A 70,997-nucleotide genomic window follows, 5' to 3' on the forward strand; every position below is an offset into this window, starting at 1 on the left:
ACATGTCACCTCCCAGGAGGCCTTAAGAACCCAGAAGGGGCACCGGTCCAGAACACAGGTGGCCAAGCTCACAGCCACGAGGACAGTGTCCACTTCCTCAGGATCAACCAGCTCAATCTCCTCCCAGATAACAGGGCTCACACATGTCTCAGTCACTTCCAAAGGATCTGCCCAGCCAGAGTCCAACTCTAAGTGAAGTCAAGCAACTTTATCTGACAGATTGTCCTAACAGTGAGAATCACAATGAGACGAGGAGTAGTTCTCTAGTGTTTATTACTGCTACATAACAGAATCCTAACAAACTGAATAAGCGTGGGAAAAACCCAGACATATAAACCCCAAAAGCTAAGGCGGGCCTGATCTGTGTCTCTTTGAATGGCTGCTTAATTCCTCAGTACTACGCATGCATTTTCCACCCTGGATGGGAGCCCCTTCCTGCTCGCCATCATTGCTCATGACACAGATGCTGAGAACATTCCTCACAGTGGCACTGCAGGAGCTCCTCCAGCTTCTCCTTACCCAGGAGGGACCTGTACACCTGAAACAGGGTTGCTGGATGGCTATCTGCAGGTGCAATGAGGATGGAGAGGTAAATACACCACCGCTCTTATCATCACAAGGTAAGTCCTAATATAAGCTTTACCTGTGTTTGATCAGCTTCACTTTTTGTCTTCCTTCAGCGGCATTCTAGGCATCTCTTGTGTCAGTTCATCTCTTGGAGCTGCTCAGGAAACTATGGTGCTCTATGAGATCGTGTGCACAGAGGGTCTGCACAGGTGCAATTTGGTCCAGTGCCCTTGTTGCCTTCTCATTCCAAGCAGCAAGGAGGGCATCAGATGAACTACAAGCCAGAGCTTCAGGAAAAACCCTAGTTTTCCTCTGAAACCACATTGGGTCCATCAGGCACCTGGGGCAGGCTGATCTAATAGGCCTCAAGTCCCTGCAGTGAGGGACAGCTGCTGAGGGCCAACAGGGAGTGGTCCGGCAGAGGACATGCTAGTGCCCCCCAAATCCAGATCATGACACCACTGTCCCAAGGCAAGCACTGTTTGGTATATTGTTTTCTGCTACAGAGTAAGGTTACTGTGGTAACAAATGATTTTGGCTGGGTGAAGAGGTTGAATTTAATTGTCCTCTTTTCAGGTGTTAATAGTTGCATAGCAGTTCTCTTGTTAGTTTCACTTCCTTCTCTTTAGGCTTGCAGAGAGTAAGCAGCTCTCAGAGAGCCTGTGAAAATGCAAAGCCTGTAAATATGTTTTTTGTGCTTTCTGTAAACAAATTTATTTTTATAGAAATGCCTGGGCCAAAGGCTTTCCAGCACTCTGCCAACAAACACCAGATCCAGTGTGTGGCCTCCCCAAGTAAGTCAGGCTATAAATAAGTTGAACCAAGTACATGGCTGTCATGGTGGCCATGAACTCCTGTGCTGCCCAGAGATGGCAGGTTGAAATCCTCCAGAGTCATAAGCCTGGGGAGCTCTACCGCCAGCTCAGACACTGAGTCCAGGAGCATAGACAGGGATGCAGCTACACTGCAGGGAGGAAGGTAAGTGAGCAGCAATCCCCACTGATCCCTATGGCCCAGCCTCACAAAGAGGGTCTCACATCTGGTGATGTCCTGTCCTGGAGTCATGGCTGATGCCACACTCGAAACCCAGGAGGGCACATTTCAGAGAGGGGAATCCCCCTTCAGTGCCCAACCAGGTCTCAATGATGCAGGCCACCAAACACCTCCACACACCATCCACATCATCCTCAAAATTCCCAGCAAAGTGAGCCTACCAAACAGGCACCCCATGGGAAAAAAAAAATGTTTAGATAGGGAGCAAACCCCACACTCACTCACCCTGGTGATGTTGCCTATTTGGGTAATGAAATGTCTGCAAGCAAACAACCAAGCTCAGAGAGCACCAAGGATTCCACAGCTCGACCTGAATGTGTAGATATGAATCATAAAATCATAAACCATAGAACACGTATGTAGAAGTGACCATCACATCCAAGTCTCTTCGGTGATAGAGGAATTCATTGCTTGCTGGTTTAGGAGAACTCTTGCACTTGCTTCTCTCTATGAGAACTTTCATTTCTAAATTGAGAACTAATTAGGAATGATGCCTTGACACAATCACGTTCTCCAGAGCCTGCATAATCTCAGGAGACAACTAAGCACGACATGCAGTATTTTATATTTCCCAGGTTGGGAAAGATTTGTAGATCTATTCAATGGGAATCTTCATGAAGACTGTAAGTAGATTAAATAGGGGTGGGGTTGACTGAGTTCCATCAAGGCGTGGAAATAAGAGCCTGCTTCATATCATTGTTGAAGGACACAGATGTTAGATATAAGGAAATTTAAAGAATGCTAAATTAAAGAATCCAGCCTCTGTTGTTCATTTACTGATCTATGAGTCTTTTACTTGCTTTCAAGAACAAATGCATGTTCTCATACTGTAGTGGAATAATTAAGTTATTGGAAGTCCAAGTTCAAGTCTCTGTTGGACTACAGAACTCACTGGATTAACTCACCTCCCTGGGTGGTTGCTGTGGAGGAAAATAAAGAAGGGGGAACTTGCCAAACATTGTGTTAGTTCTAAAGTGACAGGATAGCAATGTAGTAACAATTCTCTTTACTTAGAGCAACAATCCTAATGTTAGCTAGAAGCGGTCCAAACTCTGAAGCAATCGTTTTAGAAGAATGCTTCTGTTTTTCCTAGACTGATTTCAAAAAGCTCCCCCTCCCTTAAAGAAAGAAGAAAGAAAAAGAAAAAGGAGCTACTTTCATTGAGCAATTTTTAAAAAAAATGGTTTAAAACCTTCCCTTCTGAAACAAAAATAGGTTAAAAAGTGCTCGTTCATACTGTTTGGACCTAATATGACTTGGATAAAATGGTTTCTGTACATAGGCATTTATGGTCATGGGAAAGATGATGCTGTTATATTGCAAAGATAGCATTAGATAAAAAGTCCAGCTTGCTATGAAGGCAGAGAGAATCATAATGTTGGAAAGGTCCACTGAAGCTATCTAGACCGATGCTCTGCTCAGTACAGGGATCCACATCCAAGGATCCCTAAGACATGACTATTTAGTCCCTCCTTTGCAGATCCAATAAAGGTGAGCCCGTTGTTTAACTGCTTTTACTCTCAGGGTGTTTTTTCTCATGCTTATTTGGAATTGTCCATCCCATGACATACGTAGATCCATTGTTCCATGACATCCACTCCAAGCTGATAGAGCAAAGGTCATGACTCATCTTCTGTGTGACATCCTTTCATGTATTTGAAGCTGTCTTTCTGTCTCTCTGTCTCTGACTCCCTCATATGAAAAGAACTTGCCCTACATTTCCTGATGGGACTTCCTGACCCACTGAAATCTCTCTTTCTCTCTGTCACGCACACATATGCATGGTATCTCAAGGCTAACAATGTCCAGTTACTTCTTTCTCCCTGCCTGTCATTCCAGATGGTGGGCAAACTTCCAATCACTTTTCCCAGGAAAAGATTGAAGGAGACTTTTGTTTGATCCATAACTCTGATTTAGTAGACCACAAAGAAAGAGATTTAAGAATCCAGCCTTGTTTATTCATGCCTTTAATCAACATTATTATTATTATTATTATTAATTCGATTTATATAGCCACCCATCTCAAACCAGTGACTCAAACATGTACAGCAACAGGAAAAAAAAATAACTTTTCATATATTAATAATATAATACAAATGTTTATAATGTTTTCCAGGGAAAAAGAAACCAAGTTCAAAGCAACCCTATATGTGATGACATATTACAATCAATATTTGGTCCCAAAAAGTTGACTTGAAAATTGCATAAAAAGGAGGTGGAATTTATGGATCAGATGGATACCAAATGTATTTTCATAATACAGTACAGCCAACATTGTATGCTAATCTGTTTTTTTCTGCCCCTTGTTTTATTGCTATCATAATCCAAGATTTCAGATATGGATCTGAGCTGAAGTTCTGATCTGACGTTCTTTCATACACAAGCAGATTCTTTGTTGAAATCATTTGCTAAGTATTGGTATATTTTACAATTTTTCAAAAAGTCACATTTGTGTCTGTGCAAGGACAGGGAAAAAGGTTGGGGAAGTTAATTTACAATATGGGTTTATGAGTAAGGCATACACAAATACCGAACTGAGAAAGGTTTTTTTCCCCAAACTCTTACAATACTAAAAAGCAGCCAAAGAACCAGGAGAGAAAAGAACACAGAAATGAATTGATATTCATCATTATCTGTGAAGAGACATGTGAGGCTGAAGAGGGATCACGCAGCCATCAGAATTGAAGAAAAAGAATGAATATCTACACTCATATCATTGAACCAACAGCTGGGCAGAAGACGATCTGTTAACAGGGAACAAAGCAAAGACTATGACTCCTTCCTCTACATGTCAGCTTTCCAAAGGCATAACTGGTGGTACTGGAGATTCAGTAACAGTAAGGAGATTACAGCCCGGCGCGGCTGAAATTCTCCTCCCAGCAAATGACAGACACGGATCAGGAAATTGACATGAGAAACGTTACGATGAATTCAGACCATCGGAACGATGAACATGACAGATTTAAGGGAATCTACCTAGCTGGATTTTCTAAACTGGTCTCTGTTTGTGGAGGCCTGGAGATCCAATGTTTGTCTTCTACTCCTAAGAAGCTGATTGGACCATTGGGAAGCATCACCTTCACCATCACTCTGAGCTGATTTACTTCATGATCAGTGATTTTGTTGTTTATTCGTTCAGTCACTTCCGACCCTTCATGAGTTCATGGACCAGCCCACGCCAGAGCTTCCTGTCGGTCGTCAACACCCCCAGCTCCCCCAGGGACGAGTCCGTCACCTCTAGAATATCATCCATCCACCTTGCCCTTGGTCGGCCCCTCTTCCTTTTGCCCTCCACTCTCCCTAGCATCAGCATCTTCTCCAGGGTGTCCTGTCTTCTCATTATGTGGCCAAAGTACTTCAGTTTTGCCTTTAATATCATCCCCTCAAGCGAGCAGTCTGGCTTTATTTCCTGGAGGATGGACTGGTTTGATCTTCTTGCAGTCCAAGGCACTCACAGAATTTTCCTCCAACACCACAGTTCAAAAGCATTGATCTTCCTTCTCTCGGCCTTCCTGATGGTCCAGCTCTCGCAGCCATGTGTTACTACTGGGCATGGTCAGTGATACCAGCAAATACATCTAAATATGGTTATCTGAAATGAATACCAATATAATTAGCAGGTTTCCTTTAAATAATGGTCCGCTAAGCATTACCCTCACTCTAAACGGGCTTTCCATTGTCCAATAAGGAACTGTGATTGGATGCATATTGCTAGTTCCTTTTCTACTTCATTATGGAATTTGCAACTGATTGCCATTTTGAACACTGGGGAAACTTATGGTGAACACTGGCAGCGGTCAAGATTCATTTATGGCATATCTGTTGGGTTTTGGTAAATGATTTGAAAAAGAAGATCACCACCTTTTGCTCTTGTTGGCAACTCAAATAAATGAGAACTTGACACGCCTTCAGTAGGAGCAGCCGAAAGCAATATTGTGCATTGGCTTCTGAATATTTAATATTTTATTTATTTTTGTAATTTATTAAATTTACCTGACTACCTCAAAGCAGCTGGCCTCTAGGTGACCTACAGAGTTTAAGCATTAAATGGAAGATACAAATTGGGGGGAAAAAAATAGTGACTAAAGATACACATTTAAAATTGTGAATTCAAACTATAAAGTTATAGAGTCTTAGGACATAATTGTAGAGGTGACGATTTAGACCTTCACATCCAAATTCTTGCTTGGTGGTGAAAGAATCCATTATTTGGTCATTTAAGAGAATTGGTGCCTTTACTTCTCCCTCTATCAGAACAAATCTCTAATTTGAGAACCAATTAAAAATGTGTCATTAGCACAATCACATTCTCCAGAGCCTGCATAATTTCAGGACTTACGTAAGCATGATGTTCATTCTCGACCAGCAATATTTTATATATATATTATATATCCCAGATTGGGAAATATTTGCAGATCTATTCAATGGGAAGGAAGGCAGATGGAGACTGTAAGTAGAATAAACAGAGATGGGATTGATTTAGTTCCATCAAGGCATGTAAACAAGAATCTGCTCCATATCTCTGTTGAAGGACACCATCTAACTTTTAAAAAATAGACATTGAATTAAAATATGCAATCTCCTTTACTCATTTATTGATCCATTAGTCTCTTTCTAAGGGACATGGTGGCGCTGCGGGTTAAACCGCTGAACTGCTGAGCTTGCTGATCGGAAGGTCGGTGGTTCAGATGTGCGTGATGGGGTGAGCTCCCATTGCTAGTCCCAGCTCCTGCCAACCTAGCAGTTCAAAAACATGCAAATGTGAGTAGATTAATAGGTACCGCTTCGGCGGTCAGGTAATGGCGTTCCATGTAGTCATGCCGGCCACATGACCATGGAGGAAATGTCTACGGACAAATGCCGGCTCTTTGGCTTTGAAATGGAGATGAGCACCACCCCCTAGAGTCGGACATGACTGGACTCAATGTCAAGGGAAACCTTTACCTTTACCTTAGTCTCTTTCTACTTCCAGAAACATGTGCATGTTCTCCTATGTTAACTGTAGTGTAGCACTTAAGGTGTCAGACGTTCAGCTTCAAATCCTTACTGGACCACAGAACTGACTTTCAGAAAGTCGCTCCCCCTCAACCCAACATACCTCATTGTGGGGATTAAACAAGGGAGAACTTCCCATATGTTGCATTCAGCTCTGAAGACATATGATAACAGTGCAATAATAATTCTCTATACTTATAAAAACATTCATAAGGCTAGCAAGTAGTGCTCCAAGCCTTGTAGTGATCATCTCTGAAGTATGGCAAAAAATCTATCACATTTTCCATAGAGATCAAAGGCCAGATTCATATATTTGAGATGGGCAGCTATAGAAATCTATCAAATACACACACAGAGACATACAAGCTTAGCACAAAGTGTATTTACAATAACTCTAGTGGCCAAGTCTTCATATATACATAAAGGTCAAGTGTCTATGCAAGTATAGACACTAACACAATTCCAGTAATATTATTATTATTATTAGAATAAGAATTGAAGGATTGAAAACTCTGCTGTCAGACTTTTCCCATCTTTTTAAGTTTGAGACGATTTCCATATTCACAGATTGTACAGTAGTTTGTTCCGCTGGCCTAGAAGAGATGTTGACTTAAAAAAAACACGAGAAATTTAATAATAAAGAACAGCCAGCATCATATGTAAATGCTTCTTCGGTGACCTTAGTTTTATTGCTATCATTATCCAGAATCTTAGCTATAGATCTGGACTAAAAGTCTGCTTTAACCCTCTTTCATACCCTGGAGGATTCCTTGTTGAAATAGATTGCTTAGATGTCAACAGTTTTATCTTTTTATTGTAAGACAAATAAAAATTTGTTCTACCAAAGACATGGAAGAATGGCTGAGGGATTTAAAATTTAGAAAAAAAAATACAAGTAGTAGGTGTATGAAGAAAAGATATACAAATATGGAAATGTGTATATGTAGAACTGAGTTTTTGTTTTTGTTTTAAATTTTGCCTGTAATGAAAAAAGATTAAATGGCCTTCTGAAGGTGTTCAACAAATCAAGGAAGGAGAATAAGTGTCTCAAGGTCATGGATCACCTTCTTGGCAGAAGACAACCTGTTATTGGTAAACAAACCAAGTATTATGACTGCTTTCTCCACCTTTAATCTGGTGGTGTTCAAAAACACTATTGTTCAAACTATGATTCAGGGCAGGATATTGGGCTGTTTTCAGATTCTTAAACAATTAAAGCTCACTTAACTCAAAAATTGTCACATCAGCAGTTGGCTCACAAATAAGATAACATGGAGAACCAAACAAGGATTAATGAGTTCTTCCTGCTAGGATTTACTGAAGATCACCAGCTTGAGATGCTTCTTTTTGCTCTGTTTCTGAGCATGTATCTGATGGCCATAGCAGGAAACATTCTGATTATTATTATCTCCATTGTGGATTTGCACCTCAGGACACCAATGTATTATTTCCTCAGGAATTATGCCATCTTGGAAATTGGATACACTTCAGCTGTCATGCCCAAAGCTTTGGTCAATTTGGCACTGGGGAAGAAAACAATCTCTTACAGGGGATGTATAAGCCAATTGTTTTTTTATTTCTTTTTGGGCACTACAGACTTTTTCCTTCTGACAGTGATGTCCTTTGATAGATATGTGGCCATCTGCAACCCCCTAAGATATGCCACCATCATGAACCAATATTTCTGCACTTGGTTGGTGCTGATCTCTTGGATTGGAGGATTCACCTTGATTTTTGGCCAAACCATGTTTTATGTACAATTCCCCATCTGTGATTCAAACATCATGGACCATTTTTTCTGTGACAATAAGCCACTGTTGAAACTTCTTTGTGGGGATACACATCTCCTGGAGCTCATTGGCTTTATCCTTTCTGCTTTCTCACTTCTAGGAACCTTAGCAATCACCACCATTTCCTACATAATGATAATTTCCACCATCCTTCACATTCCAACCACAGCAGGTAGGAAAAAGGCCTTCTCCACCTGTGCTGCCCACATCATTGTGGTCTCTGTCACTTATGGCAGTTGCATCTCTATGTACATCATACCAGAGGAAGATGAGGGGAAAACATTCAACAAAGCAGTGGCCGTTCTCAACAATGTGGTTTGTCCCCTCATGACCCCGTTTGTCTACACTCTGAGGAACAAGCAGGCCAAAGATGCTTTGAAAGACGCCTTTACCTGCAAGAAGACAACTCATAAAATATGAAGAACTTCAACACAATTGAAAGGAGAAGACAAGAAAGAGGAGAAAAAATGTGGACCGAGTAAAAATAGATCAGTGATCTCTGCTGAACCTGTGATTTATCAGATGCCTATGTAAATGTTTGGGGGGGAGTTGGAGGGGGGTTATGTGCTTTATATTGGAAGTATTGGGAAAAGTTCATGGGTTACTGATCTGGATATGTCTGGGTATCTCTGTATCTGCTACCTAAGTATTGTGGTCTTGTAGCTCATGTACAATAGAACATCTCCAATAGATGATGCCCAATAAAGGGAATCCGTAATCTTTCTTGGTACCCTACCTCCTTCTCAACACCTGTACCCAAGCCATTTCTCTCATGCTTATTTTGCTTCATTACTTCTCAGGTATATTGGCAACATACTCTTTTATCAAACGCCACATTCAGCCCTGTCAGCCTTCACTGCGTAAGGTTCCAGATATGGCATATATATTCCCAATCTAGTTTTCAGTCCTAGGATTGTCTTAAGGCTTATCTTAAGGCTACCCTACCATGAGATCATTCCCTCATGAGGTCAAGGCGGTGCAGAGATTTTAGACATAAACAGCAGGATGGCCTTGGGAGTTCTCTGGGACAGGGAAGCCAGAAAAGGAAGAGAGATTTTTATTTCATTTATTTTTTTTAAAAAAGAATATTATTTTATTTCAAAGATATGTATGGCTGCCCATCTTAAAATGCAACTCTGGGTGGCTCACAGCAGTAATAAAACTATAAGTCATAAAATCGTAAAAACAAAGCTAAAAGCAAGAACTAAAAATGTTAAATATGTTAAATCTGATATAACTACAGATAAAATAGATGTATTAGATATGCTAAATAGGCATGCATATCCCTTTCAGAGTTTTTCCTATAAGATCCATGGGGGAAGAATCCAGACTGTAATTCAGAGAATTAAGACCTTCCTACCATATTTACTTTCCCTGTCTATGATTTTCTCCAGCTAGAAAATGTATACTTGTTTACAGGTGTAATAGAAAAGTTTCTGGAAATATATCTGGATTTCCTGAAATTCCTCAGTTGCTTCACCTAAACAGGGTTTCACATTTTTTTTTGTTGGCTGTTGCTTTTCATCTGAAACGAATAAGACCCACAGAGCACTCTTGTTTTATCTTGCGTGGGCTGGTCCATGAAGTCACGAAGAGTCGGAAGCGACTAAACGAATAAACAACAAAAGATTTGCTTGCTGTTTAGCTTCTCACTTCTTTTTCTAAATGTGTCTGCTCTAATTCTCTGAATTAGGCAGGAGGTAAAACTTGCTATTTTCAATAAACAAAGATTTTAAAATATTTTATTTTAAAGTAAAATTGAAAATAAAAAAAAATCAATAAATAAAGGATGTAAAACTTGTTATTTTCAATAGATAGATAGATAGATAGATAGATAGATAGATAGATAGATAGATAGATAGATAGATAGATAGATAAAGGCTTGGGGCAGGGAGGAGAATAGTCATACTTGGAGTTGGCTAGTGCCTTAAAGTGCCCCTCCTACGCAACGGCTGAATGAGACCACAGCCATCTGGATTTTATTATATTTGGTAGCTCTGTGTTTTATATTGAAATTTTATTATGTATTTATTGTTTTATATTGTAAACCGCCCAGAGTCCCTCCGATCGGAGGAGATGGGCGGTGACAAATTTGATAGATAAATAAATAAATAAACAAATAAAGCCTCTTTGAAGCCACACTCAGCACAATGATGCCCAGAGTCACTGCTATGAGATGGGCAGCCATGCAAATGAATCCAATTTAAAAATAAAACAAATAGAATAATTCAATTTAGGGAATTGGTGAATCTGTGGACAGATCCTATTGCTTGCTTGGTATCAAGGATGTCTTCTGATTTCCTGGTCAAGTCTACATCCCTGGAATTTCTTGGTGATTCTCCATCCAGGTGCTAACCAAGTTCAGCCTATTGAACTATTGAAGAAACCTATTTTGTGTTAAAAAGTGGAACAAATAAAATTTCTCTTGAGCTGAATTTGCTTTCTTGAATTGTTTTCTAGGCAATAATATGCATGGAGATTTTGCCTCTGCTTTCTTTTAAGATTTTGTTTTGTTTTCTCTTTCTTCATTTTCCTGTATGGTGTTCCCAGGAAGTTTCCCATCCATGTACTAACCAGTGTCCACCCAGTTTAGCTTTCCATCACAGAGAAGGTTGATTAGATGTTTTCACTTGTTTGTAGTCACTTTTTTTTTTTTTTTTTTTACTGTCACTTGGTGGTGAAAATGGGCAAGAACTAAAGATAATTTGGTTCAGCAAGTCAGGGTAACCTGGATAGCAAAACACACAGTATATTTTCAACCATTTGGAAGTCCTCCCCAAATGCCAGAGAGCTGTTCTGTTCACAGAAGATCATTCTGGGTAAAATGGAGCAACTATATGTGGCATCAGCCATTTCCTGACTAGTGAATTACAGCCCCTGCTAGCTTTTCCCCCCAATGGTAAGGTAATATAAAGCATGTACAAATTACTGTTACACTGGCTTCAAAGAAGACTGCATGATGCCATAAGAAACTATAATTCATTAATGAGGAAATAACCATTTTCCATCAGATTTTGTTGTTGTTTATTCATTCATTTGCTTCCGACTCTTTGTGACTTCATGGACCAGCCCACACCAGAGCTTCCTGTTGGTCGTCAACACCCCCAGCTCCCCCAAGGATGAGTCCGTCACCTCTAGAATATCATCCATCCACCTTGCCCTTGGTCGGCCCCTCTTCCTCTTGCCTTCCACTCTCCCTAGCATCAGCATCTTCTCCAGGCTGTCCTGTCTTCTCATTATGTGGCCAAAGTATTTCAGTTTTGCCTTTAATATCATTCCCTCAAGTGAGCCGTCTGGCTTTATTTCCTGGAGGATGGACTGGTTTGATCTTCTTGCAGTCCAAGTCACACTCAGAATTTTCCTCCAACACCACAGTTCAGAAGCATCTATCTTCCTTCTCTCGGCCTTCCTTATGGTCCAGCTCTCGCAGCCATATGTTACTACAGGGAATACCATTGCTTTGACTATGTGGACCTTTGTTGTCAGTGTGATGTCTCTGCTCTTAACTATTTTATCAAGATTTGTCATTGCTCTTCTCACGAGAACTAAACGTCTTCTGATATCCTGATTGCAGTCAGCATCTGCAGTAATCTTTGCACCTAGAAATACAAAGTTTTTCACTGCTTCTACATTTCCCCGCTCTATTTGCCAGTTATCAATCAAGCTGGTTGACATAATCTTGGTTTAAGCTCAAAAAAGGGGAGAGGCATGAATGAATTAATTTTATTTATTTATTTATCAAATTTTATCACTGTCCATCTCCCCTCCCCAAGGAGGGACTGAGTGGTTTACAAAAAACAAAATTTAAAATACAATACCACCATAAATACAATAAATATAAATATAAATATAAATAGATAAAAGATATAAAATATGGTAGAATCCAGATGGTTAAGACTGTACGTCAATCAATGAGTATCAAGGGCCATTCTAAGGCACTAGCCATCCCCATGATTGACTATTCCTCTCCCCATTCCAGGCATGCTGACAGAACCAGGTGGAAGTCCAGGAGTGAGGGGGCTTGTCTCACCTCTGTGGGCAGAATGTTCCAGAGGGCAGGAGTTACTGCAGAGAAGGCTCACTTCCTGGACCCCACCAGATGGAATTCTTTTACAGATAGGGTCTGTAACATGCCCTCTCTGCATTACTGGGTGGGATGGGTAGATATAACAGGGAAGAGGCGGTCCCTCAGGTAGCCTGGCCCCATGCCATGTAGGGCTTTAAAGGTGATAACCAATACCTTGAATTGGACCCAGAAGCAAACTGGGAGCCAGTGCAGTTCACATAGCAAAGATATGTGCCACCATTGGGGCACCTAAAATTGCTTGTGCAGCTGCATGCTGGACCAGTTGAAGCTTCTGGATACTCTTCAAGGGTAGCCCCATGTAGAGCCATTGCAGTAGTCTATATGGGAGATGACCAGGGCATGAGTGACTGTTTGGAGGGCTTCTTGAACCAGGAAAGGGAGTAACTGGAGCACAACATGAATTTGTGCAAAGGCCCTCCTGGCCACGACTTCCACCTGCTCATCAAGCAGGAGTCGTAAGTCCAGAAGGACCCCCAAAATATGCACCAGGTCTGTCTGAGGCAATGTAACCCCATCCAGGACCAAAGAAGACAATTTCCCAGATGCTGAGGAGCCATTAATCCACAGCCACTCCATCTTACCAGGGTTCAGCTGAAGCCTGTTGTTCCCCATCCAGGCCCCCACAAACCACAGGTACCTGGAGAGGGTGGCCAATGCATCACTTACTTCACCCGGGATGGAGATATACAATTTGGTATCATCAGCATACTTATGATACCTCATCCCGTGGTGATGGATGATCTCACCCAGCAGTTTCATGTAGATGTTAAAAAGGAGCAGAGAGAGTACCGAGCCCTGTGGCACACCACAAAGAACGGTCCGAGGGTTGGATCTCTCACTCCCTATCAACACCAATTGGGACTGGCCACTTCCTCGGGCCCAACAGGATCATACTGTTCCCAAATAACAGGGTAAGTACATTCCCCAGGCGTCTCCACAGACCCTGTCTCACACATGGAGTCCAATGTGGAATGGATCCAAGCGATTTTATCCCACAGTTGCTCAGAATACTCCTCAGCACAGCCCTGTAGATGGATTTCTGAACCCCCTTTCCCCAGAAGGGATATGTTGATCCACATTCAAAAATTATTTTCCTTAAAGGGAGAACTCACTGCCTTAATAAAGTTATAAAATAGCCAGTAGGGGGTGACAAAGACCAGGCCAAGCCACACACACACAAAACCGTCTATCTAAAAGTATGTCAGAAAAGCAACTACAGTGGTGCTTTTTTTTAGTACAGTAATATAGTTACCAAGGTGAGCCTCTTCAACGAGATCTGGATGCATACAATTGCCTTCTTGCGGGGCTTTGTCTTGCCTTGCAGCCATTGGAAGACTGCTTGCAGCCTTGTGGCAGTTGGAAGACACTGCTGGGCCTTTGCCACCCAGCTCCTTGCTTCACCTTTAGGAACAAGCCTTCCAACCCCCCCACCCCCCAACCCCATAAAACAGGCTGAAAAGGGACGAAACTCTGCATTGGCTTAATCAGTATAGCTCCAACTGAAACTTTTTTTAAAAAAGAAGCAAAATGTATCACCTGTATGGAGTTTGCAGATGGAAAGGGAAGGGTGAAATTTCATCTAGAAGCTTCAATCCCAAGGCAAACAGGTCCACACAAAGCCTATTCCAAGCCCACCACTGGATTTGTTGGGCACTCTGCCATTGTGTGCTACTGTACTAATGTGTAGCTTGGTCCTTAGATAGTTACATAATTAGTTGATATTGCAAGGTGGTGATCTGTGTAATGCCATTCCTATTTTTGCTTATTTTTCATCAGTATCTGTTGTTTGACTGTCTTCTGTCTATCACCTATCTGTCTGTCTATCTATCTATCTATCTATCTATCTATCTATCTATCTATCTATCTATCTATCTATCTATCTATCATCCATCAATCATCTCTCTCTCATTTCTATTCCATTCCATTCCTCCACTGGTCATCTACTTCTCTATCATTTCTCTCCCTCTATCCCAGGGTTTCTCAACCAGGGTTCCATGGAAACCTAGGGTTCCATGAGAGGTCACTAAGGGTTCCCCGGGAGATCACAATTTATTAAAAAAAACAACAAAAAAAAACTATTTCAAATTCAGGCAACTTCACATAAAAGAGGTAAGTTTAATTCTTTATTTTTAGTTTAAGAATGCTGTTAATGTGTATATACAGGCCTACACAGGAAACGAATATAGTAATTTTGTAAATTCTGGGCTATATTTGAGCCTGAATGTGCAGGGATTCCCCAAGGCCTGACAAATATTTCAAGGGTTCATCCAGGGTCAAAAAGTTGAGAAAGGGTTAGGGTTAGGGTTGAGAAAGGATCCTCTATCCTCTCTCATCATCTCTACCTATTTATCTATCATCTATTGTTCCATTATCCTCATCTGTCTGTCTGTGTACGTTATCTCTTTCCCAGCAGATGGCAGCATCAACACAACTCTGCTTTGGCTTGGAAGCTAAACTGGGCCCAGTCTGTTTACCGCTTGATAGGAAGGCTACCATGAAATGAGACTGGGAAGTTAGAAAACATTTATGAATCAGAAAAAAGGAAAAACAAACAAACAAACCTTTTTTTTCAGATTGTTATTAGGAAATCTGCATGAGTGTGCCTAGGCAGTTCAGTGTTTTCCTTTCAAGATATAATGAATTAAATAGTTTCCATTCTAGGGTATTTTGCTCTGGTTCTTTCAGGCCATGCAATCTAGTCCCTTGGTAGTTGGGGCTAGGATTGGGAGATTTTAAGGGTTTTTACAGAATCGTTGGCCATCTTGAGAAAGTCAGAGTAAGAAGAGTTACATCAGTGATTTGGGTTTCCCCTCAGACTCCATGAACTGCAACAGTTCAAGGAAAAAAGAGAGAGAGAGAGAGAGAGAGAAGGAGAGAGAAAGAAGGAGAGAGAGAGATTACTACATTTCATAATGAGAAGTGTGTATGTGTGTGTGTGTGTGTGTGTGTGTGTGTGAAACTATGGTACTAATATAATGCTAATTTTATCTGCCAAATGTTATACTGAGAATATTCATCTGGAGTGAGAGACAAATTTTCACGTGACTTGGAAAATCATTAATATACTTCCCCATTTGAGCTTGTCAGCTGCGGCAGTTCAATGTTTGGATTGAGACTGGGAAAAGTTCATACTTGCTGGGTGATTTGGGGCCAATCACTCTTTCACAGCTGAGCCCACCAAACGGGGTTGGCGATGGGAAGATGAAATCAAGGAGGCTTTGTGTGCACCATCCTGACCTGAATGAGAAGAAGGATAGAAATGTAACAAATGCATACATATGTTTGGAGAAAAAGGCTTGATTTACTTTTCCAGCACCACTCAAGCTATAGAACATGTTTTGAGACTGTGGTATGCATATGCTATATGCATCTGTGTATATGGAGCGGGGCAGTGTGGAGGAGATCTTCTCATTTCCTCTAAAATAAAAAATGTTTGAACGTAGCTGAACAGAGGTGTAGATGAAAGGGTCTTCTGGACTTCACCCTGACTTGCTAGTTATCTACATGCAAGCATATTTCTGCATATAGACCTGTGTGAGGAAGATCTCCCATTAGTAAACCTTCCCATATACTTTGAATTGACACTCAAAGGCATCTCAGAAGCTTACCAGACTGACTGGCAAACACTGTTTCCCATGACGCTGGTCTCGACTACTCCCTGCATACACGATTGACATCATCTTACAGAATCTTACATGTTCCTTACTATCAAACTCTAAAGTGCTCTGATTATCCTCAGTCCCAGGGCCACAGTGCCAACATTTAGGAATTCACCAGTGGCTCTCATGATTGTGCAGGCTGCATGAAAATGCATCCATGCAGCCTGCACAATCATGAGACCCACTGGTGGATTCCTAAACCCAGAAGACAGTAAGACAGGCATGCCCATGCTATTCAATAACAGCAGTAGGCACTGTGCTGTGCCTAACATACGTGAAAACTAAAAGGCCTATGAAAAACAATGTACTTCTTTTTTTAGTTGTAGGAAAGGTGGGGTGGAAATATAATAAAAGAACGATACTGTAGGAATTGATACACTTCCACCCCCCAAAAATGCATCCATTAAAGAGAAGAGCCTAGGACCTACAAGAACCTTAATCCAGCCCTTGAAGAAAGCCTGCATTCCTATATTCATTTCCTTGGGAGTAACACCCACTAAACTCAAGGGAATTTCCTTTGAGTTTAATATATAGAACTGAGGAACACATTAGTTAAATAATTCCCTTATAATTTAAGGGGGCTTTCATGATGACATATCATATAATAACTTGATCTGGGATCCAACTGTTCACCTAAAGTGTGAAATCCTTCTTCTCCTTCTTCTTCTTTGGGGAGCTCACCAATTTACTAGGCCTCAGCTGTTCCTACAATGGTCCCCATGGACAGCTCATGTAGTAGTCAATCCTAGAGATAATGAGTTCAGGGCTAGTCATTGGCTGGACATTGTGCTTCAGGAAGGTCACAACTGGCTCACCAGGCAAAGGTGAGCAAAGGCCTCCATAGGCATTAAAGGTAATGTCATCACCCAGTAGTCAACCAGTAGTGAAAGGATCAGATGTTGGAGCAGAAGTTCAAGTTGTGATTGGCTGAATTGATTATGGTTACATTGGATGGGAATCAGCTATCTTTGTTTGAAAATGACATATGAAGTGACATAACATTAGAAAACTATGAGAAACTGAAACATCTGGCCCCTCACTGATTTATCAAACCAGAGTGGGAGGCCCAGATGGAGTGTCAACATGAGATTCTCCATGGGCTTTGGAATTCCAATATCTGCTTGGCCTTGCTGGAGCTAATACTAAATTCTGCCTGCATTTGAACCTTGATGAGAGCCTGCTCCATAACTGAAGTAAAAAATTGTCCCCTACTGACCACAAGCTGTTCTCTAAGACAAAGCATTGAAACTTGCAGGATCTTACAGCAGAATAAAAGTTTGCCATTTTTGTTTCTCCTTGATCATCTCCTTTGGCACAACCAAGAAAGCAAACTTTAATTAGTCTGAGAAGTTTTCCTGCCTTTGGGGACATGAAGCTCAAAAGAAAGAAGAAGAACCAAAGTTAATTGATAAACTTGGGATTTAGCTGTAAAGTTTTAGAGAGACAGCAAACTTTTTTTCCCTCTTGGTCTATTGGTAGAAGGTGATAATGAGACTTCTGTGAATGGGGAACAAAGTCAATTAGAGTTTGCTTTAGTAAATCAGCTCTCATCTGAACATGAGCTGGTTTGTTTGAAAGTAAAGCAGCAGCACCCCATTTTTTCCACAAGGGGACAAATGATATAATGAATCTAGCAAAGAAGGCATCACATTAGTAATGAAATATCTCCCCCACCTCCAAATGGTAGTGAACAAACAAGTAGAATACAGAAGGGAAAATGCTTGGTTTTCATACATTGGTTTTCTTATTACTTTTTGTTGTTTATTCATTTAGTCGCTTCCGACTCTTTGTGACTTCACATTCATATTCTTATTATTTACTGGCAATAAAAATAATAAAGTTCAGCAACAAAGTTTCCTGGGGTGTCTGATGACCAGGATTAAAGGTAGAACTGCCTTGAGTTGAGTTCCATATCACATGACAAAATAGACTTATCCAGGGCCATGGGGGGTCAAAAAGGTCAAGATGGTGACCAGGACTATGCAATCAAAGCCCTTCTTTTTTAAATGCATCACACATGAAAAAGGGATAGGGCTTCTGTGGGAGGAAGAGCCAGTTTGGTCTAGTAGTTAAGGTGCTGGGCTAGAAACCAGGAGACTGTGAGTTCTAGTCCCGCCTTAGGCATGAAAGCCAGCTGGGTGACCTTGGGCCAGTCCCTCTCTCTCAGCCCAACCCACCTCACAGGGTTGCTGTTGTGGGGAAAATAGGAGGAGGAGGGAGTATTGGGTATGTTTGCTGCTTTGAGCTGATCAAAATATATAAAAAGGCAGGATAAAATTCTAATAATAATAATAATAATGGTTGCAGCTGCCATCTTGAATTTTGTCTTTTTTTGACACTCCTTCCCCCCAGATGTCACTGAACACATCCATGCAGGTTTCTTGCTAATAGAATGGAATAAGAGAGACAGATGGTAGATTATTATGGGCACAGAGCAATCGTAAAACAGTGCCTCCATTAAATGAAGCTTAAAACCAAATTCAGAGCAGCCATAAAACTACTTTGGTTTACTCAGGTGCTGACATACTATAATAGACACTGTGAAAAAATGACACCTCCCCTTTTTTTTTAAGGTATCTTAATCCCAAACTGATAAGAGAAAGATTGCATAATGTTCTTCCTGCTAAGTCTACCACATTTTTGCTGCCAAAATCCACACTAACACTAAGGGGCAGCTAAGAGAGTTATTTGTTTATTTTATTTTATTTATTTTATTTACTATATGGCTGCCCATCTTATAAGCATGACTTTGGGCAGTGTCCAACAATGAAAAATCATCCCTGTGGGTAGGAAGGGTCTGAGTCACAGATATCTTTCCAATTGCAATAGAGAATAAAATTATGAAGACCAGTCAACCAGCAGAACTTGCTCAACCTCTCAGTCCAAAGGCCTGGAGGAACAGCCAGGTCTTCAATGCCTTATGAAAGGCTAACAGGATCGGGGTCATCAATTAAATGGAAAATAGAGCAGAAGAATATTATATCAATTGTAATGAATATGTGGACAGTCAAGACAACAAACCAATGGATCATTGAACGAATCAACCCATCAATCCAGATCTCTGGGGTGATGGTCTTTCACAGGGCAGGGCTACAACAGAGAAGGATGGCTCCTGGGTCCAGCAAGATGACATTGCTTGGTAGAAGGGTACGGTATGTACTTAACCACTTAACCTCTTTGCTGCCATCTACTGGTGCTTTGCGATTTGCAGTCCAGATCTTGTAACCCTATTCCAGCCTGATTGCTATCTGTCTGTCTGTCTGTCTGTCTGTCTGTCTGTCTGTCTGTCTATCTATCTATCTATCTATCTATCTATCTATCTATCTATCTATCTATCGATTTTTGCCACCTCCCATCTCCCCCTGACAGAGGGACTCTAGGTGGTTTACAATAGAGCTAAAAAATTAAAATACAATAAAATCACAATGAATACATAAAATATAAATACAAAATATAAATATAAAATACTATATAAATATAAAATACTAATGCTATATGGATGGATGGATTAATGGATGGACTACATGTCATCAAGTCACTGTCGACTGTTAGTGACTACATAGATAGATTTTCTCCATGATGGCCTGTTCCTAACCTGATCTTTCAGGACTCCCAACACTGCCCCTGTTGCCACCATAACTGAGTATACCCACCTTGCTGCTAGCTGTCCTCTTCTTCTTTTTCCTTCCACCTTTCCCAGCATCAGAGCCTTTTCCAGAGAGCTGGATCTTTGCATAATGTGTCCAAAGTAGGATCATTTGAGCCTGATCATTTATGCCTTGAGTGAGAACTCTAGGTTGGTTTGTTCAGTGATCCATTGGTTTGTTTTCTTGACTGTCCACATATTCATTATAGAACATATTTATGTTCTATTTTCCATTTAATTGATGACTGACACTGTCTTTCAAAAATAGGTATAATATATATGATCTCAATAAATTGGGTAACACAAAAGTGATGGTCTTCCATTTTTAATGTTCTCCTGGGCAAAAGTGTGAAAGAAGGAGGATGTTGTCAGGGATGTCCACATGGGGTGGTCGAAAAGGTCAAGATTATGGCTGCACCTGGGCATTCAGTCCTGTCCTTTTAGTGCATGTGTGCTGACATTACATGTCCATACAAAGAGGTGGGTGTTTATTCCTGTGGCTGCAATCACTATCTTCACTTTTTTGTGGATATTGTGGTACAGTCTATCCAGGAGGGCCAAAGTGAGATTATTAAACCATTGTAAAGCAGAAGCTCTTTTTTGCTTTATGAGCAATGAACTCATAACAATATCCTGCAGAAGCAAGACTTGGTCTAACACCAACCATCCATCTTTTTGAAGATATTTTATTACTTGTTTCAGGACCAATATAATGCCATCAAAGCAAGTGATACTGAGAACCAAATAAGCTTCTAAGGCTGGAAGACTACAATTCTGTGGCTGGACTAAATGTAATTTCTTTCCCTTTCCAAGCCAAGCGAGGAGAATTATTTTGTCCATCCCAGAACAAAGATGGAGAACTTTCTTAGACATGTCTATGTTGAATAAATGCTTACTCACTGATGAGCATAGTTGAATGAATGACTTATGAGCAAAGAACTGATATTCTGATATATTCATGATATATTTCTGTAACAAAATTTGAGCTAGAATTTCTAGCCACAAGTAGAACTGGTTTGCCATTGCATTTTTCTAGGACAACAAGCAAAAATGACAAGCAAAAATAGAAGAATCAAAACCAACAATAGAATACCTATTGCACAGTAAGGAAGGATAATTAGCACAAACATATGTGATACTATATGTTTACAATTCATTGTAGCTTCAACATGATGTGATACATTAATGCTGAAAAACAGTAGAGTTACTCAATCCATCAATCTATCTGTTCTTCCCCTTGCTTGACTTCCACACGTCTTTATTTTAGTAGCCTCAGTGTTCATTTTGTTCAAAATCAGACCTAAACAACAAAAGGTATTGGTGATATACTGTACAAGATAGTATTTTTGAGACCTTTGGGTTTATTTCCAAATGGGGCAGTTGGTTGCAGCTCTGAAACAGCCACCTGTGATTCTTCTGAATGGTTGGTGTGTCTCATTTTCTCTATTCTGGAACTTCAGAAATGAGAAATCTCTGATGTGTGGTCACCCGTGAATGTCAAGCAAAACAGGAATGGTTCATTTTGTTTCTAATAAAAACTAGTTTGGGTTTTTTTGAGCTGGTGGTGGCTTAACTTAGCAGTGAGGTCAGCCATTCCTGGTAGAGAATCCATCTGTGAAAAGACTAGCCAATGATGGGTCAACTGGTGTCAATGGAAACCATCCTTCCTTGGTCACTAGCTGCTGGATCTTCTGCATTTTTTGAAAAGATGTTTAAAATAAGAGTTAAAAAATAATAATGAAGAAGCATGTTGTAAAGTACCAGCTTCTAGTACCTTCTTTATTTGTAGGATTGCTTTATTTGTCAGTTTATTTGCTTGCTTGTTGCAGTTGCTAGGTGTCAGGGCAGCCACGCTTCGAATAAAACACAGGCTCACTTAGAGGGTCTAAGGATTTCCGGCTTTATTGAAACGGAATGCATGCAGAGAGAAAGACGGGAATGCGGGAGTGGTGGTAGGGTGTCCCGTTTATACCCCGGTGGCGGACCTTGTTCTCCTCCACCCCCTATTGTCCCCCAAGCCAGGTCCGGATGGGTGATTAGGGTGGTAATGTGTCCGGTGACGGGTGACTTGGGCGATCTCCAACGATCTTCTTTGTCATTCTTGCCTTCGTCCTGTGCAGGTGCATCCCTCGGGGTAATGGGTGGGAGTTCTCCTGGTGTGCTGATGGTTATCCGGTCCGGTCTGAGGTGCACTTCTATTGTCCTGGTGATTTACTCATGGGCTTGGGTGCTTAAGGGATAATGTCTGTGTTTAAGGGATGATGGTTCTCCCTTCCCCTTTCCTGATGTGCATGTTCCCCATTGTGATGCACTTATGCCTTGCAATGGGGAACATGACACTAGGCTATTCCAGTCCAGGAGGACTCTGGGTGACCTAGATTCCCTTCTTTCAGTAGGAAGATTGAAATCACAAAGAAAACCATGACCACCAAGGAACAATAAACTTCAGCCATTTTGGGGACAAGTTAAGTACCTCATGGCAGTGATTTTGTGAGTCTGTGCTGCCAGAACTCCCAATGTGTCCAGGGAACTATTCATTGGACTATGCTGAGTCCACCAAATAGAAAATCATATTCTTGGAAGGTTTTAGGCAACAAAGCTACATCTGGTCCAGTTGCAGAGTCTCAAGTAGTCTGGGTTCAAATGATGTCACTAACATTATGTTATGGGAAATTATGGGACATTTCAGAGCCTGGGCGGATCTGGATAGCTTTATAAGTGTTCCTGGAGAACTTCCCACCTTGCCTGTTAGAAGTGCTGTTAACTTCTGGCTGATCTTTGGAATAAGGAGGTGATTCAAAGGTTAACAATACTGATCTTTATTACTCCTTGCTTTGCCAAGGAGTTGAGGGCTATGAAGCAGACAAATAGAAGATTGGAAGGAAACTAGAGGACCTCTTGGGACAATTTGTCTGAACATTGAGCAGGTCCCTCTTTCTGGACCATTTGAAATCTTACTCCAAAGCAGTGGATGCATGAAGGAGGGCCTTCTTCTCTACCTCCATTGTGCCTGCACAGACCGGGCCAATGATGCTTTTCCAGAATGGGTGGTATCTCCTTCATCAAGATATCCAGTAGAGTTGGAAACTGGTTCACATCAGTTTCCATCATTCTATGCAGACACAATTAATCAGATTCACTTCAGTTTGGGCTCCAATGTGGGGCAAATCATAGGAAAGTATGATCTTTCCAACTGCTGGTCAGGTTCATATGGGTGTGTGGAGAGATGAGGGCCACAGCTTGTTCCTTGATCCTTGCTCTTCTGACTGATTAAATCAGCCAAGTTGGAACTAGCCCCATGGTTAAATGAGGTAACCAATGTCTCCTTGAATGTGGGATGTGTCCCTGCATGCTTAAAGGAGGTAATTAAGATCATGATGTCATTTTGGCCATCTGGAAGGATTAAACCTTACAGGTAATGATTCCTCCTCTTGGGACATGCCAAAAAGTGATGCTAAGGGACTACTGTTCCACAACTAGGTCACTGAGTTGGTGGCTCACAGGGCCTTATCTTACCCCTTCTGTTGTTTGACATGTACATGAAACCACTGGGAAGGGTCATTTGGAGCTCCAGAATAGGAAATCATCAAGTTGTTTATAACTCCCAGCTTTATTTTCTAATTTCTTATTCCAAGCAAGCTATTACTATCCTTGAATGTTGCTGAAACTTGATAATAGGCTGGATGAGGGAGAAGGTGCAACTAAATTCAGACCAGATGGAAGTGCTGTAGTAAAGAAAAAGCTAGACTCTGCGACACAAGTGAAGATTGTTCTGGCTGCATTTGTACACCCTTAGAAAGAGCAAGTTCACATTTTGGAAGCCCTCCATGCCATCCTGACTTGGATTTGCAGGTGATGGTTAATGCAAGTAGCTAGTGCATCACCTGTCTCTTTTCCTGAGTCAGTCAGACTCAGCAACAGTTTATCCATGCCTTGGTTACAACCCTCTTGACTACTGTGGTGACTCCCGCCTTGGTTACAGCCCCTCTTGACTACTGCAGTGACCCCATGCCTTGGTTACAGCCCCTCTTGACTACTGCAGTGACTCCTGCCTTGGTTACAGCCCCTCTTGACTACTGCAGTGACTCCACGCCTTGGTTACAGCCCCTCTTGACTACTGCGGTGACTCCACGCCTTGGTTACAGCCCCTCTTGACTACTGCTGGGACTCCACGCCTTGGTTACAGCCCCTCTTGACTACTGCAGTGACTCCTGCCTGGGTTACAGCCCCTCTTCACTACTGCAGTGACCCCACGCCTTGGTTACAGCCCCTCTTGACTACTGCGGTGACTCCACGCCTTGCTTACAGCCCCTCCTGACTACTGCAGTGACTCCTGCCTTGGTTACAGCCCCTCTTGACTACTGCAGTGACTCCTGCCTTGGTTACAGCCCCTCTTGACTACTGCAGTGACTCCACGCCTTGGTTACAGCCCCTCTTGACTACTGCGGTGACTCCACGCCTTGGTTACAGCCCCTCTTGACTACTGCGGTGACTCCACGCCTTGGTTACAGCCCCTCCTGACTAGTGCAGTGACTCCACGCCTTGGTTACAGCCCCTCTTGACTACTGCGGTGACTCCACGCCTTGGTTACAGCCCCTCTTGACTACTGCGGTGACCCCATGCCTTGGTTACAGCCCCTCTTGACTACTGCACTGATCCCATGCCTTGGTTACAGCCCCTCTTGACTACTGCAGTGACACCACGCCTTGGTTACAGCCCCTCTTGACTACTGCAGTGACTCCACGCCTTGGTTGCAGGGCCCTCTTGACTACTGCGGTGACTCCACACCTTGGTTACAGCCCCTCTTGACTACTGCGGTGACTCCACGCCTTGGTTACAGCCCCTCTTGACTACTGCAGTGACCTCATGCCTTGGTTACAGCCCCTCTTGACTACTGCAGTGACTCCTGCCTGGGTTACAGCCCCTCTTGACTACTGCAGTGACTCCACGCCTTGGTTACAGCCCCTCTTGACTACTGCGGTGACTCCACGCCTTGGTTACAGCCCCTCTTGACTACTGCAGTGACCCCATGCCTTGGTTACAGCCCCTCTTGACTACTGCACTGATCCCATGCCTTGGTTACAGCCCCTCTTGACTACTGCAGTGACACCACGCCTTGGTTACAGCCCCTCTTGACTACTGCAGTGACTCCACGCCTTGGTTGCAGGGCCCTCTTGACTACTGCGGTGACTCCACACCTTGGTTACAGCCCCTCTTGACTACTGCGGTGACTCCACGCCTTGGTTACAGCCCCTCTTGACTACTGCTGGGACTCCACGCCTTGGTTACAGCCCCTCTTGACTACTGCAGTGACTCCTGCCTGGGTTACAGCCCCTCTTGACTACTGCAGTGACTCCACGCCTTGGTTACAGCCCCTCTTGACTACTGCAATGACTCCATGCCTTGGTTGCAGGCCCTCTTGACTACTGCGGTGACTCCACGCCTTGGTTACAGCCCCGCTTGACTACTGCGGTGACTCCACGCCTTGGTCACGGCCCCCCTTGACTACTGCGGTGACTCCTGCCTTGGTTACAGCCCCTCCTGACTACTGCAGTGACCCCACGCCTTGGTTACAGCCCCGCTTGACTACTGCGGTGACTCCACGCCTTGGTCACGGCCCCCCTTGACTACTGCAGTGACTCCTGCCTTGGTTACAGCCCCTCCTGACTACTGCAGTGACCCCACGCCTTGGTTACAGCCCCTCTTGACTACTGCAGTGACTCCACGCCTTGGTTACAGCCCCTCCTGACTAGTGCAGTGACTCCACGCCTTGGTTGCAGCCCCTCTTGATTACTGCGGTGACTCCACGCCTTGGTCACAGCCCCTCCTGACTAGTGCAGTTACTCCACGCCTTGGTTGCAGCCCCTCTTGACTACTGCGGTGACTCCACGCCTTGGTTACAGCCCCTCCTGACTACTGCAGTGACTCCTGCGTTGGTTGCAGCCCCTCTTGACTACTGCAGTGACTCCACGCCTTGGTTGCAGGCCCTCTTGACTACTGCGGTGACTTCACGCCTTGGTTGCAGCCCCTCCTGACTACTGCAGTGACCCCACGCCTTGGTTGCAGCCCCTCCTGACTACTGCAGTGACCCCACGCCTTGGTTACAGCCCCTGTTGACTACTGCAGTGACTCCTGCCTTGGTTACAGCCCCTCTTGACTACTGCAGTGACTCCATGCCTTGGTTACAGCCCCTCTTCACTACTGCAGTGACTCCACGCCTTGGTTACCGCCCCTCCTGACTACTGCAGTGACCCCACGCCTTGGTTACAGCCCCTCTTGACTACTGCAGTGACTCCTGCGTTGGTTGCAGCCCCTCTTGACTACTGCAGTGACCCCACGCCTTGGTTGCAGCCCCTCTTGACTACTGCGGTGACCCTACGCCTTGGTTACAGCCCCTCTTGACTACTGCAGTGACTCCACGCCTTGGTTACAGCCCCTCTTGACTACTGCAGTGACTCCACGCCTTGGTTACAGCCCCCCTTGACTACTGCAGTGACTCCTGCCTTGATTACAGCCCCTCCTGACTACTGCAGTGACTCCACGCCTTGGTTACAGCCCCTCCTGACTAGTGCAGTGACTCCACGCCTTGGTTACAGCCCCTCCTGACTAGTGCAGTGACTCCACGCCTTGGTTACAGCCCCTCTTGACTACTGCAGTGACCCCACGCCTTGGTTACAGCCCCTCTTGACTACTGCAGTGACTCCTGCGTTGGTTGCAGCCCCTCTTGACTACTGCAGTGACTCCACGCCTTGGTTGCAGCCCCTCCTGACTACTGCAGTGACCCCACGCCTTGGTTGCATCCCCTCTTGACTACTGCGGTGACTCCACGCCTTGGTTACAGCCCCTCCTGACTAGTGCAGTGACTCCATGCCTTGGTTACAGCCCCTCTTCACTACTGCAGTGACCCTACGCCTTGGTTACAGCCCCTCTTGACTACTGCGGTGACTCCACGCCTTGGTTACAGCCCCTCTTGACTACTGCAGTGACTCCACGCCTTGGTTACAGCCCCTCTTGACTACTGCAGTGACCCCACGCCTTGGTTACAGCCCCTGTTGACTACTGCAGTGACTCCTGCCTTGGTTACAGCCCCTCTTGACTACTGCAGTGACTCCATGCCTTGGTTACAGCCCCTCTTCACTACTGCAGTGACTCCACGCCTTGGTTACTGCCCCTCCTGACTACTGCAGTGACTCCTGCCTTGGTTACAGCCCCTCCTGACTACTGCAGTGACCCCACGCCTTGGTTACAGCCCCTCTTGACTACTGCAGTGACTCCTGCGTTGGTTGCAGCCCCTCTTGACTACTGCAGTGACCCCACGCCTTGGTTGCAGCCCCTCTTGACTACTGCGGTGACCCTACGCCTTGGTTACAGCCCCTCTTGACTACTGCAGTGACTCCACGCCTTGGTTACAGCCCCTCTTGACTACTGCAGTGACTCCACGCCTTGGTTACAGCCCCCCTTGACTAATGCAGTGACTCCTGCCTTGATTACAGCCCCTCCTGACTACTGCAGTGACTCCACGCCTTGGTTACAGCCCCTCCTGACTAGTGCAGTGACTCCACGCCTTGGTTACAGCCCCTCCTGACTAGTGCAGTGACTCCACGCCTTGGTTACAGCCCCTCTTGACTACTGCAGTGACCCCACGCCTTGGTTACAGCCCCTCTTGACTACTGCAGTGACTCCTGCGTTGGTTGCAGCCCCTCTTGACTACTGCAGTGACTCCACGCCTTGGTTGCAGCCCCTCCTGACTACTGCAGTGACCCCACGCCTTGGTTGCAGCCCCTCCTGACTACTGCAGTGACCCCACGCCTTGGTTACAGCCCCTGTTGACTACTGCAGTGACCTCATGCCTTGGTTACAGCAGCTCTTGACTACTGCAGTGACTCCACACCTTGGTTACAGCCCCTCTTGACTACTGCTGTGACTCCACGCCTTGGTTATAGCCCCTCTTGACTACTGCGGTGACTCCATGCCTTGGTTGCAGCCCCTCTTGACTACTGCGGTGACTCCACGCCTTGGTTACAGCCCCTCTTGACTACTGCAGTGACTCCATGCCTTGGTTACAGCCCTTCTTGACTACTGCAGTGACTCCTGCCTTGGTTACAGCCCCTCTTGACTACTGCAGTGACTCCATGCCTTGGTTACAGCCCTTCTTGACTACTGCAGTGACTCCTGCCTTGGTTGCAGGCCCTCTTGACTACTGCGGTGACTCCATGCCTTGGTTGCAGCCCCTCTTGACTACTGCAGTGACTCCATGCCTTGGTTACAGCCCTTCTTGACTACTGCAGTGACTCCTGCCTTGGTTACAGCCCCTCTTGACTACTGCGGTGACTCCATGCCTTGGTTGCAGCCCTTCTTGACTACTGCAGTGACTCCATGCCTTGGTTACAGCCCTTCTTGACTACTGCAGTGACTCCTGCCTTGGTTACAGCCCCTCTTGACTACTGCGGTGACTCCATGCCTTGGTTGCAGCCCCTCTTGACTACTGCAGTGACCCCACGCCTTGGTTACAGCCCCTCTTGACTACTGCAGTGACCCCATGCCTTGGTTACAGCAGCTCTTGACTACTGCAGTGACTCCATGCCTTGGTTACAACCTCTCTTGTTTACTACCTTAGCAAAAGTCTGGAAATTGCAATTGGTGTAAATTTCAGTGATCAGCCCATTGACCAGAGCAAGGACCCATAATCATATGGTGCCGCTACAGAAAAATCTGCATTGGCTGCCTATTGCTAATCTAAGACACTGAGGTTGTCCTTTCAAGTCTTCAACAGCTTAAGCCTAACTATCTGAGGGACCATCTGACCTGCTATTAACTTGCCAGTTTACCTAGATCTGCAGGCCGTTCTGATACTCCCTCTGTGCCAGAGACTCTAGTATTGGGTATGCAATGAAGAACCTCAGCAAATGCACTCAGCAAGGAAGTGACTTTAGCTTCTACTCTCCCAGGTAGTATCAACCCATCTTTTTTTCCAAGCATTTATTTCATAAATTGAATCCCTGATTCCAATTTGGTTATTGATTTTTATGATATTAATTCTATTTTGATTTATACTTTATATCCGTGTTGCTACCTTTATTGTAAACCACCCAGAGTCCCTCTTGTGGGGGGAGATGGGCAGTGGCAAAAATGTGAATAATAATAAATAAATAAATAAATAAATAAATAAATAAATAAATAAATAAATAATACCTTCTCATCCACGAATGGAGAACCAGAGCAGCACTCCAGATGTAGGTGAGTCTTCCTGGCCATGGAAGCTAGACTCAAGCAACTAATTAATTCTTCTTAACTATAAGCTGCCAAGAGTTGGGCATAAATTGTAAATAAATAAATAAATAACTGAAGGTCCATGGGTCTCCAAACACTTTCAAAAGTCTATGCACTTCACATAACCTTAGGCATAATAAGCACCAGTGTGTAGCGATGAAGTGGTTGGACTAGGAACAGGGGCACCGAGGCTCTAATCCACCTTCAGCCATGGAGGTTCATGAAGATTCTTGGGCAGTCACCCTGTCTCAGCTCAAGCTACCCCATAGGGTTGTTCTTGAGAAAATAGGAGAAAGGAGTGCTATGTACATTGTCTTGAGCTCCTGAATGAAAGGTAAACAAAGTTTTTGGTGGAAGTATACTGAAATTCCCACAATAGAGGACTGGATTGTGAACTTGTCAGAATTCACAGAAATGGCAACACTGACCTGTTTGGACTTTTTGCTGAAGGAAGAAACAAAGGAAATGATGCTTTATGGATTGGAAGACTGAAAAAGATGTGGCTTAAATGAAGGGTTGAAGGGATTGGTGTATTGTTCAAGAGGGAGGAGGTATAATAAGAGGGAGATTGTGACTCCATGATCAAAGTCTCACCTCTTTGTACATGCATGTAATATTGACACACGTACAAAAGGTCTGGGCTTCAACCATACACTCACAATTGCCATCTTGATTTTTTTGAACCCAACCCCCTGTGGATGGACATGAAAATGCTTTTCAGATATGTCAGTGTTTTGCCACAGGTGAAGTATGTTGTAGGTCTGTAAACATTAATGAAAAGTTGCCCTTCTGCTGCTAAAAATAATGTTTTCTTTGGAATTCAGCAACTCAATCAGAATGGCAGCCCAAGGATGAAGATGTGCTGTTTTATCTGTATGATTAAAATGTATTAGACCAATAGGTCTACCATATCTCTGCTGCAAACATCAAGGTAAAGAGAGACTGAAAATGCAAGGTATTTGCGGCCATCTAATCTAAGGGTTACCTAGAATTTTACACCCCAAATCTGGTAGGCCTTTTCTAGCAGAATCAGCCTCTTCGAAAAACAGAGGCCTTATGTTCGGCTCCTCAGATCATCCTCTGCTTAGAAGATGGAGATTTCCAGATAACACCTACTAGTCAATGCCCAAAACGATGACTAGATGCCATTAAATTACACACACACACACACACATGGATGATTGCCTATTGTCCATCCATCTCCCACTCATTTTGTACATTTGAAAGAACCTTCTAAAAATGGCACTGTGTGACTCAATTATTGCTCTCAGACGTTTCCCCAACTGGCAGATGTTTTCAGTGCAAAGGAAACCGAAATGAATCAGATATCTAGATATTCATTTCCTGTTTCAGGTGTAACAGTGGCAATCACAAGTGTAGAGAGGACATTACTAGTCAAGTTAAGTACCCTGAGGGAATTATGAAATAAATAAACCAGAAGAAAAAAACAAAAACTTATCTCAGTTAAAAGAAGCATGGAGGGGGGAGGAAGAATTTTCCGGAATGTTCTCCTAGATCAGTCGGTCACCAACATCCTAACATTTCTTTTTTCTGCATAAAAAGTTCAACAGCACTTGCAATAAAAGAAAAGAGTCAAATTAAAACAATAACATGTACACATACAGTAATGTCCAAATTTAAATGAAAAGAAGACCTGAAGATACTTAAGACTTAGGAAGGTGTTGCTTACAAAAGTAGATTATGTATGGACAATTACAATGAAATATGCTCATCCTTCATTGCATCTGGTGTCTTAAAGTTTATACATGAATTATATGAATATTTATATGAATATATATTTCATATAAATATCTATTTATATGAAAACCCTATATATGGAATTATTGCTGCTTTACTTTTTTTTCCTTTATATTATTTCCCCTACCATTTCATTTTCCCCCTTTTCTGTTGTGTTTAATCAAAGGAATAATAATAATAATAATAATAATAATAATAATTTCTCCCCTCCAAACAATAGGGTTGTGGACTATTATCTGTTAGGGAAGGCATTATCAGTTTTTGATTGCTGTCATGATTACCCCAAACATTTTCTAAGGGTGTAAATGCTGCAGTGGATCAGATGAAAATGTGTAATTAAAACAGGGGCAAACGAGGGGTAGGATCACAAAAGTCAAGATGGTAGCTGTTTCTTTGTTTTCTGTGTTTACTTCTCATTCACATACACAAGGGCAGGGATTTGATCATACAGATATGGCCACCATCTTGACATTTTAACCACCCCCCAATGAACAGTCCTGAATTAAAGGATAATTAAAGACCATACTAATAGCATGTCACCAATCCAACCCTGTGAAACAGCAGAAATATTCAGCATTCCCTCAGTTTCAGTTGCCCCGACTTTTACGGAAATTGCATGGACATGTCCAGATGATAACCATGAATCAAGTTCAGCTCTACTTGAAGGAGACTGTATCTTTTTACTGCTATTAGCAGGAGTGATCAGGCTTAAATAATGAATGGGTGACCACCAAGAAATCGCTATGCTAGACTGAGGAGACACCCCCCACCAAAAAAAAGAAAGTCAGTCCAAGAAGACCACAAGAGCAAACCACTTCTGTAACATTGCCAGGGTTATATCCAGGAAATCACCAAGACCTGAGGTCAGCTTGGAGAACACTTCCCCTTTTTAGAAAATACCAGAAGAGCAGCTCATAAGGAATATGCTCTAATCATAAACATCAGGCAGTCATAATCTATTTCATTAATATTAATCTGAGGCCTAAAACCATCATCCTTTATGCATATGATGTTTCAGGATTTCTTTATTTAGAAAGAGGGAAAAGTCCAAAAACAGTACCAACTCATCTACAAAAGCCCTTAACTTGTAAGTTTCTTTTTTCATCTTCACTCCCACAATTCATTTAAATCTTCACTCCCACAATCCTCTCATAAGACAAGACTAAATCTCTATTCAGTATTTCAGGAACCAAAAGAGACAGTGGGCATCCCTGTCTTGTTCCTTTTTGTATCTCAAAGGGTTTTGTTAGATCTCCATTAACAAGTATTTGTGCTTTCTGTGAAGTGTACATCGATCTTACCTATTTTATAAACTTCTCTCCTAAGTTCATCTCTTCCAAAACTTTGAACAAGAAAGCCCAGTTCAAATTGTCAAAGGCCTTCTCTGCATCTAAGAAGATCAATGTGGCTTGTTTTTTCATTATGTTGCTGCAAATATTCCAGAATGTCCAATAACATTTCTAACATTGTCCTTTAAGTGTTTTTTAGTGATCCTCATCTCTATCAGATAGAATCATTGTAAACAACTTGTATTCATTATTCAGTAATGATATTGGCCTATAGTTTCTTCTTAAAATCAAATCATGTCCCTCTTTAGGTATTGGTGCTATATTGGCCTCTTTCCAACTCTCTTTCATTTTTCCTCCCTGCAAGGTAGAGTTCAAAGTCCTCAAAACATTGATAATAAGAATCTGATAATTCATCTGGTCATCTGGACGGTTTGGTTTTTTGGGCCCTGGGAAATGACTGAAACGTCTCCCCCCTCTCACCACAAAAATATCCAAAAAAAAAAGAGAAATAAGTAAATAATAACTTGGGTTCAAGGTCATGGTTAGAGTTAGGCTTCCCAACAGAGGAGCAAAGAAGAGAAATCTGGCTGAATTAATTTAGTTGGTCTGATTATGACTTATCAGAATAAAGTACTGGAAATTTTATTTTCCATTTTATTTTCCTTTTGGTTCTCTTCACTTCAATTTTGATTTTGCAGGAATGTACTGTATCATAGCAGGTAAGAGCCTTATTATTTCTTGGCTGATCTCTAAAAACCTAATCAATATCATACCTAATTAGTAAGAGCAAATCTTGAGGGTCTACGCAACTTCTAGAATGATATGGAGATATTCATGCATTGGCCAAAAGTTGATATTGAGTCATGGAAAACTTCACAATCTGTCTGTGCCCAATTCCACATGTACAATGGATTGGACTTTTTGCAGTGTTATCTACATCACTGAGAACAATAATAATATATAGACATTTGATGCTGGGATATACAGCTTTTAGAAGCTTAGTCAGCTTCCTTTTCTGTCTTTGGACACCAGATGCAGGTAATGGTCCATGTGTGTCACCAGGTCCTGAAGAAATGTCTGGTACAATAAACCATCTCTCTAAACACTTAAGTATTTTACTCTTCTGTGGCTGGAACTTCTTATACCTTGTTTTAAGCTGATCATTGACCAAAATCTATCATCAATCTATCATCAATCTATCATCAATCTATCATCAATCTATCATCAATCTATCATCATCATCATCATCATCATCAATCTGTTTCAGGGGTATTGTATAACTTATCCATCACTGGACCCTACTGTGCTGGACAATTTTCATCCAGTCTCCCACCTCCCCTTTTTGGGGAAGGTGGTTGAGAAGGTGATGGTGTTGCAACTCCAGAGGATTCTGGATGAAATGGATTATCTAGACTCCTTCCAGTCAGGTTTCAGTCCTGGATATGGGTCAGAAACTGCATTGGTCATGCTTATGGATGATCTCTGGTAGGAGTGGGATGGGGTAGTGCATCCATTCTGGCTCTTCTTGACCTCTCAGTGGCTTTCAATACCATCCATGGTATCCTTTTGGGGTGGCGCAGGAAGTTGGGGGTAGGTGGCGTGGTTCTGTGCTGGTTCACCTCCTTCCTCCAGGGCCACTCCCAATCGGTGACAATAGGGAGCGAGAGATCCAACCCTTGACCCCTCCTTTCTGGGGTGCTGCAGGGCTTGGTTCTTTCTCCTCTCCTATTCAACATCTACATGAAACCACTGGGTGAGATCATCCATCACCACGGGATGAGGTATCATCAATATGCCGGTGATACCCAATTATACATCTCCGTCCCAGGTGAGGTAAGTGATGCAATGACTGCCCTCTCTTGGTGCCTGGGGGCTGTGGGGGCCTGGATGGGAAACAACAGGCTTCAGCTGAATCCTGCTAAGATGGAGTGACTGTGGGTTAATGGCTCGTCTGTATCCAGGAAATTGTCATCTTTAGTTCTGGATGGGGTGGCACTGCCCCAGATAAACCTGGTATGGAATCTGGGGGTTCTTCTGGACTCACAACTCCTGCTTGAAGAGTGGGTGGCAGTCGTGGCCAGGAGGGCCTTTGCACAACTTCATGTTGTGTGCCAGTTACGCCCTTTCCTGGATTGAGAAGCCCTCCAAGCAGTCACTCATGCCCTGGTCATCTCCCATATAGTCTATTGCAATGCACTCTACATGGAGCTACTCTTGAAGGGTATCTGGAAGCTTCAGCTGGTGTAGAATGTGGCTGCATGGGCAATTCTTGGTGCCCCAAGATTGGCAGATGTGGCAGCATTGCTACGCAAGCAGCACTGGGTGCCAGTTTGCTTCTGAGTCCAATTCAATGTATTGGTTATCACCTTTAAAGCCCTACATGGCATGGGGCCAGGTTACCTGAGGAACAGTCTCATCCCCTTAACATCGACCCATCCTACCTGATCATGCAGAGAGGGCATGTTACGGACCCCTTCTGTAAGATAATTTTGCTTGGCGGGGTCCAGGAAGCTGGCCTTCTCAGCAGTGGCTCCCACCCTCTGGAAGATTATGGCCCCAGAGGTGAGGCAGGCCCCTTTGCTCCTGGCCTTCCAGAAGAGACTGAAAACTTGGCTCTGCCACCTCGCCTGGGGTGGGAAGTTATTCTTGGGGGTGGCTGGCACCTTAGAGCTTGCCTCACTGAATTAGATCTTTTATGGCCCCTTGGATTTTATATTTATTTTTACTTTTATATTTATATTTGGTAATTCGTATTTATATTTTAGATGTTATTTATGCTTATTGTTTTAATGCGCTAGTTATTGTAAACTGCCCAGAGTCCCCCTTCTCGGGAGCGATGGACAGTGGCAAAATTCAAAAAAATAAATACAAATAAAAATAAAATTGCCTCATATTCCAAACCCATGCCATTTAGAGTTGATGGGCATTCTAAACCAATATATCTGGAGATCACCAAATTCCAGAAGGTGACATTAGACAAATATTAGCTTTGTCAATTTTGAGGAAAAAAAGGGAAAGAAAGAACCTGCAGTTAATATGATAGTATTTCACTTTTTAGGGAACTTTAAGAACTTATTTTTCCAAACTTAAGTTTTTAATAGAAAAAAATGTTATTTGTTCCCTAAAAGAAAAGAGTAAGAAATGGCTATCCGCTAAGTCCCATCACAAGGAAGAACCAGGTGGTGTTCTCAGTTTCAGGCAGAGAAGTAGCACTTTAGATTTTAAGTTTCAGTCCAAGGACAGATATCTGAAAATGAGAATTCATGTTGAAACTCTTCCCAGAGGGCCAGATGCGATGTACAGGAACAGTAGTGGTTTATGTTTAGCCCTTCAGGAATATGGGGATTTTGTTCATTATTCCAGATCTTTAACTCTTCTTTCATAATTTTTTACTGTCATCCTTGATATGTTATGGCTTTATTTATACAATAAATTAAAGCATCTCTACCTGTATATTTTGTATGTATGTTTGTAAGTGTATGTGTCTATGTTCATATAAACTGTACATACACAGGAATATACATACATATATACATACATACATACATGTGTGAAAGGTGAAAGGTCCCCTGTGCAAGCACCGAGTCATGTCTGACCCTTTGGGGGAACGCCGCTTTTGCAATGTTTTCTTGGCAGGCTGTAGCGGGGTGGTTTGCCCTTGCCTTCCCCAGCAAGCTGGGTCCTCATTTTACTGACCTCGGAAGGATGGGAGGCTGAGTTGACCTGAGCTGGCTACCCAAGAGAGAATCCAGCTTCTGCTGGGATCAAACTCGGGTTGTGGGAAGAGTTTTCAGTTGCAATACTGCCCCCTTCCACTCTGCGCCACATGAGGCTTCTACATACATACATACATATATACATACATACAAACTACAGCAAATGTATTCAAAGAGCAAAAGAGGGATTAAAGGACTCTAATGTTATTTATTTATTTTTTTGCAATTGGTTGGTTTGCTTTTTTCAGTCTGCATAATTTTTAGGGCCTATATTTTATTCATGGGACGCGGTGGCACTGCGGGTTAAACCTTTGAGCTGCTGAGCTTGCTGATCGGAAGGTCGGCAGTTCAAATCCGCGTGACGGAGTGAGCTCCCGTTGCTAGTCCCAGCTCCTGCCAACCTAGCAGTTCGAAAACATGCCAATGTGGGTAGATTAATGGGTACCGCTTCGGCAGGCAGGTAACGGCGTTCCATTTAGTCATGCTGGCCACATAACCACGGAAGTGTCTACAGACAAACGCCGGCTCTTCGGCTTGAAACGGAGATGAGCACCGCCCCCTAGAGTCGGACACGACTGGACTTAATGTCAAGGGAAACCTTTACCTTTACCTTTACTATATTTTATTCATCTCCATACAATCACATTCCTATGTCACTGATGAAGTGTTCAGATGAACAGCTTTAGACTTAAACTGAACAGTGAAAGAATATAGTGCTTGTCTACTTCATTCTCCTTTCTGGTTTTATTACTGATTTCCCATATTTTTAAGCAGGCCATTTGCTGCAGAATTCACTGATCAGTGACAAAGAAACCTCCACTATGTGATCAGATTGGAGACTTGATTAAAATTACAAGGCTTGAGGGAAGATGATACAACATGATATAACTCTCATTCATAAGAACTTCCAGTTGAAATCCCACAAGGGAAGAATCACATAGGAATAACCTCATATCCCCTGGGGAGCTGTCAGAAAGGGTTTTAAACATCAGAACAAAATTTTCAAAACCTTACAGCTCCTTACTTTTGAGCTACTTCATGTCCCTCAAGGAAAGAAAGGTAGTCTCATCAATGATGGGGGATGGAAAAGAAAACAAGGAAAATGAGTTTATGAAGAAGATTCAAAGGATCACCAACATTTTCTGATTACTGATTACTTTTTCAAAGTGATCCTTAAATCAGAAATTCACACACATGAACACACATAGAAACACACACACACACACACACACACACACACACTTCTTCCACTTTCTAACTTTAAATATAGAAATCTGGGACAAATTCATGGGGCTGTACATTAGAAGATACCATTTTTTAATGGAAGAAATTATAATTTTTGAGAAATCGGAAGATACTTCTGTTCTCATTTTCCAATTGTGACTGCATCAGGAATTACAATGATTCCTCTACTCTCTCTCTGTAATTCCATCCATGTATCCCTATTTATAAGTTAATTGTATTTGAAACTTTAAATATATATCTGGTTCAAAAATCCAGATATCCCTGACATGTGAAGTGTACTAGGTCACAGAAAAAGGAGATGTCCTTCATTGGAGAGGTACATGGATAATTATTCCATGACAATATATAGAGTAAACCCCCTTTTTAACTGTGAAAACCCATTTTAACTGCAAATGCAGTTTTGGGTGCCCCACGGATGGCACATGTAACACCTTTGCTGCAGGAGCAAAACCAGTTTGCTTCTGGGTCCAATTCAAGGTGTTGGTTATCACCTTTAAAGCCCTACATGGCATGGGTCCAGGTTACCTGAGGGACCATCTTATCCCCATTACATTGACCTGTCCAACCCAGTCAGGCAGAGAGGGCATGTTATGGACCCCGTCCATGAGGGATTATCAATTGGTGGGGCCCAGGAAGAGAGTTTTCTCTGCCATGGCCCCCACCCTATGGAATACTCTTTCCCTAGAGGTGAGGCAGGCCCTCACTCTCCCGGACTTCCAGAAAGGGGTGAAGGCCTGGATCTGCCATCTTGCATGGGGCGTGAGGAGGGGTAACCGATTCTGGGGGTGGTTACCATCCTGAAGATGCTCCTGTGAATTAAATTAGGAACTTTTTAACATCTCTAGATGGATTATATATTTTTATTTAAGAGTATTGTCTTTATTGTCTTTTAATCTCTCTCTATTCTAGTTTTATTGTAAACCACCCAGAGTCGCTCTTTGAGTGAGATGGGCAGTGACTAAATTTGAAATATAAATACATACATACATACATACCGAATAAAATGGTCACCCTAGTTTAAAATCTTTTTATGTACACAATTAGGAACAGTGAAGTCAAAGAAACTGTAAGAAGAACAATAGAAGCTAAGCAGTGGGGAAAGGCAGTGAGACAGTATAGAAGATTGAAAGGTAGAAGACAAGACTGTCTGGGCTACATAAACCACTTTATGAATTTGTCGTGGTGGTCGCACAAGTTAAGTCTGGTCTCCAATGAAGTGTAGATTACTGTTATAAGAACACAAAACACTCCTTTAATTTTTGATTATGGGAAGAGGAATTGATTTAGGATAGCTACTCCCTAGAATCTCCTAGGGTATATCCATTAGGTTAGAGTCATGGAGGTTTACTCTGACAAGATTCTGTCTATACGGTGTACGCAAGTAAAGAGCTAAACTTTGGCTGGACTGCTTCTGTGTCATTCTTGGGCTGGGCCTGAGAGATGGGCAAGTATTGAAAACAGTAATGGAAACTGCAGAGTCGGCATACCACTGTTCAGACAAAGGAATTGATTCCTTACCAGCTAAATAAGCTATGGAAGTCATTCCTATAAGATCCTGATGTTAACTAATAGGAATAATGTTGTGACTCTTACCAATTTTTAGAGAACAAAATAGCTGGATATCCAATAGCTCTCCTCCCCTCCCTCTGAAGATGATAAAACATTATTTATTATTTTATTAATCAAATTTATCACCGCCCATCTCCCAAAAGGGACTCTGGGCAGTTTACAATAAACATTAGCCAAAAAGAGGCCATCTGAGCAAAAAGAGTCGTGTGGATGCTTTTACAGCTTCCTCATTCTACCTCATAATAGGGCTGGACCACTCTTTCAAAAATGGATGAACGGATAAGCTGTGCTCTCAACTTTTCTGGCTGGGGAATTCTGGGAGTTGAAGTCCATGCATCATAAACGTACAGACCTTTATGATTCATGGACTTCAACTGCCAGAATTCCCCAGCCAGAAAAAGTTATATAGAAAAAGGTAATGCATTAGCTAAAAATAGTGATTGGATTTTAATACATTTCTCCCTAGGGGAAGTCCCCCGCCGCCAGCTCTTTTTTAGGCCAATGCCATTTTCCATATTTCTAAATGCCACTGATCCAAACGAAAATATATGCTCTTTTTTTGGAGGGGGGGTATATAATTTCATTCAATGTTTTTAAAAAAGGAAGATAAAAACTAATACAAAATAATATAAAGTAAGAAGGAGAAAAGAAAAAGAAAGAAATCAAAGAGAAAACTAAAAGTGCAAGAAAGGTTAACCTGCAGTTATCTTTCTAATAAATTTAGGTAAGAAAACCATTGGCAGCTACAGTATATCCTCCTGCCACCAGCTCTTCTCTTGATTTTATTCTGTATTCCCCTTGACAAAGTTCTAGTATCTCACAATAAGTTAGCCATCTGTGTTTGCCTATTATTTCTCATCTATAAAATGCTTCTGGTGCTGAAAGCCACAAAGGTTGCTCTCAGCACAAACCACCCAGAGACGCTCTTTGAGGGAGATGGGCAGCGAATGAATTTGAATATAAATGAATGAATGAATGAATGAATGAATGAATGAATGAATGAATGAATAAATACTGAATAAAATGGTCACCCCAGTTTGGAATCTTTTTATGTACACAATTAGGAACAGTGAAGTCAAAGAAACTGTAAGAAGAACAATAGAAGCTAAGCAGTGGGGAAAGGGTTTACCCTGCCTATTTTTGGTTTCCTGTTTTTGCTAGGGTTTAGGTTCAGTTTCTCAAACTTGCATAACACTTTTTTTAAAAGTTTGCCCTAAAGTTACTATGCATTTCAATACAAGCTTTTCTAAACAGATACATTTTTATTTTCAGTCTCACATATTAAACATTTTTAAAAAAATATTATCTCCAATTTAATGAACTTTATATATATATATATATATATGTGTGTGTGTGTGTGAATTTTATACAGGTGCTTCCATTAAGGGTACTGTCTTCATTACTGATCAACTTCATTAAAAATTCAATTGTTGAATAATGTAATTATGGGTCTGTGTTTGTTCCAAAATGCAACATTAGATCAATTCACATTGAATTTGCACATCTCAACCCCCCGCCCCACCCTCCACCCCCCTTAGCTGTTCATTAGGATGGAATGGGGACACTTCAGGGATTCTTTTCTTTTCTGGATATTGATGAGGTGAAGATGCTGGAGAAATTAGCGTTCTGATATCTTGTCAATAAACCTACTTTCAAATCTCCAACTGCTGTTGATATTCATTAATGTTCTGTACATGATGGAGACACCATGTCTGTGGCGAGCTGGACACATCAGGCTTTGAACTCCAAGGTGCAGTGAGGGGAGAGGCACTTTGATCTTTGCCTTATTTGATGAAATTAATTGAGTGAGGAAGAAAAGTGGGAAAGTAAGGTACATGGTTCTTCAGACCCATTGTTTTAAAAAAAGGTAGAGGTGGGATAAATGTATCCTTTTAGTGAGTTCAGAAAGTATTGAAAACTTGAAGAAAAATTGTCAAGACTTTATTTTCTCCAGAGCCTAGAAAGACTGCAGGATAATTGCAAATGGTTGAAACATTTATTTCATTCTTTTTCTGCTTTTCCATTTCTCCTCTTATGTAGATAGTCATATCATTAGAAATAATGCTTGTTTGGAGTGAAAGCATGCCTGAAAGAGAAACAAAATTCTAATATCCATGATGATTTGTCCCCAGGTCCATTATGTTCCTGTACAGAAGCTGTGTCTGAAGGGGATTGGCAGTAGGATATTTAAACCATCTAGTCCCCAAAGAAATGCAACCAGTCATGAGGAAACCACCATTTTCCATATGGATGAATCAAAGGGAGTTGGGGTGAGACACAACAGTGAATGCACCATGATCTTATACAATATTTGGCACAATTCTATACTATATACCATTGGATGATAACATCCTAATGCACAGGACATGATTTTGGTGTCCTTGTAATTATGACCTGATACTCTGACTGGGAAATTCTGGGAGTTGAAGTCCACAAACCTTAAAGTTGCCAGGTTTGAAAAACACTCACTAATGTGTAAAACTTCTGATCTCCTTAATTTTCTTTGCCATGCCACCTGAAGGGGATTCAAATCCGCAAGTCCTGAGGACACTATGTTGAATGCCTTCCCCTTGAATTCCATGGTGAAATGACTGGGGGGGAAAGGTAAAGGGGGAAGAAAATCATTGCTGGACAATGTCTCCAATCATTTCCTTCCCTCTTTTCTTGAGGCCTCCAAGAGTCTTTGACAACTTAGTAATATATAGAAGACTCTAATTTCTATCAAAATATTTCATCTCTAGCTTACAAGTTCCAAGAAGCATTATACATTGGAGAATCCCCAAATGAGCTCTTATTTTCCAACACTGGAAAATTTCACACATCACACTAAGCTATAACAGTGTGTCTTTGCTTTGGGTCTCATGCTTTGTGGGATTTCTGTGATGGGCCTTTGGAAATCATAACTGATATACAAATATTTATATCTGAATGCCTTACTTAACTACCAAAGGTACAAACAACATTTGTTACCCTAATGTGAAAATTCAGTCTTATGTCCTCTGTGTTGCAATCACAAGAGTTGTGTATCAAAAATGTCCTTAGAAATGTAGCTAAATCTTAATCCAATTAAAATTGCATCTTTTCTCTTTTTGTAACAGAAGGGGAACATGAATTTGTCCAACTGTACAAGAGCAACTGAATTTATTCTGGTTGGATTGCCAAGTGTTTGGGGAATGCAAAATATGATGTATGCCGGTGTCTTGCTGCTCTACCTGCTGTGTCTGATGGGCAATGGGCTCATCATTGTGATGGTAATTGTGGACCACCATCTCCAGAAGCCCATGTATTTTTTCCTTAGGAACTTTTCTTTCACTGACATTGGACATACCACAGCCTTTATTCCCAAACAATTATGTCTCTGCAAAGAATTCCATCTGTTTCTCCTGCTGCATGACACAATTGTACGTCTATTTTCTTTTTGCAGTCACAGAATGTTTTATCAGCACTTTGATATCCTTGGACAGGTACTTAACCATTTGCCATCCTTTGAGATATGCCACTATTATGACTTCTGGGGTCTGCCTTAAACTAGCAATAGCAGCCTGGTTTGGAGGTTTTTTCTCCATTCTGTATCAGATAGTAAGGATTCCAGACCTACCCTTCTGTACATCCAACATTATCAATCATTTCTATTGTGATATTGGACCGGTGTTGAAGATTGCAGGAGGAGAGACACATGTCATTGAAGCCATTGGCTTCCTACTCACTGTAGCTCTGGTTATGTCTTCCCTGCTTTTCACCCTCATTTATTACCTCTTCATCATTTGCACCATAATTTGAATGCCTTCAACCATCAGACAGCAGAGTGCCTTTACTACATGTGCTTCCCATCTGATTGTATTCACCATTTTCTATGGGTCAGTCTTTTTTGCCTACTTTAGGCCTACTTTCATGAATTCTTCCCTCAGTATGATCAAGTCTGTTGCTGTGGTGAATGCCATAGTCATTCCAGCACTCAGTCCATTCATTTACACCATTAGGAACAGTGAAGTGAAAGAAGCACTTTGGAAAGCGTTAAGAAAAAAGATTCCAGCTTTCCTTAAAGTCGAAACATACAGAAGACCTGTTCGGAGACGCAATTGTATCCTTCAAGATTAGGAGTGGGAGGACTATCCATCAAACATACTGTACCATTTTTTACCCTTGCCTAACTCATAAAGGGGTGAAGACCTGGCTCTGCCATCTGTCATGGGACGTGACAAGGGGTAAGCAACCCTGGGGATGGTTAGCACCCCTAACATCTCTATCCTGGATTGTGTATTTTTATTTAAGCATATTGTTTTTATTGTATTTCAATCTCTATTTATTCTAGTTTTATTGTAAACCACTCAGAGTCACTCTTTGAGTAAGATGGGCAGTGACAAGATTTGAAATATAAATAAATAAATAAATAAATAAATAAATGTAGTTCTAGATAGTGTAAGAATATGTAGAAATTGCTGGCACACAGTCTGAATCAATAAAGACTGTACTTTTTCCTTCTGCAGCCAAAAGGGAACTCAGGCATGAATACAACCAACTATGCTACTGTGAAAGAATGTATCCTTGTTTGATTGCCAAACATTCAGGGAAGGGAAAGCATGGTGCTTGCAGGTGTTTTCCTGCTCTACATCCTGTGTCTGGGGAGTAATAGGGTGATCCCTGGGATGGTAATTGCAGATTGCTATATCCAGATACTCATGTACATATTTCTTCCTTAGCAACCTTGAACTCAATGAGGTTGGACAAACCACAGCCTTTATGCCCAAGATGTTTGTCAACTTTCTATTAGCCAGGAAGAACATCTGATTCTATTGTTTCATGAATTCTACATACTTCTACTTCCTTTTTTTTGATGGTTGCCTTATCCCCAATGAGACACGGACTCGCTTAGTTAGGTCTAAGGATTTCCGGTTTATTAGGGATAGGATGCATACACTGAGAAAGACAGGAATGAGCACATGGCGTGCGAGGTAACCTGTAAATACCCCCGGTGCGGACCTGGTCCACCTCCACCCCCCATTGTCCCAAAGTCCGGCTCCGGAGCTCTTGATGGGCGATCTGGGTGCGATCCCGGAGTCTTGATGGGCAATCAGTGAGATTAGCACTGATTGCCTCTGTCCTCTTCCTGTGTCCAGCGCAGGTGTGTCCCCCGGGGTAATGCAGAGATGTCGGGTGATGGCTTCTTGGGTCAGGGCAAAGGTATGGCTTCTTTGTCCTTATTGATATCTGTCCGTTAGCGATTAAAGGATTATCATTAATCCCTTCCTCTTTCCTTCCCTTTTCCGGAGAGGCATGTTCCCCGTTGTGATGCATGTATGCATTGCAATGGGGGACATGACACTTTTGCTTTCATAGAATTTTTCAGCATCAGTTTAATATCCGTGGACAGCTACTTAGCCATTTGCCATCCCTTGAGACATACTACCAACATGACCCCCACTCTTTGCTTAAGATGGCATTAGCAGTTTGTTGTGCTGCTTTATTTTATTTTCCCCTCTATGCTTCACCAACCTTTGAACATCTTGGAGCTACCCAACTGTACTATCCAACATTATTACTCATTACTACTTGGATGTTGGGCCTCTCTTGAAAACTGAAGAGGAGACATACTGCTTCTTGAAGCTCTTGGCTTCTTGGTCACCATGACTGTGATTATGTACTCTTTGCTTCTGACAGGCCTATGTTATCTCTTCATCATTACCACAATCCTCCACATTCCATCAACCATAGGACAACAGAGGGCCTTCTCCACCTGAGCTTCCCATATTATCATAGCTGGCATTTTGTATGGCTCAGTGCTTTTCATTTATTTAAGACCTGCTGTTAAGAATTTTTCATTTCATATAATCAAGGGTATGTCCATAATGAATAAAATGGTCATCCCAGTTTTAAATCTTTTTATGTACAAATCAGGAGCAGTGAGGTCAAAGAAACTGCAAGAACAATTGAAGGGAAGATTCCAGCTTTCCATAAAAATTGAGCATAGCCCTTTGTTTAAAAGTGATGTTGTGTAATCTTATGCTGAATAAGATTGCTTGCAGATGTTTCAGCTATCAGTCCAAAGACCTTGTATACCTTTCCCCTTTACTCTAGCTTTACAAATAGGATATGCCAAGTAAGTACTGGGGAAAGGCAGTGAGGCAAAACAGAAGATTGAAAGGTAGAAGGCAAGATTGTCTAGGCTCCATAAACCACTTTATGAATTTGTTGTGGTGGCCGCACAATTTAAGTCTGGTCTCCAACGAAGTGTAGGTTACTGTTATAAGAAGACAAAAAACTCTTTTATTTTTGATTGTTTTATTCAAGTTTGAATGCTGAAGAAGAGTCTGCAAAACAGTGAGATGATTTCAAAATAACTCTTAGTTCATGAGAGACGAATCCATTTCTTAGTCCACGCAGACAACCGTATTTCTCTAGAATGTAAATATTCTTTTTGTTTGGTTTAACAGCCATGACAGTACTGATGGACCTAGGTAGACTTTGGGGCTACATATCCACTGAAACACTTGGATCCAAACAGATCCAGATGGTGCTTTCAGTTTCACTTTAAATGCTAAGTTTCAGTACAAGTGCAGACATTTGAGAGTGAGAATTAGGACAAATTTGCAATGCTTGAAACTATTCACATAGCAACAGATGTGGATATACAAAAACTATAATGCTTTAAGTTTAGCACATCAGGCATATGTAGAATTATTTAATTTCATTAATTCTATCATGCCATAGTGTTATTTTTGGAATAAACTAAAGGATTTCTATGTCCATGTATATGTGGATGTTATGTCTATTACCACATGTATTGTATTGTATTACTAATATAATAATTAATAGAAAAGGGTTTACCCTGTCTATTTTGGGTTTCCTGTTTTTGCTAGTGTTTAGGTTCAGTTTCTCAAACTTGCATAACACTTTTTAAAAAAGTTTGCCCTAAAGTTACTATGCATTTCAATACAAGCTTTTCTAAACAGATACATTTTTATTTTCAGTTTCACATATTACACATTTTTAAAAAATATTATCCCTAATTTAATGCACTTTATATTTATATATATATATATATATATATATATATATATATATATATATATATATATGAATTTTATACAGGTGCTTCCATTAAGGGTACTGTCTTCATTACTGATCAACTTCATTAAAAATTCAATTGTTGAATAATGTAATTATGGGTCTGTGTTTGTTCCAAAATGCAACATTAGATCAATTCACATTGAATTTGCACATCTCAACCCCCCGCCCCACCCTCCACCCCCCTTAGCTATTCATTAGGATGGAATGGGGACACTTCAGGGATTCTTTTCTTTTCTGGATATTGATGAGGTGAAGATGCTGGAGAAATTAGCGTTCTGATATCTTGTCAATAAACCTACTTTCAAATCTCCAACTGCTGTTGATATTCATTAATGTTCTGTACATGATGGAGACACCATGTCTGTGGTGAGTTGGACACATCACGCTTTGAACTCCAAGGTGCAGTGAGGGGAGAGGCACTTTGATCTTTGCCTTATTTGATGAAATTAATTGAGTGAGGAAGAAAAGTGGGAAAGTAAGGTACATGGTTCTTCAGACCCATTGTTTTAAAAAAAGGTAGAGGTGGGATAAATGTATCCTTTTAGTGAGCTCAGAAAGTATTGAAAACTTGAAGAAAAATTGTCAAGAGTTTATTTTCTCCAGAGCCTAGATCTCATACAATATTTGATGCAATTCTATACTATATACCATTGGATGATAACATCCTAATGCACAGGACATGATTTTGGTGTCCTTGTAATTATGACCTGATACTCTGGCTGGGGAATTCTGGGAGTTGAAGTCCACAAACCTTAAAGTTGCCAAGTTAGAAAAACACTTCACTAATGTGCAAAACTTCTGATTTCCTTAATTTTCTTTGCCATGCCACCTGAAGGGGATTTCAAATCCGCAAGTCCTGAGGACACTATGTTGAATGCCTTCCCCTTGAATTCCATGGTGAAATGAATGGGGGGGGGGGAAAGGTAAAGGGGGAAGAAAATCATTCTTGGACATCATCTCCAATCATTCCCTTCCCTCTTTTCTTGAGGCCTCTTTGTTGACTTAATAATATATACAGTAGATAACTCCAGTTCTGGGAATGGCATTTGGAATTTGTACTAAATAAAACCAGGCATGAGTCATGCTGATTCCAATTCACAAAATCTGGTCATAGTCTATGGATGCCTATGGGAATTGAGAGATAAATATCTCTAGAGATGGTATCTCTGTTTTCTGTAGAAAATTAAGTGCTGCATCAGTGTAGGGTTTACATGTTCTCTTTTTCCACTTGAGGAGGAATGTGAAGTAGACAAACTATAAAAGAGTTGCAGAGTTTATCCTTGTTGGGCTGCCTCCAGAGGACCTCAAGAGGTCCTCCTATCTTGGGATGGAACTTGAAGTTTGGTCCAAATTAATATCAGCCTTGAGTATATTCTAGGTATAGTGCATGGATACTCCTGGGAAATTAAAGGCAAATATCCTTAGAGACTGTATCCCAAGCTAAAGTAGAGAATAAGTAAATTGCTTTTCTATGATGCACTTTGCTAGATGCTGTTTAAATGTAAAGGAAACTATTTTTCAAGAAGTCTACAATTTTTTCCCCCAACACCTGATGTATCATTTTCTAGGGTTCTTCAAAATACCTGCTCGATGAATGGATAGACAGATGGAGTGAAAGGTACTTGGAGAAGAAAATGCAGGTATTGAAGAAAGAATAAGTCAAAGTGAAGTTTTTTCATACAAAGGAAAGGATGAAGTCCAGGTCATTCTGAGACAGTGGAGAGAAAGGAATTGAGCTATTATATTTTTCAAACCACGTCTATTGGTGGATGCTAGGTCTATTGGGCCTTATGTTTTGTGGGGTATCAGTGACGGGTCTTTGGAATTCATAACTCATATACAAATATTTATATCTGAATGCCTTACTTAACTGCCAAAGGTGTGCAGAGCATTTGTTAACCTAATGTGAACATCCAGTCTTATGTTCTCTATGTTGCAATCACAAGAGTAGTGCATGAAAAATGTCTTTAAAAAATGTAGCTAAATCTTGATTCAATGAAGATGCCATCTTTTCTCTTTTTATAACAGAAGGGGAACATGAATTTGTCCAACTGTACAAGAGCAACTGAATTTATTCTGGTTGGATTGCCAAGTGTTTGGGGAATGCAAAATATGATGCATGCCGGTGTCTTCCTGCTCTACCTGCTGTGTCTGATGGGCAACGGGCTCATCATTGTGATGGTAATTGTGGACCACCATCTCCGGAAGCCCATGTATTTCTTCCTTAGCAACCTTTCTGTCATTGACATGGGACACACAACAGCCTTTATTCCTAAATTGCTGGTGAATTATCTCTCTGCAAATAATTCCATCTGTTTCTCCTGCTGCATAACACAATTTTACTTTTATTTCTTTTTTGGTGTCACAGAATTTTTTATCATCACTCTGATATCCTTGGACAGGTACTTAGCCATTTGCCATCCTTTGAGATATGCCACTATCATGACCTCTGGGGTCTGCCTTAAGCTAGCAATAGCAGCCTGGTTTGCAGGTTTTTTCTCCATTCTTTCTCACGTAATAATGATTGCCAACCTACCGTACTGTATGTCCAAAATTATCAATCATTTCTTTTGTGATGAGGGACCTGTGTTGAAGATTGCAGGAGGAGATGTCCATGTCATTGAAGCCCTTGGCTTCCTAATTACTGTGGTTGTGATCATGTCCTCCCTGCTTTTCACCCTCATTTCTTACCTCTTCATCATTTGCACCATTCTTCGAATGCCTTCCACCATCCGACAGCAGAGGGCCTTTTCTACATGCGCTTCCCATCTGATTGTCATCTGCATTTTGTACGGGTCAGTCTTTTTTGTCTACTTAAGACCTACTCTCACCAACTCTTCCTTCAGTATGATGAAGTCTGTCTCCATATTGTACACAATAGTTGCTCCGGTGCTCAATCCTTTCATTTACACCTTTAGGAACAATGAAGTGAAAGAAGCAGTTTGGAAAGCGCTAAGAAAAAAAAACTCCAGCTTTTCCTAAAATCTAAATATGGAAAAGTTTGGAGGAGCAATTCTGTGCTTCAAGGTGAGGACTGGGTGGACTATCCATCAAAGATATTGTACCATTATTTTACCTTTCCTAACTCACAAAGATGGAAGAAGACGGAGGTGAACACCCAATTCCAGTATTTAAACCTATGAAGCTAGCACCCATTCCTCCAATCAAGTTGGAATGCCAGGAAGGGTTTATCATGGAATGAGAGCTTTTGAATGTTCTGCATTGATTATGAAAAGATATCAATCTTCTTATGTATCTGTACTGGCAGTAATATTGTTCTACTCTGTGGGTTCCTTTGTTTGGAACTTTGACCTCTGGGATCAATTTCCTAGTGTAGGTTATTTAAAGAACCTCATTGGAATCAGGGGAGAAACTACAAGGTGATTTTTGGAAAAAAATGCAAGTGATGAATTTTGGTGCTGTCAATGGTTTGGAATATCTTTGAGATACTGATCTGGCACTAGAGGATCATGACCTGGCACGCAAAGTGACTTTGTAAGGCATTTGGTTGTCTCCTTCTGCCATGGTAAGAAAGATGGAGCTTCAACCCCTGTTGATTTTGAGGATCCTCAGGAGGAAATTGCTGTTTCTTAGAAATGGATGAAAGAAGTTGGCAACAACCAAAATTCCACAAATTTTCTGAATAGACCTAATTAGAATTAGAGATCCATGGCTGTATATCTCATGTGCAACTTTTTTTACATTTATCAATATTTCTATCTGATAGAATTCACTCCTTTTAATGTTTTTTAGCTTTCCATTTAAATCAACCTCCCAATCTGGTGCCATCCCAACATCATAGGCCTGTGACTGCCATGATTTTATGCCAGCATGGGCAAATACTCCAGGAACAACCTCCTAGTAAAAAAATGTGTTGTTTTCACCATCCTGGCTTCTCTCGTTTTCTCCTTTTTGTGTTCATTTCAAATCTGCTTTGTTGGACTCAAGAATATATTTTTTTTACGATTATGAACTTGAGTTTATAAGGATCCTGGCACATCTTTCCCTAAATATATGCCTTTTTCATGGGGTTAATCATACTTTTTGTTCCTGATTTCCTTAAATTAATTCATCCTTATATGCAATGTTCATGAATATCTTCATTTTTACAGATATTTCCTCAATATACCTTGCTTTTATTCTGGGTGAATGGTATGGTCAATTGCAAAGAGGAATATAATCAGAATAGCTACTTTTCCCTTGGTTCTTTGGCTCAGACTTGCAACATTATGTAAATTAACTATTACATTTATGTTTAAAGGTTTGGAAATTATGGGTTTTGGAGATAATCTTATTCAGGGAATTAAGACAATTTATACACCACAGAAGGCAAATATTATTGTGAATGATGAATTAGCTGAATCATGTCATATACAAAAAAGAACAAGACAAGGATGCCTGTTGTCACCTCTGGTTTTTATTTTGGCATTGGAAGTTTTTAACAGAGACATTAGAAGAGATGAACAAATACAGGGCTTAAAGATCAAAGAAGATGCGTTTAAACTGAGGGCTTTTGCTGATTATTTAGTTTTGATATTACAGGACCCTTTGGATACTGCAGAACATCTGATGAAGAAACTGAAGGAATTTGGGTCGTTGGTGGGTCTTAAAGTAAATAAACAAAAAACAAAAAAGTTAATTAAAAATATGACCTTGTCCAATCAAGAATTATTGATGGGTAAGATGGGTTTTAAGATTGAAAAAAAAAAAGGTTAGATATCTGGGGGTGATCCTGTCAACTAGGAATAGTATGTTATTTCAGAATAATTATGTTAAAATTTGGAAGCATGTGAAAAATATTTTTTCCCCCTATTTAAGACCTACTGTCAAGAACTCTTCCTTCAGTATGATGACGTCGGTCACCATATTGTACACACTGGTCACCCCGGTGCTCAATACTTTCATTTACATCATTAGGAACAACGAATGTCAAAGATGTGTTATGGAAACTTAGAAAGAAACACTCCAGGTCTCCAAAATTACTTAGCATAGGGCTTAGTTGAAAAGTGATGGAAGGTGACTCTGTTCTCCTATTGAAAGCATCAAGGCTTGGACCTTCGGAATCCATCTCCAAAGCTATTGTGCAGGTCTTCTTGAACAAGCCTGCCTTAACAAAGATGGAGAAAGCAGTGGATAACATGGTAGGATACAAGTGGAAGTTTTTCTTGTCTTCATGTGCAGTTGTGTGATGATCCCATGATAAAAAGATTGTTGGGAAGCACCTGTGGTCTAGTTCTATAAGACATAAAGCTAGTAATGTACAGCATGGTCACTGGTCACTTACTTGGAATGACAGCTTTTGAATATAGTCCTTCTTGATGAAAGAGATATGTCCTTCTTATTCCTCTGTATGGAGTGTAATATTCATTTAGTACCTGGATTACATGATTTGGAGGAGTGTGATGATCATTTTGATGAAGAAATTTTAGCCTATTTTTTTTTTCAAATTATATTTTATTGGAAGATGTTGACTGGACTTAGAGAAGAACACTTAGTAAAAAGGAGTAGGACTTCCCTCTTATTGCAAATGTGCAAGAGATGAGCCCTGGTGCTGCCAGTCATGAGCAATACCCTTTAGATATTGAACTGGCCTTCAGCATCCAAAAGTCATGACCTGTCATGAAAAGGGAATTGGTGAGCTATTGAGTGGTCTCCATCACTCTCAGTAGCAGAACAGCTTTACCTTCTGTTGTATCTGAGGGTGACAGAAAGAAATGGACCTTTCTTCAGTCAACCTGTGTGGAGTATTTGAGGTAATACCATCATTCGTTTGTGAGAGCAGTTCATTGAAATGGGAGGGGCATGACTGTATCTCTCATTTACAAAGCTTCGGCGTGCATCCTTCTGTATTATCAGAGGTTCATAAATATTCAGATCTCATGGTACCTTGTTCCTCTTCTCCTCTTTATATTTGAATTAACTTCTCCAACCTGGTATCCTCCAAACAAGTTACATGCAGGCCTTCTTTGGTGAAAATCAAAGCTGTGTATAGTGACAATGAATTCTTTCCAAGTTTGTTATTTTTTATTCCCTCCTTTGGTGACTATTTGAAATCCTGTTCTCTGGGTCATAGCATAGTTTTTCAAATAATGAATTCAAGCTTATCCCAAATGTAGCCTGTGAACATGTGCCTAAACCATCATTTGTTTAAATAAGTTCTCTAAAGAATGTATACATATGTATTATGTTGATATTTATTTATTGTATTTTCTATCCCACCTTTACTTTTTTAATAAATAACTCAAGGCAGGGAACACACCCAATACTCCTTTCTCCTCCTGTTTTCCCCACAACAACAACCCTGTGAGGTGAGTTGGGCTGAGAGAGAGCGACTGGCCCAAGGTCACCCAGACGGCTTTCATGCCTAAGGCAGGACCAGAACTCTCCGTCTCCTGGTTTCTAGCCCAGCACCTTAACCACTAGATGAAACTGCTTCTCTAAATATTGGTCTCTAAATATTGCAAACAAGTTAGATTCAGGCATTGCAGAATTCTTCTTTCCCTGTGAGCAAATCCTTCTTTGCTGAAAATCAAAGCTTGGTATAACGATGGCAAATTCTTTCCAAGTTTGTTTTTTCTTATTCCCTCCTTTGGTGTTTATTTGAAATCCCGTTCTTAGGATCAGAGAATGGTTTTTCAAATAATGAATTCAAGCTTTTCCCAAATGTAGCCTGCAAACATATGCCTAACACATCATTTGTTTAAATAAGTTCTCTAAAGAATGTGTACATATGTATTATGTTGATATAATAGATATACATTTCTATGAAATATCTGTTGAATGTTCCTTGCTTTTAATATAGGTAATGAGAGAAGATGAGGTAACTTTTGTTTTATCTATGGGTCTGAAGATACCACCTTGTGTACGTATACACTCAGATGGAGGCTCACTTTGTTTCTTCCCCATCTCTAGGTAATCACTGATGAAGATTGCATGGTGGGTGATTCCATAGCACTTGGGACATTAGGTTTCTCCTAATACATTGACTTTGTATCCTGATGTGTTTTCAATAAAGTGCGTTTTCTATGCCTTTTCCTTGGATAGGAATTCTTGGAAATTCTGGATGCTAAAAGGGTGTGGTATAAAGGTTGAAATGTTGGGCTAGGAATGGAGAGGCGCAGCTCCAAGTCCCCCTTAGTCCTGGAAGTTCATGGGTGACTTTGGGTTGCTCACATGCCTGACAGACAGCATTTCTTGTGGGAAAATATTGGAGGGATATCAATCTGAAAAAAAGTAAACCATTCTTGACATTCTTCTCCTTCTGTTACCTGATTAGAATGATTTGCACATAAGTTATCTGCAGAGCATTCCAAATTTTACACATGTAGGGATTTTCTTTCTAGAAGGAGAATAAACGGAACCCAGAAAATAGTCGAAGTGTGGGGGGGGGATGTCTGTCCTGGAGCAGAGTCAAATTATGCACCTTGAATCCTAAAAAGGATCTTTGTATGGTGTAACACTTTCAAGTCTATGCATTGTTACCATTTTATTTACCATCCAAACAGGCTTTCTCTGTCCATTCCAGATCCCACATTTTGTGACCTCCGCTCTTAAGCAATATTCTACTGCCATGTAGAATTGTATCACCATAACATTCCAGAGTTGGAAGGGGCCAGTTAGGCCATTGAAATCCACCTCCTGCCCCACTTTGGTGCAAGAATTCAAAGTTAAGTATCCCAAACAGGTATGTAAACAATCTAGACTCTACGTAATACAACCAATCATGAGGAGGCCACTATCATCCATGCAGATGAATCCAGGAGAGGTGGGGGTGGGACACAACATTGAATGCATCATGATGCATCATGATTTCATACAAGTTATGGCAAAATTATATACTACAAATCATTGGTTGATAACATCCTAAATCATAGGGCATGATTTTGGTATCTCCCCCCACACACACAAATACCAGAAGAGGATTTCAAATCTGTCAGTCCTGAAGATACTATCATAAATATCTTCCCCTTGAATTCCATGGTAAAATGAATGGGGTAAAAGAATGGGGAAGAAAATCATTCTTGAACATCATTTTCAATCAATTCCTTTCCACTTTTATTAAGACTTTGAAGGGTCCTTGAAAACTTCATAATACATACTGTATTAGACTTCATTTCTGGGAATGGCAATTTGGTGCAAAGAAAACCAGGCATGAGTCATGCAGATTCAAAATCATATATTCTGGGTATAGTTTATGGATACTTAAGGAAATTGAGAGACAGATATCTCTAGAGATGGTATCTCAACCTTCTGTAGGAAATTAAGTGCTGCATCAGGGAAGGGTTTAAATGTTCTCTTGTTGGGGTTGAAGAGGAGTGTGCATTAGACCAACTAGAAAAGATTTGCAGAGTTTATCCTTGTTGCAGTGGTTCCAGAGGATCTCAAGAGGACATCCTGTCTTGGGATGGCACTTGAAGCTTGGTCCAAATAATATCAGCCCTGAGTATATTCTAGGTATAGCACATGGATACTCCTGGGAAATTAAAGGCAAATATCCTTACAGACTTTATCCCAAACCTCTGTAGAGAATAAGTAAATTGCTTTTCTATGATGCAATCTGCTTTAAATTTCCCTCTTTAAATGCAAAGGAAAATATTTTTCAAGAAGTCTACAATTTTTTTTCCCAACACTTGATGTACCATTTTCGAGGATTCTTCAAAACAGTGTCTTGATGAATGGATAGAGAGATGGGGTGAAAGGCACTTGGAGAAGACAAGGCAAGTATTGAAGGAAGAACAAGTCATGGTAAAGGTGGAAAATCTTTAGGTCCATGTCTTATACAATGAGCACACAGAAGAGAATTTCATTGCAGAAGTATGAGTGACTTACTAGCATGTACACATATCCACCCCCACACAGAGAGAGACACATCTTGACTTTTATGTTTCTATAGCACTTTATTTACTTATTCCTCCATGAACTAAGGTATTGTATTATAGATAATGATTCTTATGGTATAATTATATAGGCAAACAATCCATGAGGGGTAAAAAAAAAAAATGCGTAGAATTACCTGGGAGGTAAAAGAGATTAAGCCCATCCATCACCGCTGAAGTCTTGACTTGTTATTTCCACAAAAGATTGTGTGTGTGTGTGTGTGTGTGGGTAAGGAAATGTATTAGTTGAGTTTTTTCTTACAAGGGGAAGGACAAAATCCATGTCATTCTGGGAGAGAGGAGAGAAAGGAATTGACCTAATCTATTTTTCAAACCACCTCTATTTGTGGATGCTTTGTGTGACCATGAATGAGTCCCAATGTCTCTGTCTGGTGGGTTTATATTCTTTTTTCCTGAGAATCTCAGACAATGTCCTATTTGCTGCACAACAGAGTCTTCCATCCTTTCCTTACTCTTTCCCTATAATGTAGCGTCACTAAACCATTCACCACTTCTCTGTTCATTCGCTCTCAACCAACCATCTGTGTTCCATGTCATCTGTAAACCTTCTTCTTCTGCTTTTATCATTATTTTTCTACCAAACTCCATTTTTTGTTTTCCACGTTTTATTGCTCTGTTTTGTAGATACATAGCAATGGAAAGAGTATTTCGGCACAGAGGTGTGGAACTCTGTCCTTCCAGAATTCCCAAGTATCCAAGTTCTAATTCATAATGAAATATTTCACTGGTGGACTACAACTTCCAAAAATGTCCTTATAGTTTGAAGAAACCCCAAACCCCCTTGTTTTCCAACAGTAGCAGATTTCACACATCACACTAAGTTATTAACTTCTTTCTTTCGTTTCGGCTACATGTTCTGTGGGATTCCAGGGATGGACCTGGGAAATCATAAGTGATATTTATATGGAGATGTCTTATTTAACTACCAAAGGTATGCAGAACTTTCGTTAACTTGATGTGAAAATCCAGTCATGTGTTCCCTGTGTTGTCACTGTAGTGTATGAAAGATGTGTTTAGAAATGTAGCTAAGTTTTGATTCAGTTAAAATTCCATATTTTCTTTTTTTGACAAGGAAAGGTGACATGAATTTGACCAACTGTACACGAGCAACTGAATTTATTCTTGTTGGATTGCCAAGTGTTTGGGGAATGGAAGGCATGATGTATGCCGGTGTCTTCCTGCTCTACCTCCTGTGTCTGATGGGCAACGGGCTCATCGTTGTGATGGTTCTTGTGGATCGACACCTTCAGAAACCCATGTATTTCTTTCTTAGCAACCTTTCTTTCATCGACATTGGACACACCACAGCCTTTATACCCAAGCTGTTACTCAATTACCTCTCTGCAAATAATTCCATCTGTTTTTATTGCTGTGTAATACAGTTGTGCTTCTATTTCCTTTTCGGGGTCACAGAATTTTTTATCATCACTCTGATATCCTTGGACAGATACTTAGCCATTTGCCATCCTTTGAGGTATGCCACTATCATGACTTCTGGGGTCTGCCTTAAACTAGCAATAACAGCCTGGTTTGGAGGCTTTTTCTCCATCATTTGTCAAGTAGTAATGATTGCAAACTTACCCTTCTGCACCTCCAACATTATCAATCATTTCTTTTGTGATGTGGGACCTGTGCTGAAGATTGCAGGAGGAGATATCCATGTCATTGAAGCCCTTGGCTTCCTAGTTACTGTGGTTGTGATTATGTCCTCCCTGCTTTTCACCCTCATTTCTTACCTCTTCATCATTTCCACCGTTCTCCGAATGCCTTCAACCACTGGACAGCAGAGGGCCTTTTCTACCTGTGCTTCCCACCTGATTGTGGTCTGCATTTTCTATGGGTCAGTCTTTTTTGTCTATTTAAGGCCAACTGTCAAGAACTCTTCCTTCAGTGTAATCAAGTCTGTTTCTGTGGTGAATGCTATACTCATTCCAGTGCTCAATCCTTTCATTTACACCATTAGGAACAATGAAGTGAAAGAAGCAGTTTCGAAAGCCTTAACAAAATGGACACCAACTTTCCCTAAAAACTAAACATAGACCTCTTTGGAGAAGCAATCCTATTCTTGGAGTGGGAGGACTGTCTATCAAAGATATTGTATCACTGTTTTACCTTGCCTTACTCCTAAAGATGGAAGATGCAGCAGGTCAACACTCCTAGCCCAGTATTTTGAGGTATGGTGCCAGTACCCATTGCTTCAATCAAGCTTGAATCCCAGGAAGGGTTTATCATGGAATGAGACCTTTTGAATGTTCTTCATACATGATGAAAAGGTATCAATTTTCTTATTAATCTGTAATGGCACTAATATTGATCTGCTCTGTAGGCTCCTTTCTTTGGAACTTTGACCGGTAGCATCACTTCGCACCCTCTGGACTTCCTAGTGTCGTTTATTGACGGAGCCTCATTGGAATCAGAGGAGAAACTTAAAAACGATGGTTGGAAAAAAATACAAGTGGTGAATTTTGGTGCTGTCAATAATTTGGAATAACTTTTTGATAACGATCTGGCACTAAAGGATCATGACTCATTATGAAAACTGACATTCTAAGGCATTTGATAGTCCCCATCTTTCATGGTAAGAAAGATTGAGCTTCAACACCCATTGATTTAGAGGATGGTAGGAAAGGAAATGTTGTTTTGCAGGAACAAAGTAGTCTTACATCAGTTAATACTGAATGAATATTTCCTTTGGATTGATAGTTTTTTTAGGCAATTGATCTGGGCAAGCGGACCAGCAAGGTTTTCTTTAGCTAAATTGATATTAACATTTGAAGAAGGTGGTTTTAATTGATTCGATATGCAAAAATATTATTTGGCCAGTATTTGACCAGCCACCTCCTGGTGGAATGAAAAGATAGTAGAATATTATCCCTTATCAGCTGGTAAAAGTTGGAAAGTTCTTCTCTATTTCCTTTGTAATCATGGAAAGTGCTTGAAACAACCCAGAGCAGAAAATGTGTTTAATTTCCAGGAGAATGAAGAATGAGAAATTTTTGGCCACATGGAGATGTCAATTGAATTTTGATAATGAGACTCATGAATATCTAACTGTTTGGGAAAATTCTATTTTGAAAATTGGTGGTAAATCATTTGACTGGGAAGCATGGGCAGAAGCTGGAATTATAACTTGAAACTATTGTAGCTGGTAGGTAAATATTATTGTACGGATTTTTCCTCACAACAAATTGAATTTATGCATGAATGTACAGTATATTTGTAGATTCATAGAGAACTGTAAATAATAAAGATGTTAATGTAATGTATCACAGTTAATTCTATCAGATAAATTTAATGATATTGTTTGATTGAAGTTCTTGGAGGTATTCCTATGTTAATATCAAATCAATATTGGCTTGGCATTCATACATTATTTAGGAAATTGATTTTGGAAAGTGGACCAGCAAGGTTTTCCTTAGCTAAATTAAGATTAACATTTGAGGAAGGTGGTGTTTATCTGATCTGGAAATATATCATTGGGCCAATATTTTACCAACCACCTGTTGGTGGAATGAAAAAATAATGGAATATTATGCCTTGTGTGCTAAGTTCAAAAGTTCTTCTCTATTTCCTATGTGACCCTGGAAAGTGCTTGGAACAACCTAGAGCAGAAAATGTGTTTAATTTCCAGGAGGATGAGCAATGAAAAGTTTTTGGTCCATACGGGGCATGCTCTGACAGATCAACGAGGACCCAAATTTCAGCTGCCTTAAAAGCCCCTAAGCTGCTTTCCTGCCAGATGGAATCCATGACAGAAATTACTCCTATCACATATTTTTATCAAAAGCTCCAGAATAATTTTATTCTGTGGACATTTCTGGGATATTTAAATTTAGGACTAAGAAGTGTATTTCTGATAAAGCCCCAGCAATGGATTCAGGTCCTTAAAAATATTAACCTGGTATTGACAGATTTGAAATGAAGGTTAATTCATCAAGAAAATTGTATATTGGGTGCATTTGACTCCCCACAGAATGTATTTGAAAGGATGGATATTAAGAGTTTTCATGCTGGAGATGTAAGAAATTGGTGTGGTCATGTGTTCATTTATTTGTTTATGTATGTATTTATTTTCTATCCCACCTTCATTATTTTTAAAAACAACTCAAGGTGGTGAACATACCTAATACTCCTTCCTCCTCCTATTTTCCACAAAACAACATCCTTGTGAGATGAGTTGGACTGAGAGAGAGTGACTGGCCCAGCGGATTTCATGCCTAAGGCGGGACGAGAACTCTCAGTCTCCTGGTTTCTAGCCCAGCACCTTAACCACTAGACCAAAATTAGTATCTCTTAGGGATGGTGTGTCAATGTATATTATCCTTGCACAGTGTAACATTTTCAGGTCTATGTATGTTACCATCTTATTGGCCATCTGAAGTGACATTCCCTGGGCATTCTAGATCCCACATTTTCTGACCTCCACTCTTAAGGAATGTTGTACTTTGACTTAGAGTTAAATCATCATAAAATCTCAAAGTTGGAAAGGGACATTTAGGCCATTGAATTTCACCTCCTGCCCCAATTTGGGGCAAGAATCCAAACTTAAGAATCCCAAAGAGACAGTCTCCATGTAAATACAACCAGTTATGAGGAGACCACCATTGTCCATATAGATGGACAATGGGGGTGGGACACAACATTAAGTATATCATGATGTCATACAATATATTACACAATTATGTACAACATATTACTGGATTATAAAGTTACTAATATACAGGACAAGATGTTGGTGTCCTCATAATTACAACCAAACATGCTGGCTGGAATTTGGGGAGTTGAAGTACACAGCTCTAAAAGTTTCCAAGTTTGAAAAACACATCACTGAAGGGTAAACTTTGATTCCCTAAATTATTTGTGCTACCACCTGATCTGAAGGGCATTTCAAACCTGTGAGACCTGAGGATATTATGGTGAATGTCTTCACCTTAAAATACATGGAAAAATGAATGGGGGGAAAGGGAAAAATGGAAAGAAAATCATTCTTGGCTATCATGTCCAATGTGTCCCTTCCCTCTTTGATTGAGACTTAGAATAATCTATGAAGTCTTCATAAGATAGAGAGGACTCCATTTCTGGGAATGGGAGTTGGAATTTGGTCCAAATTAAATCAGTCATGATTCATGCTGATTCCAAATCAACTATTCTGGGCATAGTCTCTGGATACTTATGGGAATTGAGAGACAAATATCCCTAGAGATAGTATTAAAAAAAATCTGTAGATAATTAAGTGCTGCATCAATGAAGAATTTATTTTTTTCTCTTTCTGGAGTTGAAGAGGAATGTGAATTAGACTAACTATAAAAGATTTGCAGAGTTTCTCCTTCTTGACTTGCTTCCAGAGGACCTCCAGAGGACCTCCCATCTTGGGAGGGCACTTGAATTTTGGTCCAAAAAATATCAGTCCTGAATATATTCTAGGTACAGTGCATAAAGGCAAATTCCCTTAGAAACTGTATCCCAAGCTTCAGTAGAGAATAATTAAATAAACTTCCTATGATGCAATCTGCTCTACGTTCTTTAAATGTTAAGGGAAATATTTTTCAAGAAGTCTACATTTTCTTCCCCAACACATGATGTATTATTTTCTAAGGTTCTTCAAAACACTGCCTTGGTGAATCAATAGAGAGATGGAGTGAAAGGCACTTGGAGAAGATAAGGCAGGTAATGAAGGCAGAACAAGTCGAAATCAAGGTGGAGAGATGACCAATTTCACACATCACACTAACCTATAGTAGTTTTTGTTTGGTCTTGGTTGCATTTTTTATGGGATTCCAGGGATGGGGGTTTAGAACTCATAACTCATATTCAAATATTTATATTGAAATATCATATTTAACCACTATTGTTGTGCACAAGCTTTGTTAACTTGATATGAAAATCTGGTCTTATGTTCTCTTTGTTACAATCCGAATAGTAGTCTATGAAAAATGTGTTCAGAAATTTAGTTGAATCTTGATTCAATGAAGATGTTATATTTCATTTTTTTTAACAGAAGGAGAGCATGAATTTGACCAACTGTACAAGAGCGACTGAATTTATGCTTGTTGGATTGCCAAGTGTTAGGGGAATGGAAAATACGATGCATGCCGGTGTCTTTCTGCTCTACCTGCTGTGTCTGATGGGCAAGGGGCTGGTCATTGTGATGGTCATTGTGGACCACCATCTCCAGAAGCCCATGCATTTTTTCTTAAGCAATATTTCTTTCATTGACATGAGAGATTTTGTTTTAGCTATTGGTTCAAAGATACACCGTGATGTAAGTATATACTCAGAGGGAGGCTCACTTTGTTTCTTCCCCATCTCTAGGTAATCACTGATGACAATTGGGTGGTGAGTGAGTCCAGACCATTTGGGACATTAGGTTTACCCTAACGCATTGTCTTTGTATCCTGATGTGTTTTCAATAAAGTCTGTTTCCTAAACCTTGTCCTTGTATCAGAATTCTTGGATGTTCTGGATGCTAAAAGGGTGTTGTGTAGTGGTTTAAGTGTTGGGCTAGGAATGGAGAGGCACAGGTTCAGGTCCCCCTTAGTCCTGGAAGCTCATGCCTGACTTTGGGTCAGTCACATGCCTGACAGAGAGCATGTCTTGTGGGAAAATATTGGAGGGATATCAATTTGATAAGTAGTAAACGAATCATGACATTCTTGTCCTTCTGTTACCTCAGTATTATTATTATTATTATTATTATTATTATTATTATTATTATTATTCAAATTTAATTTACCGCCCATCTCCCCAGGAGAGGGACTCTGAGCGGTTTACAATAAAATCAAACTTGGAACCTAAGCATTGAAATGTCATGAAACCCAGGCACATCACAATTACTATAAAATACAATAAATAAATATAAAATCCAAGAGGGTATAAAATCCAAGCTACTGGGAAGAATGTTGAGCACATCATGACCTCATAAAGAATATGACACTTCCAGGTAAACCAGACAGGGGATTTAAAATCTGTGAGTCCTCAGATACTATGGTAAATGTCTTCACCTTGAATTCAAAGGAAAAAATGAATTAGGAAAATGGGAAAGAGGGAAGAATATCAGCATTGGACATCATCTCCAATCAGTTCCTTCCCTCTTTTTATTGCGATGTCAAAGAGTTTTTGAAGACTTAAAAATATAGAAAAGATACCATTTCTGGGAATGGTAGGTGGAATTTAGTACAAAGAAAACTAGGCATGAGTCATAGTGATTCAAAATGATATATTCTGGGCAAATTCTATGGATACTGATGGGAAATGAGAGACAAATATCTCTAGAGATGGTATCTGAAACATCTGTAGTAAATTCATCAATTCATCGAGGAAAGGTTTACATTTTCTCTTTTTTGCACTTGAAGAGGAGTGTGAATTAGACCAACTACAAAAGAGATGCAGAGTTTATCCTTGTTAGATTGACTCCAGAGGACCTCCTGAGGTCCACCTATCTTAGGTTGGCACTTGAATGTGGATCCAAATAATGTCAGCCTTGAGTATATTCTAAATATAGATGTATGGATACCCATGAGAAATTAAAGGCAGATAACCTTAGGGAATGTATCCCAAGCTTCAGTAGATAATAAATGAGTTGCCTATGATGAACCTGGTGAGATGCTCTTTAAGTGTTAAGGAAAATAGTTTTGAAGAAGTCTACAATTTTTTTTCCCCAACACATCATTTTCTATGGTTCTTCAAAACACTGCCACGATGAATGGACAGAGAGGTGGAGTGAAAGGGACATGAGGAAGAAAAGGCAGTTATTAAAGGAAGAACAAGTAAAGGACAAGGTGGAGAGATCTTTAGTTCCATGTTTTATGGAATGAGCCTGCGGAAGAGAATTTCACTGCAGAAGTAAGAATGACTTATTGGCAGATACACAGAGAGAAATATCTTGGCTTTTAGATTTCTGCAGGTTTTTATTTACTTATGTCTCCAATATCTAATTATTATAGGGAAATAATACATGGCTTTCCCTATACCTAAGATCTATGGATCTTAGGCATAGGGAAAGAGGAAAATAATCCATAAGGGGAAAAAAATTGTGGAAAATAACTAAGGTAGGACAAATGATTATGCCCATCCATCACTGCTAAGGTCTTGACTTGAAATTTCCACAAAATATTACCTGTGTGGTAATGGAAATGTATTGTTGTGTTTTTTCATACAAGGGGAAAGACAAAATCCAGGTCGTTCTGGAACAGTGGAGAGAAAGGAATGGATGTAATCTATTTCTAAAACAATTTCTAATGGTGGATGCTTTGGGTGACCATAAATGAATCCCACTGTCTCCATCGGATGGGTTTATTTTCATCTTTCTTGAGAATCTCAGATAATATTCCATTTGCTGAACTACAGAGTCTTCCATCCTTTCTTTGTTCTTTCCCTATAACTTGGCATCACTCACCACTTCTCTTTTCATTTGCTCCCAACCATCTCTCTGTTTTCCTGGTCATCTATAAACATTCGCTTTCTTTTTCTACCACCATTTTTCAATCAAACTCCATATTACTTTTCAGTATTTTACTGCTCTCTTCTTTAGATAACTAACAAGATAAAGAGTGTTTCTGAACAGAGGTATGAGACTCTGTCATTCTAGAATTTTCAATTTCCAAACCTCTAATTTGTATCAAAATATTTAAGCTCTAGTCTATGACTTTCAAAATTGTCATTGTACCTTGAAGAATCCCCAAATGACTTCTTAATTTCCCAAAGTTCCAAACTGTGCATATCACACTAAGTTTTAATTGTGTTTCTTTGGTCTTCATGTTTTGTGGGACTACGGCAATGGTCTTTAGAAATTATAACTCATATTCAGATATGTATATTGAAATGCCTTATTTCATACCATAGCTATCCACAACTTTTGTTTACCTGATGTAAAAATCCAGTCTTCTGTTCTCTATGTCGCAATCACTATAGCGGTGTGGGAAGAAATTCTTTAGAAATGTAGCTAAATCTTAATTAAGATTGCATCTTTTCTCTTTTTGTAACAGAAGGGGAACATGAATTTGACCAACTGTACAAGAGTAAATGAATTTATCCTTGTTGGCTTGCCAAGTGTTTGGGGAATGCAAAATATGATGCATGCCGGTGTCTTTCTGCTCTACCTCCTGTGTCTGATGGGCAATGGGCTCATTGTTGTGATGGTAATTGTGGACCGCCATCTCCGGAAGCCCATGTATTTCTTCCTTAGCAACCTTTCTGTCATTGACATGGGACACACCACAACCTTTATTCCTAAACTGCTGGTCAATTATCTCTCTGCAAACAATTCCATCTGTTTCTACTGCTGTATAACACAATTGTTCTTCTATTTCTTTTTTGGTGTCACAGAATTTTTTATCATCACTTTGATATCCTTGGACAGATACTTAGCCATTTGCCATCCTTTGAGATATGCCACAATCATGACTTCTGGCATCTGCCTTAAACTAGCAACTGTAGCCTGGTTTGGAGGCTTTTTCTCCATTATTTATCAGGGAGTAATGACTGCAACTCTACCCTATTGCACCTCCAACATTATCAATCATTTCTATTGTGATGAGGGACCATTGTTGAAGATTGCAGGAGGAGATACACATGTCATTGAAGCCCTTGGCTTCCTTCTTACTGTGGTTGTGATTATGTCCTCCCTGCTTTTCTCCCTCATTTCTTATCTTTTCATCATTTGCACCATTCTCCGAATGCCTTCATCCACCGGACAGCAGAGGGCCTTTTCTACATGCGCTTCCCATCTGATTGTAGTCTGCATTTTGTACGGGTCAGTCTTTTTTGTCTATTTAAGACCTACTCTCACCAACTCTTCTTTCAGTATGATGAAGTCTGTCTCCATTTTGTACACAATGGTTGCCCCAGCACTCAATCCATTCATTTACACCATTAGAAACAATGAAGTCAAGGATGCAGTGAGGAAACTTTTAGAAGGAAAGACTCCTGGTCTCCCAAATCAATTAGCATAATCCGTTGTTGAGAAGTGATGGAAAATGACCCAGTTGTCCTATTGAAAGCATCAAAGCTTGTAGCTTCAGAATCCATGTCGAAGTATTTTTCATGAATGCTTTACTAATCCTACCTTAACAAAGATGGAGAAAGCTGTGCGTAACATGGTAGGTTATAAGTAGAAGTTTTTCTTGTCTTCATGTGCAATTATATGAAGATCCCATGATAAAGAGATGGTTGGGAAGCACCTGTGGTCTACTGCAAGACATTAAACTAACAATATACTGTATGGTCACTAGCAGGCTACCAGGAATGACCACTTTCAAATGTAGCTTGTTCTTGATGAAAGGGACATCTCTTTCTTATCCCTCTGTATAGAGTATAATATTCATTTAGTTTCTGGATTACTTGATTTGGAGAAGAGTGGAGTCATGGCCATTAGGATGAAGAACTGACAGCCTTTATTTTTCAAATTATATTTTATTGAAAGAAGATCATTGGACTCAGAGAAGAAACCTTAATAGAAAAGTATAGGACTTTTCTCTTACTGAAAACATGGAAGCGATGATCGTTGGTGCTGCCAATCATTAGCAATATTCTTTAGATATTATCCTGGACTTCAGGATCCAAACATAATGCCCTGGTATGAAAAGAGACTTGTTGAGCTATTGAGTGGTCTCCATCACTCACAGCAGCAGAGTAGCTATTTTCCATTGCATCTGAGGGTTACAGAAAGAAATGGACCTTTCTTGGGTTAAACTGGATGGAATATTGGAACTAACACCATAAGTTCAACTTGGTTTGTGAAACAATTCATTGAAACCAGTGGGACATGACTGTATACCCCATTTACAAATTTCTGCTTGCATCCTTCTTAATTATCACAGGTTCATAAATAATCAGATCTGATGGTACCTTGTTCCTCTTCCCTTCTTTATATTTAAATTGACATCCCCAAACTGGTGTTGTACAAAGAAGTAAAATTCAGGTGTTGCAGCATTCTCCCTTCCACATGAGCCAGTCCTTTTTGGCTGAAAATCAAACCTGCTTATAGTGATGGTGATTTTTTACTCAGTTTGGCTTATCTTATTCCCTCCTTTGGGATTTATTTGAAATTTTATTTTTAGGAAGCATCTGTTGAATGCTCCCTGCGTTCAGTATGGGCAATGAGAGATGTATACGTAATTTTTGTCTTACCTGTTGATTTGAAGAAAGAATATTAAAAAAGTATACTGTCATGTTCATCGTTTCAATGTTCTGTAACATCGTAACGTTTCGCATGTCACTTTTCTAACCCGTGTTTGCAGGTTGGAAATTTCCAGCCGTGCCAGGCTGTAATCTTCTTACTGCAACTGTGGAATGTATGTTTGGGTTAGTGACTCTGTTCAAGGTTACTTTCTCAGGCCGATGTGGGTAACGGTTGCTAACACCTGCGAGGGGGTGGTTGCTAGGGGGGAGGAAGGGCGGGGCTGGTTTTGAAGCGAGGGTTTTTAGTTTGTATTTGGCGCGCTTTTACTCATTCTCAGCTTTCTTCGTATTTGCATACTATTCTTTCAATAAATCAGTTTTCATAAAGAATCCCCTTGTGAGACTGAGTATGTCAGAATAGGCAATCATTATATATACACTCAGATGGTAGCTACATTTCTTTCTCCCCCATTTCTAGATTACCACTGATGAAGTTTGGGTAGTGGGCGATTCTAGACCACTTGGCACATTACTTTTATCGTCATGCAATGATCTTCTGTCAGGATGTCATTTCAATAAAGTCTGTTTCCTTTTCCCTGGACTGGAATTCCTGGAGATCCTGGATGCTAATTGTGTGTGGTAAAATGTGTGCTCAAAATGCTCGGCTAGGAATGGAGAGACACAGGTTCAAGTCCCTGTTATTCACGGAAGCTCACAGGTGACTTTGGGTCAGTCACATGCCTGACATAGAGCACTTATTGTGTTAAAATATTGGAGGGATATCAGTTTGATAAGGAGTAAATGAATCGTGACATTCCTGTCCTTCTGTTACCTGAGGAGTATCATTGACACATAGGATAGGACATCTGCAGAGCTTTCCAAATGTTACCAGTGCATGACCTTTCTTTTTATGAGAAGAATAAATGGAAACCTGAAAACGTTAGTAGTGGGGAACAGAAAGAAGCATCCTGGAGCAGAGTCAAATTGTGAACATTGACCCCTAAACAAGGATCTTTGTATAGTGTAACATTTTCAAGTTTATGATTGTTACCATCTGAATGGTTCTTTACCATCTGAATGGCCCTTTACCATCTGAATGGCCTTGCTCTCTCCATTCTAGATCCCACATTTTGTGATCTACACTCTTAAGCACTGGTGGTGAAGGGACCTGGCTAGAAACCAGGAGGCTGTGAGTTCCAGTCTTGCCTTAGGCATGCAAGTTGGCTGGGTGACTTTGGGACAGTCGTTCACTCTCAGCACAATTCACTTCACAGCGTTGTTGTCGTGGGGAAGATAGGATGAAAAAGGAACATTAGGTACGTTCACCGCCTTGAGTTATTTATAAAAATAATAAAGGCGGGATAAAATAAAGAAATAAATAAACAAATAAATAAATTCTATTGCCACCTAGAATTACTTCCCAGACTTGGAAGGGGACATTTAGCCCACTGAAATCCACCTCCTGCCCATATTTGGTGCAACAATCCAAACTTCAGTTTCCCAAATAGTTATTTAAACCATCTTGTTTCCACATAAATACAACCACTCATGAGGAGACTGCCATCTTCAGTGCAGATGAATCAAGGGGATCCATATCCTCAGAGACTGCATCCCAAGCTTCAGTAGAGAATAAGTAAATTGCCTTTCTATGATGTAATCTGCTGTATGTCCTTTAAATGTTAAGGATATATTTTCAAGAAGTCTATAATTGTTTCCCTGAGACACGACGTATCATTTTTAGGGTTCTTCAAAGCACTCTCTTGATGAATGGAGAGAGAGATGGATTGAAGGACACCTTGAGAAGACAAGGCAGGTAATGAAGGAAGAACAATTCAAGGTCAAGAGGGAGAGCTCTTTAGGTCCTCATTTATAGATGGCGCACATGGAACAGAATTTCACTGTAGAAAGAACTATGACTTATTAGCATGCACAGACACACATACACAGACACACACACAATCACACACACCCCATAGATAGAAAGAAACTTCTTGGCTTTTATATTTCTATAGCCATTTATTTACATACATCTCCATTATATATATTACCGTATTATAGATCATGATTCTTATGGTATAGGATGCAGGCAAACAATCCAAGGGGGGAAAAAGGGTTGCCGAGAATAACCTGAATAGGGAAGGTGCTTAAGCCCATCCATTGCTGCTGAGGGGGATGCTTTGGGTGACCATCAATGAATTCTATTGTCTCCATCAGGTGGGTTTATGTTCTTTTTTCTTGATAATCTCAGATAACATTCTATTTGCTGCACTACATAGTCCTCTATCTTTTCTTTACACTTTCCCTAAAATTTGGCTTCATTAAACATCACTTCTCTCTTCATTTGCTCTCAACCACCTCTCTGTGTTCCATATCATCTGTAAAAGTACTTCTTTTTTATCACCATCTTTCTATTACACTCTGTATTTTGTTTTTCAGCATTTTAATGCTCTCTTCTTTAGATAACTAACAATGTAAAGAGTGTTTCTGCAGAGAGGAATGGGACTGTGTCATCCCAGAATTCCCAAGTTCCCAAGTTCTAGTTTGTATCAAAATGTTCCACCTATAGCCTATACATTCCAAAAATGTCATTATACATTGTAGAATACCCTAGTGAGCTTGTATTTTTCAACAGTGCCCAGTTTCACAAATCACACTAAGGTATAAAAATCTTTCTTTGGTTTTGGCCTCAAATTTTGTGTGTTTTCAGTGTTGGGCCTTTCTAATCATAACATAGATTTGTGTAATATAGAATATCATATTATTTAATATCCAAATATTTATATTTAAATGTCTTATTTAACTATAATAGCTATGCACAATGTTTGTTAATTTGATGTGGAAGTTCAGTCTTATTTTCTGTATTTTGCTATCATGGAAGTACCATATAAACATATGTTCAGAAATGTAGTGAAATCTCGATTCAATGGAGATTCCACCTTTTCTCTTTTTGTAACAGAAGGGGAACATGAATTTGACCACTGGATGAGAGCAATTGAATTTCTTGTTGACTTACTAAGTCTTTGGGGAATGGAAAATACTGTATGAGGTCTGCATGTGTCTTTGTGCTCTATCTCCTGTGTTTGATGGTGACTATCATTGTGATGGTGACTGTAGACCACTATCTTCAGAAGCTCATGTATTTCTTCCTTAGCAACCTTTCTTTCATTGACATGGAACACACTAAAGCCTTTACTCACAAGCTGTTGTTGAATTATCTCTTTGCAAGGAATTGTATCTTTTCTCTGAACCGATCTTTTGTGTCCTGTATCAGGATATAGTCCTTTCTACAAATGTTCTCTCTCTCTCTCTTTTTTTCATCATCTTCCATTACAATCTGTGTTTTGTGTTTCAGTTTTGAGCATCTCAATACTTATGTGAAGTGTGTCTCCATATAAAAATATGAGACTGTTTCATTACATATGAATGCAAGGTTGGTCATCCAGCCTCTGGATATGAGAATAGGTTATAAGAAAAGCCATTTCTTCTGTACATAAGGCTTGATGGGAACTTGCAAAAGAAAAGAAAAATTTGCATTTTTAAGTCATTCAAGGTAGGGTAAAATTATTTATTTGGTTAATGATCAAAATAATAGAAGGAAATTGCACAACCGTAATATAGCATAATAAAAGGGAGGCGGTGGCGCTGCGGGTTAAACCGCTGAGCTGTCGATTGGAAGGTCGGCGGTTCGAAACCGCGCGGCGGGGTGAGCTCCCGTTGCTCGTCCCAGCTTCTGCACACCAAGCAGTTCGAAAACATGCAAATGTGAGTAGATTAATTGGTACCGCTTCGGCGGGAAGGTAACGGCGTTCCGTGAGTCATGCTGGCCACATGACCCGGAAGTGTCTATGACAACGCCGGCTCCAAGGCTTTGAAACGGAGATGAGCACCGCCCCCTAGAGTCGGACACGACTGGACTTTACGTCAAGGGAAACCTTTACCTTTACTTAATATAGCATAATAAGCTAAGAGGTTATAAAAACTAAAAAATCCTAATGACACAACACAACACATAACTCATTCTGGCCATCAAGATCTCCAAAACCATATGACCTGTTGTCTTGACTAATCCTTAATATATTCTAGAAATATTCCAAAAAGGAAGCTCCATCATTTCAACTGTCCAATTTGATTAACTTTTCATCCAACCCATCATTTCTGCAAATATAATCTATTTTATTTAATCTAAAATGTCACATTCAGGCTGTCTTGAAGTTCTAATCTGACCTAGAAATCTTGCTCTCCTAGATTACATTTCATGGGATGCGGTGGCGCTGCGGGTTAAAACCACTGAGCTGCTGAGCTTGCCAATTGGAAGGTCAGCGGTTCGAATCTGCATGACGGGGTGAGCTTCCGTTGCTAGTCCCAGCTCCTGCCAACCTAGCAGTTCGAACATGCAAATGTGAGTAGATTAATGGGTACCACTTCAGCGGGCAGGTAACGGCGTTCCATGTAGTCATGCCGGCCACATGACCATGGAAGTGTCTGCGGACAAATGCTGGCTCTTCGGCTTCGAAACAGAGATGGGCACCGGCCCCTAGAGTCGGACACAACTGGACTTAATGTCAGGGGAAACCTTTACCTTTACCTTTAGATTACATTTCACTAAAATATCACCATAACTTTATAGATTTTGGTCAGTTTCACAACCTCGAGGAAACCTGTTCTCCTCACACTAACCAATGATGAGGTGTCTTTGGTTTTGACCACATATTTTGTGAGATTCCACAAGACCTTTAGAATTCATGATTTGGGATTAAATATCTTCTATGATCCTAGCCAACCTCATCTTACTTAACAACAATTTGAGCAAGCTTTAATAACTGATCAGAGAACTTAGCCATTTTCATAACACATGTTTCCAACCATGCTATTAGCATAAGAAATAATTTAAAGAAATATACCTAAAGGTTGAACCAATTAAAATCTTGATTGTTTCGTAGCTAAAGGAGATAATGGATTTGACCAACTGTACAAGACCGACAGAGTTCTTCCTTGTTGGATTATCAACATTTGGGAGAATGGAAAGCATGATGTATGCCAGTGTCTTTCTGCTCTACCTCCTGTGTCTGATGGGCAACGGACTCATCATTGTGATGGTAATTGTGGATCGACATCTTCAGAAGCCCATGTATTTCTTTCTTAGCAACCTTTCTTTCATTGACATTGGACACACCACAGCCTTTATACCCAAGCTGTTACTCAATTATCTCTCTGCAAATAATTCCATCTGTTTTTATTGCTGTGTAATACAGTTGTGCTTCTATTTCCTT

The 70,997-nt window shown here is 40.6% G+C and overlaps 5 protein-coding genes and 1 pseudogene across 5 annotated transcripts in view; all 6 read left to right on the forward strand.

Moving 5' to 3' along the window:
* Positions 1 to 7,886: 7,886 nt before the first annotated feature.
* Positions 7,887 to 8,825, forward strand: LOC134497092 (olfactory receptor 6C65-like). Its single transcript, XM_063302805.1, has one exon. The coding sequence runs from the start codon at positions 7,887 to 7,889 to the stop codon at positions 8,823 to 8,825; it is 939 nt and encodes a 312-aa protein (XP_063158875.1).
* A 20,178-nt stretch (positions 8,826 to 29,003) lies between these two features.
* LOC134497093 (olfactory receptor 6X1-like) lies at positions 29,004 to 42,742 on the forward strand (annotated as a pseudogene).
* Positions 42,743 to 47,749: 5,007 nt separating this feature from the next.
* On the forward strand, positions 47,750 to 48,694 carry LOC134497094 (olfactory receptor 6X1-like). The gene has a single exon (XM_063302806.1). The coding sequence runs from the start codon at positions 47,750 to 47,752 to the stop codon at positions 48,692 to 48,694; it is 945 nt and encodes a 314-aa protein (XP_063158876.1).
* A 6,997-nt stretch (positions 48,695 to 55,691) lies between these two features.
* LOC134497095 (olfactory receptor 6X1-like) lies at positions 55,692 to 56,642 on the forward strand. The gene has a single exon (XM_063302807.1). The coding sequence runs from the start codon at positions 55,692 to 55,694 to the stop codon at positions 56,640 to 56,642; it is 951 nt and encodes a 316-aa protein (XP_063158877.1).
* A 6,960-nt stretch (positions 56,643 to 63,602) lies between these two features.
* LOC134497096 (olfactory receptor 6X1-like) lies at positions 63,603 to 64,559 on the forward strand. The gene has a single exon (XM_063302808.1). The coding sequence runs from the start codon at positions 63,603 to 63,605 to the stop codon at positions 64,557 to 64,559; it is 957 nt and encodes a 318-aa protein (XP_063158878.1).
* A 6,186-nt stretch (positions 64,560 to 70,745) lies between these two features.
* Positions 70,746 to 70,997, forward strand: part of LOC134497097 (olfactory receptor 6X1-like) — an 885-nt gene continuing 633 nt past the window's right edge. The window contains exon 1 of the mRNA XM_063302809.1: positions 70,746 to 70,997. This exon is cut by the window's right edge and continues 633 nt beyond it. Within this exon, the coding sequence (XP_063158879.1) occupies positions 70,746 to 70,997 (252 nt within the window).

Source organism: Candoia aspera, chromosome 4 (genome assembly GCF_035149785.1).
Source record: "Candoia aspera isolate rCanAsp1 chromosome 4, rCanAsp1.hap2, whole genome shotgun sequence".
NCBI classification, from domain to species: Eukaryota; Metazoa; Chordata; class Lepidosauria; order Squamata; family Boidae; genus Candoia; species Candoia aspera.

Excerpts from the sequence above, each read along its gene's own strand:
- LOC134497092 (XM_063302805.1), top strand. The coding sequence starts at position 7,887 with ATGGAGAACCAAACAAGGATTAATGAGTTCTTCCTGCTAGGATTTACT.
- LOC134497094 (XM_063302806.1), top strand. The coding sequence starts at position 47,750 with ATGAATTTGTCCAACTGTACAAGAGCAACTGAATTTATTCTGGTTGGA.
- LOC134497096 (XM_063302808.1), top strand. The coding sequence starts at position 63,603 with ATGAATTTGACCAACTGTACAAGAGTAAATGAATTTATCCTTGTTGGC.
- LOC134497095 (XM_063302807.1), top strand. The coding sequence starts at position 55,692 with ATGAATTTGACCAACTGTACACGAGCAACTGAATTTATTCTTGTTGGA.